This window comes from Papaver somniferum, chromosome 3 (genome assembly GCF_003573695.1).
Source record: "Papaver somniferum cultivar HN1 chromosome 3, ASM357369v1, whole genome shotgun sequence".
NCBI lineage: Eukaryota > Viridiplantae > Streptophyta > Magnoliopsida > Ranunculales > Papaveraceae > Papaver > Papaver somniferum.
The window spans coordinates 169982090-170054178 of record NC_039360.1 but is presented as its reverse complement, the minus strand read 5'-3'; the positions used below and the strand labels follow the sequence as shown (position 1 = coordinate 170054178).

At 37.6% G+C, this 72089-nt stretch overlaps 1 protein-coding gene across 3 annotated transcripts; it reads right to left on the bottom strand.

The window, feature by feature from the left end:
* Positions 1-16734: 16734 nt before the first annotated feature.
* LOC113357994 (acidic leucine-rich nuclear phosphoprotein 32-related protein 1-like) lies at positions 16735-23588 on the bottom strand. 3 transcript variants are annotated; one of them, XR_003364091.1, is made up of 7 exons: positions 22904-23588; positions 21386-21511; positions 20442-20549; positions 19766-19867; positions 18517-18618; positions 17657-18014; positions 16735-17126 (listed from the first exon to the last, which is right to left on the bottom strand). XR_003364091.1 is itself a non-coding variant. In XM_026601491.1 (6 exons), the coding sequence occupies exons 1-6, from the start codon at positions 23423-23425 to the stop codon at positions 17748-17750; spliced, it is 1227 nt and encodes a 408-aa protein (XP_026457276.1). In that variant the 5' UTR covers positions 23426-23588; the 3' UTR covers positions 17377-17747. The 3 variants fall into 3 exon arrangements, 1 of the variants encoding a protein (XP_026457276.1); XM_026601491.1 differs by lacking the exon at positions 16735-17126 and having other exon boundaries at positions 17377-18014; XR_003364092.1 differs by lacking the exons at positions 19766-19867; positions 20442-20549.
* Positions 23589-72089: the final 48501 nt, after the last annotated feature.

The window sequence follows — 72089 nt, the reverse complement described above, 5'->3', positions numbered from 1 at the left end:
GTTTTGTGTGTCTATTAGTTTTGGGACATATTTTTTGCAGTCCATATAACCCTTTGGCTAAAAAAAAACATCAATAAGCAAAACCACAACCAAACAAAATCTATAATAAGAACACTTGTAGTGGTTCTCTATCTTTATATCTTTATCCCATAAATGACCCACTTTTGAAGAGAGAGTGTAAAAACACTTTATTGATTTTTATATCTATATCCCATACAATGTAAATATTAGTTTCAACTTTTGAAGAGAGAGAGTGTAAATATTAGTTTCAACTTTTGTATTGATTTTTATGTCTACAATCGGAAGATGAAGAAAACCAAAAAACTGATTCTAGTTGGTACAAGCCACAATCGCTTCCCATGGACATTCTCTAGCACCGATTATGACCAATTATTTCACCTATTTCGAAAAAAATTAGTTGTTGGGTTTTCGTCTATATAAGAAGGACCTCTTTGCCATACCCAATATGACCCAAACTTTCATCTTTTATTCACTCTTATTGCATCCATCTCTCAAAAAACACACACACATATTTCATATACACTATACCCCTTTTATTTCATCATCAACTCCTTCTAATTCACTTCATGCCTCTACAAACATAAAATCATATGATTCAGCTAAAGATTTGGCTATAATCTAAACGTGGTACAATGAAATCCAACGTGAAGATGTCCAAGCCGAAAGGGTTGCACCCTAAACCTTTTGGGGGAGGGTGTATATCCAATGTGTGATAGATTATGAAAATACAAAGGGAAGAACTCTGCGACAAGTACAGGTAGGTACTAACTTATCCAAAAAGGGATAGTTGATTAATTATATAGGCAAACAAGAAAGGATTTTTGACGTTGCCATTTAGGCTTGTCAATACGAGAATTTGTAAGTATTTTTCGAATTTCTCTTACATAAGCTAAGTTGTTTGATCTTCCACTTGAACACTGACAAAGTAAGTTTGTGTAAAAGCACTACTTGGAGCACAAATGAGAAGAATTTGTATTGATGAAAGCTATGAAGTCATGAAGTCCAAGATTTCAGAGTTCAACCCGGATTATATGTCGTTCAATGATCTGGACGAATATTCCTCCAATGAAGTTTGATACGTATATTAGTTTTTGGGTAGATTTCGTGGGTCGATTTTTATGTAAACCCTGACGAGTCTGTAACTTGTCACTAAGATCGCCTAGAGGTTAAAAGGCTTGTTGCACGTGCTAAGTGCAACTGTGATGCTTACAAAAGTGAGATATGCTGATTTGAAATGAATACATTTTCCTAAAAGTATGAACGATATTTTTCTTTATGACAGTGTACATATCCCACATCAATGGATTCGTCAGAGTTAATCGGTTTGTACTGACACAAATAGGTTGATTATTGGTATTCTTAGTGGATGAAGATCACCAACCCAGAATCGATATATATGAATGCCTTTTTTATCTTGGGTCGGTGTTCGCAAAAAATTTTAAATTTTCTCATTCATTCCATGTTTTGAACTTTGATTGGTGCTATTAAATTTCACATCTACATTGGTAATTAACAACTAAAACGATCGATTACTACTAATCAATCATGGGTAAATTAGCCAACACGAAAAAAATAGATGGCTAAGAAGTTTTAAAATTTACTTCAAAATAATTATTCTTGTCTTCTAGTGATGGGCCTCAAATTAGTGAGTCTTAAAAAACGGTCTTAATATTTTATTTGAATTGTGCACAAGTAGTCAAGTGTTAGACACAATAATTCAACATAATACCAAACTTCCCAGAAATATTCTCTATCTTAAAGAAAAAAATGAAATTTGAATAGATAATGGAAGTGAAAATGCGGGGGTCTAACAACCACACCCAACAATTCGTTTGGAAATCTGAGAGGGATTACTCCAATACACTTTCTAGAGAATCAACTAGACAGTCAGACTCAATCTAGAGAAAAGTATATCAAAGAGTTTAATATCTCTAACTCTTAATTCAATCCGCAATCAGCAAATAGAAATCTGCGAGCCCGATTGAATATAACAGGAATAACTTGAACGGTACAAAATACCAATGTTCAAGTGTCAATCAATGTAAATCAACAACCAAAGGTTGGATATTCTAAATGATTGATCTTAACACATAACCTGTGATATTTCAATTATATAATGAAATATAATGCGGAAAAAAATAACATAGACACCAGAAGTTTTGTTAACGAGGAAACCGCAAATGCAGAAAAACCCGGGGACCTAGTCCAGATTGAACACCACATTGTACTAAGCCGCTACAGACTCTAGCCTACTACCAATTAACTTCGGAATGGACTGTATTTGAACCATAATCAATCTCACACTGATTCAAGGTACATTTGCATTCCTTACGTCTCTGATCCCAGCAGGATACTACGCACTTGATTCCCTTAGTTGATCTCACCCACAACCAAGAGTTGCTACGACCCAAAGTCGAAGACTTTATAAACAAATCTGTCTCACACAGAAAAGTTTATAGATTGAATAAATCTGTCTCCCACAGAAATACCCAAGAGTTTTTGTTCCGTATTTTGATGAATCAAGGTGAACAGTAACCAATTGATAAACCAAACTTATATTCCCAAAGAACATCCTAGTATTATCAATCACCTCACAATAATCTTAATCGTCTAGCGAAACAAGATATTGTGGAATCACAAATGATGAGACGAACATGTTTGTGATTACTTTTATCTTGCCTATCGAAGAAATTAATCTCGAGTCAATTATTTCAATTGAACTCAATACGATAGAATCGGGAAAGATCATAACACGCAACTACAAAGAAAATAGTTGGGTCTGGCTTCACAATCCCAATGAAGTTTTTCAAGTCGTTAACCTACAGGGTCTCGATAAAAACCTAAGGTTATAGGAGAATCGTCTCTAGTTTATGCAACTAGCAACACACAAGAGGTTGATCGAATTTTATATAGTAATAAATAGAGTTGTCGTTCACTCGGACTTGATGAGATTGATTTTAAGAATTAATAAACTAAAATAAAAGAAAAATATATACAAAATATTATCACAGGATGAAGAATTTTCTGGGACTCGGGGTTTTACTGTTTTTCATGTTTATGGGTTCATAAATTAATCCTAGGAATTTATAGCTCAAAACAAAAGAAACAATAACTCTAATCTTTACCAAAGTAGATTTCATAAAATATTAGTTGTAAGTTGTGAGCATGACGCATTAAAAGTAATTAAAACTAAGCATGCGACATCAAACTAAATAACAAATAATTAATAGAAATCATAAAACAATTAAATTCTATGCAAATAGTTATAAAAGAATTATTTTAATTACCACATGAACGAAAAACAGCCTCCTCCGTCGTCCCAGTGATGGGGTCTATCTCATCATATTGGAAACACGCTCAAAGTATGATTTCATTGCTCAAAAAGGTGCTTACAAGGATGAAAAATAATAAAACAGAGATTTGCAACGGTGAAAGGGCGTTACAGAACCTCCTGTTACAAATACAGCGTTGTTACAAAGAAAACGATAACGCACAACTATTGCAGAACAAGAGTCGCAGAGAGATGAATAGTTGACAATAAAACAACGACAGACTACAAGTGTTGTCTGTGCGTCTTCTTCCTCTCTTCTCTGCTGATGAATAACAAGCTCACTGCACTTGATTTCTCGCGCTATTTTTCTCCCCTAACTCTCCATGATCTTCTCTGACCCCCAAGAAATTCTTTTATACTCAACAGGACCTCAAAATATCTCGAGTTAATGCCAAAATCTTCTCTTTACTCCTCTGCATATTACCGAATTTTCTTTCCCTGTTTAACTCTTCTACGCATCTTCTGCAGTCATACTTCATCCTAACACGCTGAATGATCATAATAGAGTGAGTCCAGCTCGTGTTTACTCAGCAAAATCTCGAGAATATCTCTCGGTAAAATACTTCCCTATTTTGAGAATTATTTTCATCTTTATCTTGGTCACGCGTCTGTAAGCTGCCAACTTCTCTTTTTCGCTCCTACTCGATTTTGCTGCATCTGAACACACTCCAAACAGACACAGAACATGTGTTAACCTCTGCAACTCGTGAAAATCATCTGTCGTAAATAAGCTGCCCTATTTTTCTTCTCTCGGATTATACAGCCCAACTAAACTCATCCGAACACCCATACCAAATTTGTTTGGGTACATCACGTTCTTCCAGATCGAAAACAGTGGTTGAGTCTCACAGAAACTCCTCCATAAATCTGTTGGGATCCTAGTCCCACATTGGTTAGATGGGTCTTAATTGGTAGTTTATAAGTCAATAGGTTCCCTCTTCTAGTCAACCGGTTTTCGAGTTGAGTTCTACCCATGGGCTTATGACGAGTTTAGGGTCGGTATCTTAACAATTGGTATCAGAACCAACCACCACGACCCATGCCCGCTCTTCGGAAGGGGTGACCTATAGGCTATATTAAAGTGCTGGGACACCTATGTATGGGCGTAGTTGTCATCCGCATTGAATACTGATAGGGGAGTGAAGCCGCCATAAGAGAATGGGCTACCTTCGGGTCAGTGTCGATAGAGTGGGCCAACGAGGACGTTGGGTCTAGAAGCATGGTGGGATGTTGGGATCCTAGTCCCACATTGGTTAGTTGGGGCTTAATTGGTATTTTATAAGTCAATGGGTTCCCTCTTCTAGTCAACCGGTTTTCGAGTTGAGTTCTACCCATGGGATTATGACGAGTTTAGGGTCGGTACCCTAACAAAATCCAACAGAAAATTACGCAGTAAAATGCAATATTTTCCCGCCATTTTCAAAGTTTAAACGATGAAGAAGGGTTTCCCCTTATCCAATGATGGGGGTGCGATTAGCAGTGGGTTGTAAATAGTAAAGAAGGTGCCCCTTATCCAAACTGAGAGTCCGTTTAGCAGCTGTACTCCGGGGTGCTCTGGGTAATTTTTCGAGACGAATTTTTCAAAAATGCTTATTTCCCAAAAATGCCTACAAACACATAAAACACCAAAATTAGTACAAAATCGAGTGCCAACAATATATAGTATTGAGATCAAATTAGACACAAAAATGTGTCTATTAGAGGTGTGAGGATTAGTTTTCCCAGTTGCTAGAGTTCTCCTTTATATAGTTTTCAAATAAGGGTTTGCAATCCAAGTTACCTTGGTAACAAAGCATTCAATATTCACCGTTTCAACCAAGCTAATATCTTTCAACCATTAGATCGAACTTAGCTTGTTACACACAAATGAAATGTACCCTCATTGGGTTTATGTAACCGTACCCAAACGTGTACACCATGTTGGTTCACAAATAATTAACCGAGTTTTAATCTCATATCAACCTTATTCATCTTAACCATAACTAGTTCAAATGACTCAAATGAAACTAGTTAAAGAGTTGTTCAATTGCTATATTCTCTTAGATTTATACAAGAACACAATTGAAGCAGAATCGGTTTGATTCACTTGAATCAATCATGAAAATAATAGCCACGGTTTGCAAAGATTACATTCCTTATTATATAAATGTTTATGTTCATGTTCATAACCGATTTTAGAACTTTAACCTTCAAGTATGCAAACATGTACACGTACTTGAAATACCCGAACTAAAATTGGTTTCCGGCAGTACGCAAACGGGTACGCGTACATCCAATCCCAGAGATATTCACGGACATGAACATGTACGCCATTACGCAAACGGGTACGCATACTTAGGTTCCCGGATTTATCAAACCAACAGGTACGCAAACGGATTTCTCAAACCAACAGGTACGCAAATGGGTGCGCATATTATGATTCCCAGACATGGATTACATATGTGCAAGAGTGCACAACATGACATATCCAATGATGGTTAAGTGTTCTAAACTCTTATTTCAATCATTAAAACTTTCTTAGAAGATGACAATAGTCGTTTTCACATACTATTAGCATCAAAGCAATTTTCAAGTTATTGAAATAATCATAACGAAATATTCCAAGACAGCACCAAATGATTGTATCACACAAACCATGTAAGATGTCACTCGACAATTTTTACATGATATAAGATGAACTTGGTCGAAGCTAAAGCTTTCCAACACATATTTCGAGAAATATGTAAGCGAGATAAACTCAGCTGGAGATCTCAAATGTGTATATTGAAAACTATGTCGTAACACGACTTATGTCTCAATATATGAGATAGAGTAGAAATAGACTTTCCAAGTGATAGATGAGTTTCAGTCTCCACATACCTTTTGTCGATGAAGTTCCACAAGCTCCCCTTAGTAGTTCTTCATCTTCAAATGATGAAAGCCATGAAGTCTAAGCTCAACTACACAATCTATATCCTAGTCTCATCTATAAATGGGCTAGAAATCAAGACTTATAGGTTTGATCACTAACATTGATAAACATGCTTGAGATAGCAACGCATGCGAGTTCGATCGAGCAGTGCTCTAACAATCTCCCCCTTTGTCAATTTTAGACAAAACTATCAATACATATGGATTACAAAATAAATAAAAAGTGTAGCTTCTCATCCAAATGCTTGATCTCCTTGGCATCTTCAACATGACTCGAAAACTTCGTCACTTCCAAGTACTCCATGATTTCAAACGTGTTCAACTCAGCATCATAGTTGTTGAAGATTCGTAGAGATAACAATGAGAGAAAAAAATGCTCCAAATCATTGTTATACAGTGTCATAGTATTATTACACAACATCAAAGTTCAATTGTATCACAACTTTGACAACAATACTATGGTGACATGTATCACTCCCCCTTAGTCAATACTTCATCTCAACATGAAAACCACTCCCCCTTACATAATGATCCGTAAACCATATGTATTTGTAGTGTGAACTACACATTAATTCTCCCCCATTTTGTCAATATAAATTGGAAAAGGTACGAAAACTAGTGGGATCCTCATGAAATTTTCATAGAGATACTTCATGACCAAAAGAGAATAACATACCGACTTATTTAGATGCAATCATAAAGCCGAAGCTAAATGCATTCATCAAGAAGTTTATAAAGATACAAGATAACTCCTATAATATTCCATAGCCGCACTCCCCACAAAGATTTGGCAATTAATCACAAGTTCAATTAAGAACTCTCCCCCATAAAATGTCATTCCCGAAAGAACAACAAAGGCGACCTTGCTTTTACAAGAAAAAAAGGATTTCTTTGGATAAAACCAAATCACGTGAAAACATGAATTTGAAATCCAAAAATATCAATTGAATAAACCACAAAGATGATCAATTCAATTGTTCATGCTCGACATAAGAGAACTTACAGAGAAACACAGTATGTGCACAAAAAATGTGGATCCGAGATCGATCAATACTGCGGAATACACACGGATTCATTCTATTTTTCAACATTATTTGTACAATGACATATAATAGACATAATCCTTGTAAACAAAAGTGTATCCTTTCTTTCATCAAAATTTGGATAATGACATAAAAGGCTTTGACTTTTGTTTGTAAAAAGTTCATTCTATCTTTTATCAATACATTCATACCGACATAATAAAGATAATTTTTGAACAAGTATGGGACCGTCACAGGTTCACGGATATAGACAACATATCCATAACAATTTGCAATATATAAAATCATAAAGATTAACAATGCAAAACATCATCTTCCAAAAAAACTTAGAATTTAAATAAATAAATCTAAAAAATGAAGATGAAAACGTTGGACATAGCTATGTGTACTCACAATAATGGTTATTCCAAACCCTAGTTATTCTTCTAAAAACACAAGAAATAAATTCTCATAAGAAGATTTACTAGACATTGTAGAGGTTTCTCATGGCATCTACATAGAATTCCTTCTCATTATTGAAAAATCCATTGATAATCGGACCATTCAATTCCTCCAAATCTTCAGAAATATCAGTTAACTCACTAAGTTCTCTTTTCAGTTCAGGCACAGTGTTCTTTGTTAGAGACAACATTTTTTCATAGTGAGAAATGTCTTCTAAAGATGAAACGATTCGAGATTTTAAATCATTTCTTTTTCCGCTGAAATCCTTTACCATAACCCTAAAGTTATTATCAGAATGACAAACAGACAATAGGCAGTTGGAGGAAGAACCTGGATCATTAGTCGTATCTTTTACCTTTATTTTCCTTGAGGACTGGATTCCTTCACACAGATACACATTGACTGCTTCTAAAGCATCTCTTTTTGTGGTACCTCTTGTTGTAGGAGCCATGAGAATGTATCTTTTGAAGAGAAAGAGGTAAAGGATAATGATGTTCAAAATGAACATAAAAAAAACTTGTAGGATAATAAAACCCTAAAGGACTTTGAAAAGTCTCCACGGTTCATGATCCATTATCTATTTAAACAATAAAATATTTACTTGCTCAAAATAGAACAGAAAATCAACAAAAAACTTACAATACTTGAACAACCTTGAAGTAATCCTTATTTTTCAAGTCCAAAATAATGATACAGTTCATTACTATGATTTAGATATTAATGCAGTGAACAAAATGTTCACTCCTTGTGTCACAAGGTGACATTTCAAGGTTTGTAGAATAACCAGACTTACCTCGTCTGACTCGGAATCTTTTGGACTTCTTCTTGTACTTAGGCGTCACTGACTGCTTCTCCAGAGTCATATTCATCTTTTGCGTGTCATTTTGAAGTTTGGCAATTCTTTTGTTGTTCCTCTTGAATCTCCAACACTTACTTTGGACATGACTTGTACTTCCACAAAAAGAGCAAAGCAAAGAAGGTTTGCTTTGTAGAGATGACTCATGTTTGTCACAACCTACAGGATCGATTGATCCAGATCCGGATGGAACAAAAGAGTTCGTTATGCTCATTGTCTTACTTTTGAACCCTAAACCACTTGTGTTTCCAAAAGCCTTTTGACAAAATAACATTGCTGAAATTTTATCTGAGCTTCCTGACAACCTTTGCAGGTAACACTTGAGAGAATTAATCTCTTTTTCTTTTAGAAATAGGGATCTGGTGAATTCATCATTAAGACAGTCAATCTCAAGAGTTTTCACCTGTAGTGATGATTCAAGTTTATTCAACAACTCCTTCAGTTGAATATTTTCCTGGTGAATTTCTTCATACTTATCCAGAAATTCTAGGATCTCAGTCTCAGACTCGTATTCCGAACTGGAATTTTAGTTACATGGAATTTCTGCCGAGAAGGCTGAACCTTCCGTACACACTTTAGCATTATGTAAGGTGTTGGGATACTGAGATATTCTTGACTTTAATTATCAAAAGTAATAGAGAGAGAAGATGATTTCTCAAATCTTTTGCTTTTATTTACCATATATTTGATCTTTTGTGTCATCAGTGATCTATTAGAATCAACGTGATTAGAACAACATTCATCAGCCCATGGCAAGCTAGAAGTTTCACTTGCAATGGTCACAGCATTGAACGCAGAAGTTCTGACCGTATTCTAATCAAGATCAAGTAATTTAATCTTTCCCACGAGAGTACTTCTGGAAAGAGTATCAAGGTTTTTTGCTTCAACAATGGCATGCTTCTTATAATCGTATATAGATGGCAGCGATCTGAGAATTTTCATCACAATGTCCTTTTCAGGAATAGTCTTAGCAAATGCAAAGGATGCATTAACAATTTCAGACACTTTGTGATTAAACTCATCAAATGAATCTTCATATGCCATACGAAGGTTTTCCCAGTTAGAATTTAGGTTTTGAAGCCTAGCTTCCTTTTCACTGGTATTCCCTTCACATACGGTTTCTAAGATATCCAAAGCATCTTTAGACCGAGTGCACGTAATCACATGGTGCTGAAGATCTGGGGTAATGGCATGTATGATGGCATTCAAACCGTCGGAGTTTTTCTTTGCAACAAGTATCTCGGCAGCGTCATATGCACCAATATCCTTTGGAACGGTCGCATTTCCTATTGCCACAATGGGAGCATCATAGCCATTAACTACATAAACCCATGATTGAAAATCACGCACTTGAAGAAATGCACGCATAGCAATTTTCCACCACAAGTAATTTGAGCCATCGAAGACTGGTAGTGTGTTTATAGAGATAGCACTTATGTCCATATCAGATCGCTGCAAACACAGACTTATAAGGTCTTTAATGTGTTTTCATGCTCAGATACCGATTGAAAATGCGGGGGTCTAACAACCACACCCAACAATTCGTTTGGAAATCTGAGAGGACTTACTCCAATACAATTTCTAGAGAATCAAGTAGACAGTCAGACTCAATCTAGAGAAAAGTATATCAAAGAGTTTAATATCTCTAACTCGTAATTCAATCCGCAATCAGCAAATAGAAATCTGCGAGCCCGATTGAATATAAGAGGAGTAACTTGAACGGTACCAAAGACCAATGTTCAAGTGTCAATCAATGTAAATCAACAACCAAAGTTTGGATATTCTAATTGATTGATCTTAACGCACAACCTGTGATATTTCAATTATATAACAAAATATAATGTGGAAAAGAAATAACACAGACACCAGAAGTTTTGTTAACGAGGAAACCGCAAATGCATAAAAAAAACCGGGACCTAGTCCAGATTGAATACCACACTGTAGTAAGCCGCTACAGACTCTAGCCTAATACCAATTAACTTCGAAATGGACTGTAGTTGAACTCTAATCAATCTCACACTGATTCAAGGCACATTTGCGTTCCTTACGTCTCGGATCCCAGCAGGATACTACGCACTTGATTCCCTTAGTTGATCTCACCCACAACCAAGAGTTGCTACGACCCAAAGTCGAAGACTTGATAAACAAATCTGTCTCGCACAGAAAAGTCTATAGATTGAATAAATCTGTCTCCCACAGAAATACCCAAGAGTTTTTGTTCCTTCTTTTGATAAATCAAGGTGAACAGGAACCAATTGATAAACCGGACTTATATTCCCGATGAACAGCCTAGTATTATTAATCACCTCACAATAATCTTAATCGTCTAGCGAAACAAGATATTGTGGAATCACAAATGATGATACGAAGATGTTTGTGATTACTTTTATCTTGCTAATCGGAGAAATTAATCTCGAGTCAATTATTTTAATTGAACTCATTACGATAGAATTGGGCAAGATCAGAATACGCAACTACAAAGAAAATAGTTGGGTCTGGCATCACAATCCCAATGAAGTCTTTCAAGTCGTTAACCTACATGGTATCGATAGAAACCTAAGGTTAAAGGAGAATCGACTCTAGTTTATGCAACTAGTAACACACAGGAGGTGTGGGGATTGGTTTTCCCAGTTTCTAGAGTTCTCCTTTATATAGTTTTCAAATCAGGGTTTGCAATCCAAGTTACCTTGGTAACAAAGCATTCAATATTCACCGTTAGATGAAAAACCTGATTCAACCAAGCTAATATCTTTCAACCGTTAAATCAAACTTAGATTGTTACACACAAATGAAATGTATCCTTGAAAAAGCGAGGGTACCCAAATATACCTCAAGCTAAAACTTTTCCTACCTATAAGTCCTTTCTCCAAAAGTGATTGTCTATGGATACGAGATCGAGACAATACAACAACGAAGTATGTTTACTTGATACAAAGGTTCGGACTTAACCAAACACAATAAGATTGCTTATCAAGTAAATAGGAATTAACGTTTGTGTAATTTACTTTAATTATAATAAAACAATTATAATAAGGAAATATAAAGTAAATGACACAACAAGATTTTGTTAACGAGGAAACCGCAAATGCAGAAAAACCCCGGGACCTTGTCCAGAATTGAATGCTCTCAGGATTAAGCCGCTACACAAAATTAAACCTAACATCGTATAGTTGAGACCAAGCAACTAAACCTATAGTTCACCTAGTTCCGTCTGTATTCCCGCGCCTCCAACTTATGAATAAGTCACGTACTTGGAACAATTCCTTTGGTTCGTATTCCAAACAGTAAAGGAACACCAAATCTTTTTGGTATCAACTCTATTCAACCAAGTGATGTGAGTTCCACAAAGGCTCTTCTGTTTATCTCAGTAAACTCCTTCTTCAGGTTCTTAGATCTATCTTATTCTCAACTACCGAAGTAATTGTTAAGATTTTGCAATCAATACTCTTAATCACAAAGAATTATATTGATACCGATCTACACAACTAATCAATCCAATCTACCACAAGGATAAATTGATTATAGTTGGATCCTCTTATACCGAAACAAGTATTGTGCACACCCAAGATTATGAACCCCAAATCAGAAATATTCAATATCTTCTTTGTCTTCGAATCTTCTTAGATCTTCAATAAACACCTGCAAACAACAACTTGAATCTCTTGTGATCAATCACGCACAGAACGGAGTCTGTTAAAATTGGATTATCACAAGATCGTCTTTAGCACTAACTACAGTCTAAAGATCCCTGTTGAAACTTCGATCTAGTTTGAGTGAATCTTATATCAGAAGAGAATATTCTCAAGCATAAACAAACTAGGTGCAATCAAATTTCAACCACCGTTAGTCAGTCAAATCAATCGAAAATACAAGATAAACCGCAATTATCTAGTTTCTCACCAACGATACTCGTAGAGCTTCTCAATCCCAAAGAAGACTTTAAAATGAGCGGTCGTAAGAGATTTCGCCTAATTAGGTTACTCTCCTCTCCGAATAGGCGGCTACACCAGTAACAACACAACCGAGCAAGTTTGTTGTCACGAAGGATTAGTTTGCTAGAAATGCAATCTTCAAGTACTTATAGACAAGGAAGTTTGGACACCAAGGAATTTACAAAACCGAAAATATTCTCAAAGGTATTCAATATATTCCAAATTCGGTTTCCATAATTCCTGGAAATGCTCTATCCAAAATAATGACCGAAAATCTCTTTGGAAAATCTCAACTAGTAAATGCACATCACTAATTCTCATTTTCCTAAAATAAAATTAACAACCTTAAATAAAAGATCCTAACTTATTTATATTTCGATCCTGGGATTTTCTTCCTGTAGCTATTAAGGAATAACTCTGAACAATAAAAGATAAACATTATTGTACGTGTTCAAAGTATGTCGAAATCCTTACTTTGTAAGTCCTCTTTCATACTTACAACCTTGAAACTGATTTGCCACACTTCCAAACAAGTTTATAATTGGTTCATCTGACTTTCAAGAACTATGCGATTGATTAAGAAACACTCAATCACAAACCATGGGTTTAACGGTTCTACCAAAACAAGTTTCGGTTCTACCTCCATGTGAGTACTGTGCATAATCACACTAGCTTTCCAAAATTCGGTTGACTAGGTACTAGGATTGGTTCCCCATATATATATGGTATCTAACTTATATGTGTTGCACATGTCCATAGGATCGGTTCCCCTTTGCCTAAAAACGTGTTGCACATGTTCATAAGATCGGTTCCCCTTTCTGCTATAAACCTTGTTGCACCTCACACAAGGATCGATTCCCCTTTGTGATGTGTTGCACCTCTTCATAGGATCGGTTCCCCTTTACCCAGATTCGGTTCAACAAAACACAAACTCGATTATACCATCTCAGGTGATTACTTAAGATCGGTTTCACTAATAAAAGTCATATCAATACATAAGTCAGGCCTTTGTGAATAGTTTTACCAAGAACACAAACAAGTCGTGAGCGGTTATACTAAATCACACATATTGGATGTTCACAAGATATGCAATGAATAACAATCCCAATAACGCCTGGCGATTTCCTTTTCGATTCATAAACAAGTTTATGAACTTACTTCCTTAAAACACATGTAAAACATTGTTTCCTAGGATGAAATCCTCACCTCATACCCATACATAATCATAATAGTATTTAAACGATTATGTCCATGTCTTATCTACAAAGTTTAATGGTTAAGCAATAAACTTCATATTGTATTCCTTAATACTATGTCTATCTATAATGTTCATGCTTCCCAGTTTTGTTTTCAATATGCACGACTTGAAAGATACGTTAGGGAATGAAACAGTTCAAGTCAAATATCACTAACCTCAAGTGGAAGGATGATGTTGTTGTTGTAGCTTCTTACTTCTTCACTTCTTCAAGTCTTCGCAATACTTATAATGTCTCATATCCTAATACTTTCAAGCGAACCTATACGAAGTTGACTCTAGTACATAATCAAGCGACTCTTAAAATGAATTTTGATTCAGTAAAATATGACAACCAAATTTGACATACCAACGCTTGATGGGTTCAACCGATCTATGCTCTAACAATCTCCCCCTTTATGAATTTTAGTGACAAAACTCTTACAATCATATGGATAACAAAATTACAAGAATTCATTACACATACGCTTGATTCCCGAATTCAACAGCACAATAACCTGCATACATTCAATCCTTAAATGTTGTTGTTGATATTATAATAACAAAGCTAATACTCCCCCTAAAGGTGAGATAGGTAGATTTCATCAATCCGCACGTCTTTGTTATACCAATTAATATGATATGATACTCCCCCTTAGTCTATGCTTTCACTCTTTCATTAGATAAACGTTTAAGCACAATTGTTTTTTTCCTTAGTGATACCAATCAATATAAAATCAATGCCAGTATCACTTGTTTACTCCATATATTTCTCCCCCTTTTTGTCACAAAATGACAAAGAAACAAAAAAATAAAGGACAACACGAAAAGAATCTTACAAATCTCAAAATAGACTTGCAAACCTATAGAGTTAAGCACGAGGGTTCCACACACCATTTTTGTTAACCAATATCAAAACCGAAACTACAAAGTAATTTGTTTTGATATGTTATCAAAGAAACAATTGCCCGAAGCAATTTTCCCAATTTAGTTTAGCAAAACAAAAATCAACTAAGCACCTTAGTCCCTTTGCTAAACCGATTGTACAAAAACAATCGCTTCATTCGATAAGACCAAAATAAAGATAACTTTATTTTTCTCATCAGGTTCTAATTATCCATATAACTTAGACCTTTCAATTTTAAACAAGACAAGCACTAGGTTAGTTAACTAGCATTTCTTGTTAAGGCATTTGATTAGACTTGAATGACCGAAACCTCCACTTTGATAAGTCTAACTAAGATAAACATAGTTTCTCTTATCCGGAATCGAATTGGACTAAACAACTCATCCCGTAAACCTTTTCTTCAGCCATAAATAATCCATACAAACCAAAATAAATCAACTTGCATAATTATTCACCTCAACTGGAAGCAATTGAATCAACATAAGCATTAAAACACCGCAATTGCACCGAAATTTTGTAAGCCTAAACAATTGATACCACACAATAAAGCAAGATAACAATAGTTTTTCTTAACCGGAACCAATTGAATCACACACACATCCATACACACATCATGGAATAAAACATCAATTGTACCAAAATTTTATTAAGCAAAAGCAAAATATATATGAAATAAAATCATGCTTTTCTTAAACAGGAAAACAATTAACTAACAACATTGTTACCTCAAATTTCGCATCCAGTTCTCCAATATGTTTGCATCTTCTTCCGGCGCATCGTTATTATCGTCGGTGATTATAGGGGTCGTAAATGTGCTCAGTACGTTGGTGTCAATTAAAACTGTTGAAAAATTTGGTAGAAGAGCATTGCTTCTTCAAGCTTGTTGTCAAATATTCATCAGTCAAACTATAATAGGGATCATTCTGCTAGTAAATTTGAAGGCAACGGGATCGTTAGGCAATGTAGAAGCTATGGTTGTAGTCGTGCTGGTATGTCTGTTTGTTATGAGCTTTGCGTGGTCATGGGGACCATTGGGTTGGTTGATTCCAAGTGAAACGTTTCCCCTCGAAACAAGAACGACGGGTTTTGCATTTGCAGTTAGTTCAAACATGTTGTTCACCTTCATCATAGCTCAAGCATTCTTGTCAATGATGTGTCATATGCGTGCAACCATCTTTTTCTTCTTCGCTGCTTGGATTCTTGTCATGGGCCTTTTCGTAGTATTTTTTCTGCCAGAGACTAAGAATGTTCCAATAGATGATATGATTGAAAGAGTCTGGAAGCAACGTTGGTTTTGGAAGAAATATATGGATTGCGATCAAGACGTAAATGGTCAGAGGATTCCAAGCCAACCTCAGCTTTAAACAGTAATTTGAAAGGCTATACAAAACACATAAACTGACTGCTTGAAGTTTGTTTTGAATCTTGATCTGTTTCGATCTTTTTCAATTGCCTTTGGTTCCCTATATGCTATGCACTTGTTCTGTATTTTATAAGAATCCTTTACATATATCCCTGTAAAAATGCGGTGGCTAGTTAATATCCACAGTAGATGAAATGGCGATGGTTACTCCTCAATACTGTCGGGTGTTGAGAATGGAGAAAACGCACCCCATCATTGCAGCACATAAACCCGAACAAGGTATGGTTAACATTGGTTAATTTGTATGACTGGCACATAAACCCCAAGTCTACTTTGCCCATGGATGAAGATTCTTGAAAATAGGAACTGCTGAATTTTCAGGGCTCCAACCTTAGAAACATTGATGATAAACTTCGCCATGGCTATAACACGTATAATTTGTCTTTTCTTCCATTTTTGGTTGTTGTGACATTTGGGTAACCTCGCTCATTAATGAAGATCTTTTCTTTTCATTTTTTTAGTACAATTAATGAAGACACGGCACCAGTAAAAGCTTTCCTGATGAAAAGTTTTTTTGTTAGTCTTACACACAACTTTTCAAAATTTAGAGATATCTACTTCTGCATTTTTCTTTTTCCTCTTTTTTTTTTCCCTGATGAACTGGATTTTCAGTAGACCAAAAAGAAACATTACAAATGGGAACATCACCGTATCCATTTGAGCAAGAACAGAATGTTTCTACAGAAAGATCCAGCAGATCAGATCAAGATTTTTTTAACTTTCGACTATACGGGCTTCTCTAGCCAACAGATCATACAGAGAGTATTGGAAATTCTAATTTCAAGGGATAAATTTACAGATAGTAGCAGGAGAAAGAGCTAAAAGAGTTTTAATCACTACGGACACTGCAAGAAGGTCAAACGAATAACTTGAGATAGCTGCCACTAACATTTTGCAATCACAATAGATACAGGAAAAAGGTGATTGATTCCATTTTCATCCTTTAGATGACAGCTAACAAAGCACGGCTTTCCGCATTTAGGGACCATGACCCCATTCTGAGCCTGCTTTGATGTTTCTTCTTGCACCTGTGGCATCCATAAGAAGTATGGTATTAAAGCAAACTGCCAGTTTCATAGTCTAAGGCTCTGTCACAAAATTATCAGGAATACATCCCTGGAATTTCAACAGGTTTAGAATAAAGACCATGCAGAACAGTGCGAAGTGGATCAACTGTTTAATGCACACATTATGAGCATTCACAGTGATATCAGGGAAAGAATACCGCCAACTTATATCGGGGGTTAGATTCTAGAGTGACTATCACGTGGTTTACAGTAAGGACCAATGTAAAGGGTGTATTTCTGCATCTTAAATTTACAAACAAAATGAAGACACATGTTTCCATATGAAAGAATCGGCACAATGAAAAATAAGGTTTCCATATGGAGCCCCTAACTCCAGGCAGATAACGAATATTCTAAATGTGGTACCAAATTTTATCTAGCAGATATGCTTTTAGAATTAGAAAGAACTTAAGACCTTACTTCACTGCTACATATATAACAGTAACATACAAACAAAATACTAGGGACTATGAAGCCTGAAACATTCCTACCTGTACTTTCTACAAGAGGTGTGCTCGAGGTCGGAGGAGAGACATTCAGCTGACTGTGTATTGTCTCTCAACAAACCTCGAGGGCCAAATCCTACCGCTTGGGCGCTCTCTCATAGTTTTCACCACCATCGTCATCAGAGTCATCATCGTCATTCTCATCAGAGTCGTCGTCACTTGACCTTTTTCTCTTTGTTGAAACCTCTCCATTTCCAGCACTTACCACACCTTCATCATCATCCTCTTCTGGAATCTCATCCTCTTCTTCACCAATCTCCTCAACTAATTCAAAATCACTAGCATCTTGCGCATCTTCATTGCGACCTATTGGACGGACAAGGTACTCTGCTGCTATATCCTCCTACACAACAATTATGCTTGTAATTATTCATCAGACAGCTGTGACAGCAACCAGAGAACTGAATATGCACTCATAAGTCCCAACCATCATAAACAAAGGATACACCTTGTCAATAAACTAACAGATAAAAACTGAATCTCGTTACAAACCACAATATGAGGATACAAACAGAAATGGCATAGAAAACTAGTCAAAAAATATCCAAGGTCGCACGAAAAAAATCAGCAAATCTTGGATCAAGAGTTACATATTAGGTGTATCTTTTCAGGATCCAAGATTGAGCATAAAGCTTCTAATCTGTCCTAGAAAACATACAAATTCCTCAAAAACATAACAGTAGAAATGGTGAACAAATTATTCTTCGATAAGATTATGAAACCAGAACCCAATAAACTGGCGCAAGAAAAATTCAAGATAACAACAATAATTATATTGAACTTGGTAATCTAAATGCTAAACCCCAAAATTCAAAAAAAAAAATATCACGATAGAGAAACTATACCTCATCATCCTCGACTTCCTCTTCGTTCTCAAGATCTTCCTCCTCATAAACATTATCATCATCTTCTGCGTGAGCAACTGGACTTTCGGTCCCCATTTCCTCCTTCAGAACAATTCCATGTTTGTGAATATTCGACAGTAAGATATAAAGCAAGGTTACAAGTCTTAGAGATAGGTGAAATAGAACGGTCAGGAGGGATGAATAATTGTAGACAAAGGATACACCTAGCCAATGGAAGGTAAACGACAAAATAGACAAGAAGCCAAAATAAAATAACAGCATACAGAGAACTACAGCGAACCGTAACTGAAGTGCATAAATCATATCCATACAATGGAAACAAAATTCACGCACAGATAGTCATCTGAAACACAAACCACATGCTCCTCAATGAACCACTATTCACCATTCAGGGTCAATGAAAAATAATAAAGTGGGGTTGACAAACTCTGCTAGCATGTGGAGTAAACCATGTTTATGCATACACATGGTTCCAACTGTGAATCTAAAAAAAAACAACAGTAGAGTACTTTTGAGGACAAAGGGAAGCAATATGATGCCAAGATATGAAAAAATGTGTGTAAGGGATAATACAAAAAGACAAGCAAAACTATGGATGAAGGGTGTTTCAATTACTACATACCAGATCTGAAGTGCATCTTTTCATGATATATTCAAAAAATTTAAAGATACAAAATGATTCAAAACCTATCCATCATCCAATTGTTCATAAGTTAGGACAACTGAACCGTCCCTCCAACACAAGCTTAAGTGGAAGAATATCCATTCAACACGTCTAGTCTCCCCTAGGCACCGTACTTATATTCCCTGAACCAAAACATAGGTTCCCTGAACAGGTGACTTAACAGTTTATTGGTTATTCATACATTAACCCGAGACTATACAGTTTATAGGTTATTTATATATTAACCCGAAACAAACTAAAATCAGATGGAGGTCAACTACTTTAAACAAGGTTTTGATGCAGCAAGTTACCTTATTCTGATAAGATTGTGAAAAATTGGCAGAGTAGAATTTTGTAGAAAAAATCCCTTGTTATTATTGTGCACAAACTTAAGCTTCTTTTTAAACTACAGTTGAATCAAAAAAAAAAAAAAAAACGAAGTCCCAAGCCAAAAATTTAGGGTGAAAATTACAACAAAAAGTAAAGATAACAGAATTACAAAACAACACAGTAACTCTACAATTAAACCATAATATTGAAAGTATAGAAAGGGAGAAACTATACCTCATCATCTTCGACTTCCTCCTCGTTCTCAAGATCCTCCTCCTCATAAACATCATCATCATCTTCTGCACGACCTACTGGACTCTCTGTTCCCAAATCCACCTATACAACAATTTTATGCTAGTAAATATTAAGAAGTCTGATGTACAACAATGTCACAGGTCATAACGATATATAGTATAGTATTACAGAAGACATGTAAGCAGCACCAATTTATACATCAAAAATGAAGGATACAGTACACCTTGTCAACGGAAATTAAGAGACAAAACTGTATCTCAGTACAAGTGCAAACATGACGATATGACCAGAAATGGCATAAAAAAAAGTATTCCTGAACCGTTTATTGGTCATCTACAAGTAAGACCAAATAAGACCATAGAGGAACTAAAAATAGAAAGCAGCGAACAAAGTTAAACAAGGTTTACAGGAAGCAACTTGCATTACTCAAATGAGATTGATAAGGTGCCACTGCAAATTTTTGCAAAAACTAGCTAAATGGAACCATATTATATATCACATATCTAAGCTTGCTAGACTGCGGATTTGCCGGTAAAAATTTAGGGCAAAAAAAAAACATTAAAAGAAATTGAAGATAACAGAAGTACACACAAAGATAGTAACTTCTACATGATAAACTACAAAACTACATTAAAAAAAAAAAAAAGCAACTAACCTCATCATCTTCCACTTCCTCCTCATTCTCGATATCCTCCTCCTCATAAACATCGTCATCATCTTCTGCCTCTGCACGACCTACAGGACTTTCTTTACCCAAATCCTCCTACATAACAATCACATGTTTGTAAATTTTAATCAATCAGGTGTAATACAAGGTCACATGTCACAACAAACTAAAAGGGACTTGTTAGATTGTGGAAGAGAACACATGTCAATTGTTGAATATGCAACGGCACGCATCATTAAAACAGAGAGTACCTCTTGACGGTAGAAACTAAGGGAAAATACTAAATCTCACTACAAACCAAAGAAAATGAGGATATAATAAGAAATAACATTGGTATTTTACATTAGTAAGCTAGAGCAAAGTGTATCTTGCGCAAGTCAAGACTAAGCATGGAACTTTAAGAGATGTAGCATGCTTCACAACAGCATACATCAACCAGTGTATTAATTAGTTAACACAATCAAAACCATTCCCTCAAGACTAAGTGGAACACTATCAATCCAACATGTCTATGTCTCCTCCAGACAACAATCACAACATACATAATCCTGCATAGCCGTAAGTCACCTAGACAGGTGATCATAACAGGTTATTGGCCAGTTAGAAATCAAACCAAATAAGGTCCAAGAGGAACTAAAACTAAATGGGAGAAGTTAAACAAGGAACTTGACTTGTTCGAACAAAAGTTACCAATTGGAACACCGACATTTTGGTATAAATTAACTAAAATTTATACACAAGTTTAATCTTCTTCTTGAACAACTGATTTAAAATAAGAAAGAGAAACTAACATATATTGGATTAAAGTTTCTGAAACCTTAATAGGTGAAAGAAATTAAGGATAACAAACAGAAATGCACACAACAACTTGGTACCATCTACATGATAAACCCCAAAACTGAAGTTGAAAGTACTGAAAAGGAGAAATATACCTCATCATCTTCGACTTCCTCCTGGTTCTCATCATCATCCTCCTCGTACACATCATCATCGTCGTCATCATCTTCTTCTTCTGCGCGAGCTACTGGACGAACAAGGTATTCTGTTCCCAAATCCTCCTGCACGACAATTATATATTTATGAATATTCAACAGTCAGGAGTAGGACTAGGAGATCACAGGTAATAGCAATAACCAGAGCTGAAAGGGATCTGGGATCGTTGAGTTTGCATGGGGCTGAAGTGTCAATGGTTGAATATGCACCCATACACATGAAAACATACACAAAGGATTTATCGTCTCAATAACAACTAAGGGACAAAACTGAATCTCAGTACAAGCCAAAAAACGAAGATACAACCAGAAATGGCATAAATCACTATGACTAACCATAAAGAATGTGTACATATCACTATAAAGATAAACAGAATGGCATGTACAGGAGCAGATGCTAATCTAAAGCACAAAGAAGCATGCTCCCATGCTCAAACTACTTGGAAGTTGTTCGCTGGCACTTAATCCACACTATCTCATTACCACACATAATCAACTGCTTCCAACCTTCATAACTCAGCTCCTACAAACCAAAACCCACTATGGAGACAAAGGTTAAATAGGAATTCTTTGAAGTAACCAACTCACTCATCAGTAAGCCCTACGGATCGCAACAACTCTCAAACAGGAACTCATTCAGGTATGCTAGTTCACTTGCATCAACCACTTGCCAACACCACCTACACCTCCATCCAGAATAAACCATCTAACACACAACAAATCAAATGGATGAACAGCTCAAACTAAGAATATTGTCCATATAGAAGGGTATCCGTATCCGGGCTGGGCAACAATTATTTACAGGAAGTTCTATAGGTGAGAAAAAGAACAGCTCTAAATAATGAAATATGGGCACAACCTATTGCACTGAAGATGTTAATCAGACAGAATAGACACCTAACTGAATCAGCCACTTGTCAAGTTTATCCAGGGGAGAGCAGAACCACACTAATACATGGCATCCATGCTACATGAATTACGACACATGCTGGCAATCATGTGGAGCTTCAATTAATCCCTATTCTACAAAGAATGAAATCAAGCAGCTGGAATTCTAACGCAAACTACAATGAGCAGAGCCAACAAGCTACAGTCCTTGCACACTACTAAAAACTGTAGGACTGACTCCCACCTTTTTGTTATCTTCTATACCCAGTGTGACCTATAAGCCCCTATAACATTTCCCCTGTGTAATTATTTTCTATTGCTCAATCAGCTAATGTGTATTTTACTAAGCTTTTTCCTAAAATACCAATATTTGTTTCTCAAAATAGAAAAACAGGATTTTCCCCCTTTATATGGGTCACTAAAACTTAAACAAACGAACACTTTTAACTTAAAAGAGCATATATTCCTAACGTTAACATTTTCAAACTACTACCGAACAGATGTTAGCAGCATCTAAAAGATAAACCCCATAAAAAATTGAAGTTAACAGCATAAAAATTAGAAACTCACCTCATCATCATCTTCATCATCCTCGTCGTCCTGCTCTTCTTCATCATCAACACCACCTTCTTCATCCTCATCTTCCTCGTCATCAGCATCCACATCAATAACAGAAATAACTTGAGGAGCAGGAATAACAACAGGAGCAGCACCAGCACCAGTCAAAACCTCTTCTCCTTCATCTACTTCATCATCTTCCTCTTCATCCTCCTCCTCATCTCCACCACTAACAGAAACCACATCCTCTTCTTCACTATTATTATCTCCACCATCACTCACAGAAACCACATCATCCTCCTCTTCAGTATTATTATTATTATGATGATGATTATTTTGATGATGATTATTATTATCTCCACCTTCTACACCACAACCGCCACCAGAATCTATCTTAGTATCAATATTTTGATGATGATGATTGATCTCATCATAACCATTCCTAAACCTAATTTCAGCTTTACCATTCATAACCCTACCAATATCTTCTTTCTCTTTATCTATTTCTCCTTCATCATTACCTCTAATTCCCATCACTTTTCTCTAATTCAAACCCTGACTATCAAATTCGAAACCCTAATTTTTTTAGAAAATAAAAAAATTGGAAATCAAAAAATTTGGGGGAAGATGGAGAGAGAAAGTGAGAATTTGATGGAGAGAGAGTTTTTTTTCAAAGAGTCAAAGTTCTCTAACACTTTGCTTCTCAAACTTAATCTCATCCGTAAATACTATGTTGGTTCGGATCGATGACGTGGTTAAAGATCTAATGGTTTAGTTTGATTTTCCCTGTTTTTGTGTTTTTGTTTAGGGTTTTCTTTCCAATCGAAAGAGGGCGAATCTGACGCGTTTTGTCTTTTCTTACTCGAGTGTCCCAAATTTAATGCAACATTGAGAATTTATTTATTTAGGGGTAGGTACATGGAAATTACGGAGGATTTTCTCGCATTTGCTTTATCTGTTGCGATTTGGTGTGTAGAAAAGCAAGATAAACACAATCCCATCTCAAACCAAATACAAAATCTACCCAGCAATGTTCATAAACAAATAGATCGTATCACCAGAAATTTTCTCTGAGATATGATTTAGCAAGTAAAAAATTTCACCCTATAGATCGGGATGAAATAACAAAACCGATATCTGGAGGAGGATTAGAAATAAGAAAGAGCAGCGATCATAATAAGGCACTTCTCATGAAGAGAATCTGGAATTTACATGAACAACCTAACTCTATCTGCGGAAATCTCTTCAGTGCAAAATATCTCGATCAACAACCAATTCTTCAAGGCATTAATTTCCTCCTCCAATCCTCAATGGAGACAATTGGCTTCAATTGTCCCTACCATGCATAATTTGATTTTCCATCGTATCGGAGATGAATTATCAACTCTGATAGAATCCAATGGGATTCCACACTCAACAAATCTAGACCAATCACAATGCTAACTAATTCGAATGGTAGCAGATATCATCGACCCAATTTCCCACTCCTGGAATCATGAAAACTTAAGCACCCTCCCCAAACATATAATCCAAAAAATCATGAACATCTGTCTCCCCCAAAATAGCCCCCACGACAAAATTATCTGGCCACACTCAAAATCTGGAAACCACACTACTTCATCAGGATATAAATGTCTAACCCATGGTCAACAAACTCACACCCCTTTACCACCTACCAAATTCCTATGGATTTTACCATGTCCACCAAAAATTCGGCTTTTCAGTGGAAAGCCATCAATTAAGGATTACCAACTTTCTCACTCTTATATCACATCCATCTGACCAACTCAGACATATGCCCCATATGCAACACTGACCCAGAATTGGCAAGTCACCTTCTAATCCACTGTCCAACAGCAACTACCTCCTGGAATACCTTATTCACTCAACTATCAATTTCACCTAACTCCAACTCCCCCCCCCTACCCCCCCCCCCCCCCCCCCCCCCCACCCCCACCCCCCACACACACACACTTTCACCTTAACACCTCAGACAACCATTTCCCAAATCCTTCAACAACTTGCGTCAACATCTGTAATCTCCTATTTTTGTTTTTTATTCTAAACCTTATGGCTAGCTAGAAATAACCTAATATATCAACAAAAGCATACAACTTCAGAAGAAATATTAGCATGGGCTCAAAAACTGCAACAAGAGTTCTACGGGGCACTACACTCTTCACCAGCAATCACACCAGGAGACGCATCGATATTTAACCACCCGACGAGGGACAAAATGATATTAACAATATTGGTAGGATGGTCCATTCCGAACATAAACTGGATTAAGATTAACACAGATGGAGCAACCAGAGGTCACCAGGATTTGCGGGGGAAGGGTTCATATGCAGAGATTCTGATGCACAAACTGTAATGGCTCTAGCTCATCCACTAGTAATTACGACTGCATTAGCTGCAGAAACTTGGGTTCTACTATTGGCATCAAGAACAGCAACAGAAAGGCAATGACCAAGAGTTATCTTTAAAACCGACTCAGAAAACCTTTTGTGTTTCATCACTTCATCTACAACCCCACCTTGGCACATATCAAGGATGATTAAAGAAATAAAAACCAGATTCGACAGATCCTGCATGCTGCAATTCAGCACAACTACAGGGAAGGAAATCAACGGCAGACGGGTTAGCCAATCATGCGGCAGATGGAAGTCAAACGGGGAGTTTATCATCCAAAATATGGGACCAGGCAATCCCATTTTTTATTAGTCAAATTCTATTTCATGATTCCGTGGGCACCAAATACCCACGATAAATTGTAAACTAATTTCTTTTTATTTAATTACATGCTTCAAAAAAAAACCACGGGAACCAAATAGGGAATAAAGTCATGGGCCGAATTCCGATGTTAGAGGTCAGAGGTCCGACTCTCATGTTGTCTGTATCAGAAGAAAAAAATTGTTTCCACGAATATATATATATATATATATATGTGTGTATGGTGGTATTCAGGGGCAAGGATACCCATATTTTAGACACCGAGTACCTAATAACCATTTCATTGCGGATATAATAAGAAAAAAATGTTCCAACAAATATGTATGGTGGTATTTAGGGGCAAGGGTATCCATATTCTAGGCACCGGGTGACTAACAACAAGCTCATTGCTTCATATTATCGGGATCCAATGGTGGTATAGATCATGGACAAGGGTACCCATATTTTAGGCACTGATCAATTAATAACCAGCTCATTGCTACATATTATCGGGATTCAAAAAAACTGTCATTATGATATAAAAAGGAAATGAGAATATCAATGATATATGATTCCAATATGTATGGTCTATGATCGAGTTCCATTAAGATGGACTCTTTCTTCAAACCCATGATGTTTTTGTACTTCTCAATCCATGCGTCATAGGGCTTCAACCATTCAGCAGCATGCTCGGTGAAAATTCTTTCCCAAAAAGCAAAATTTGGAGTGACTAGCAAAGGTGAGTTTTAAACTTAAGACCAACAAAATGATTACCGTCGACGAAACCCATGCATACAAGTCTTTTCTCAGTTTTCCGGGTAGGTTTCATCCGTGTTGGTATAAAAGTTAAGTTATTTTCCCCCGAAAGCAAGACAACAACTGTTGTGAAAGTCTCGGTAATCACAAAACCAGCCTCAGGCATCATCATCCAGTGATTCATATCCCCTGGATAAGGGTTTTCGATACTATTCCGCAGCTCTGTGACTTCATTTTTTCCCCACATCTGAAGATACATATGCTCAAATGCATTTATGTTACTAAGCATTGAATCTCTCAATTCTTTGATAGGATCATAATGTTTGGTTTTCATATTTAGTAGTTTAAACACAACATGATATCCACAGCTTCCATCTTTTGGAACCTCTTGTGTTGCAGTAATATATTGTTGCATCTTGAATGGCAGTTGGAGCAAATAATTCTTATTGATTTGGTTGCCAGTCTTTGCATCAGCTGCTACATTTGTCTTCCCTTGAACTATATATTTTGTTTTAATCGACGTATTTGCTGCCATATGCTAAAACTCTGATGGGTTCCTTTTATCGGACAGTTCAATCATCCTTTGTTTGTTAGACATCCTTCCTCTTTGCACTTCTGACACTTTCGGCTCCAAGAGATTAGTAGTTCCGGGAAATACTATTGGCTTGAGATCAGCTCGAATCATAACTTGTTCATTATCTGAAGCACGTTTTCATGTATCCCGAAGGGCTTGAATTTCAGGCAAGTCTTCAAATGCTTGTGTACTGTTGTTGATGGTGGTTTTTAACTTAGGGTTAAAATTGTAAAACCTTGCATCTGATGTGACGTCACTCTGTAAGGAAACAGATCCATGAGTGCTAACCTCTCCACTGGCATATTTATTGAGTCATTCAATATATTTACATGAAATTTATCCAGACTGGCGCATGTAGCAACCATCCCAGATGTCCTGTAAATTTCGGCGCCTTCCCTATATTCACTTAATATAAGTTTCTTTGAATGCATTTTATGCTATGTTCCACGGCTGAACCGTTAATGTTTATATGGCATGACAATTTGTATTCACTCGCAGCAGAGTAGCACAAATTTCCAAATATCAAGGACAAGGTCTTTGCATAAGGTATTCAATCAGAAAGCGTGGTGCTCTCTGGCAATGAACTTAAAGAAATCTGTGTCAACACATATAATTCAATCAATTACTTTTGCGCCTTGCGCAGTATACCAGACCTTGCTTGTATAAAGTAAGCCTAGGAAAACTAGGAAATTAATCCGCCATGGATTAGTAGGTGCAAAACCTTGCCCAGAATCAGAAAACAGGGAGCCGCGGCAGCAAAGGGGGCGTGGCCAATGGCAAGTGGCGCCAGCTTGTCGCTTTAAACTCGACACACACACATAAATTGTGGTTGGTCCCATACTTGTCGGCCCAATTTCGCATGATTGGTCGCTCTAAAGCCGCCACACTCACACCATAAGTGTAGCCACGCCCATGTTTGGCCGGCCCCTCTCTTTCCTACCGACCAATCAGGTCACTTTAAAATGCGCCACAAGCACTAAAGATGTGGCCACGCCTTATGTTTGGCCGACCCCTTTTCTTGACCAATAGTGTCGCTCTAAACTCGCCACCATACAATAAAGGCCAATCGCGCCCTGCCGCGCCACCATACTAACTGGCAAGCCAAACGCGCCCTGCCACAACAACATATTAATCGGCATGCCAACATGACACTCTGCCGCAGTAACATGCCACGAGCCACTTTAGCCTTGGCCACGCCACCAAGCCCTAATTTTAGCCACGGCGCCAAATACTAGCCTTAGCCACGCCGTCAAGCCCTAACTTTGGCCAAAGCGCCAAACCTTGGCCTTGGCCATGCCGCCAAGCCCTAACTTTGGACACGGCACCAAACCCTAGCCTTGGCCACGCCGCCAAGCCCTAACTTTGGACACGGCGCCAAACCCTAGCCTTGGCCACGCCGCCAAGCCCTAATTTTGGCCACGGGGCCAAATTCTAGCCTTGGCCACGCGCCAAGCCCAAATTCTGGCCACGACGCCAAATCCTAGCCTTAGCCACGCCATCAAGCCCTAACTTTGGTCACGACGCTAAATCCTATCCTTGGCCACGCTACCAATCCCTAACTTTGGCCACCCCGCCAAATCCTAGCCTTGGCCACGCCGCCAAGCCCTAATTTTGGCCACGCATCCAAATCCTAGCCTTGGCCACGCCGCCAAGCCCTAATTTTGACCACGGAGCCAAATCCTAGATTTGGCCCTGCCACAACGTCACATGCTCGGCTATGCCATTATGCCATTAACAGGTGCCAACAAAATGTGTCCATAATCAACGGCCACCCTCTCTCCTGATTTACAATCTCAGTCATCCAAGTTCGCCACCGAACTGATAGACTTATGGCAATTTTCAGGCGACCAGCTGCCTAAATCTAGTGACCATGGCTACGCCAGGCGCCACTTGCACCACCGTGCCACTGGCATGCACGAGCCATGCCATCCATGCCACATTGCCACTGGCGTACACCAAAACGCTACCGCGCCATTATCAGGCGCCAACACAAGGTAGCCATAATCAACAGCTACCCTCCTTCATGAGATGCGATCTCAGCCATCGAAGTTCGCCACCGAACTGACAAACCTGTGGCAAGTTTTAGGCGACTAGCCAAAACGAGCCTAATAACATTACATGTTATTTTCCTGCGGTAAGTCCCTTGACTTTGACTTGCCGCACGTAGCAAAGTGCTACATGTTTTCCACGAAAACACTCGAGACATCAAACATGTCACAAACTGGGGGATGCTCTTCAGGGTATTGGTCTGGCGGTTTACACCGTGCGTCGTGCAATGTGCTCGTTACAAGAAAGTGTCATGAAGCAGGACAATTAGTGGTGGTGAAAAGTAACGGTGTAAAGGAATTCACTTCCTTCATCATGGAAGCATAATGACCGACGGTTACACGTTACTCTATTCTTCCACCACTCAATCGTTTCCACTTCCTACGAGACCAGGGTACGTTTCAATATGACTTGTATAAATAGGCTTCACCTATTTTCACCAAAGAACAAGTTTTGGTCGGCAACAACACAGTATCTAGAAATCACCTGGTAGCTTTCCATTCTGCTAGCCAGTTCTACTTTCAGATGCGAGTCATAAACAACCACACCTTCAGAATCAACTATTTTGGTCTCAACACTCTCTTCGCTTCCCTCCCTAAGACCAACCCTTCTCCTTCACTTTATGACCGAAGCAAGCATGGAACGGCCATTTCTTGGTTTAGGCCAGGATTATACAGATTGATCTCTCGAATCAAAAGTACTCCAGTGCAGTGCATTGTTTAGGGTTTAGATTCTTTTCTCATCCACACACCCAAAATTACCAAAATCAGGAGAAGCAGTTTTCACCCACAAACAATTGGAGACCACAATGGGAGATTAATCTCTCGGTTGCAATACCAATTTCCAATTTCTTTTTTTCAATCCCGATCTCAAGATGGTAGAACTCAGGTCCGGATCAGCAACAAACTCTGAAAACACTAGTGCTGAGATTACTCTTGGTATTAACGTTTCTTTCAGTGGCATTAATATGCCACCTGCCAACACCAGCGGCGCGGAAAACGTTCCTTTAGGCGTTACACCTCCAGTCACCAGAGCCAGAGTCGCTGCCGCCACCCCCAATGTTGCTTCAAGTGTGACACCTCAAACAGTCACCAGATCCGTTGCTACTCCACCATCATGACGAGAGATTGGGGGAGCCGATCCCTTATTACCATTGCTGATTTGATGGAAATACAAGAATTTTTGTTAAGGCTCAGACAGACATGGCCACAACTCAAAAGGAGCGAAACAATGAACATCCGAACGATTAGTCAAGGGATTCAGGATTCGGGTGTTAGATTGTCATAAACAAAATGTGACCGAGCATCAATTGGTGGAGTTATGCATTAATGCTTTCTGGGGACTTTGTTCACAAAACCATGTAATCTATAACGGAGCATGTGTGTGAGACTTTTTATTTCTCCAAGGTGCAGCGCCGAGATATATTTTCAAGCTCTCAGCCGTGTTACGTTGGCACTTCAAACTTTTCTCCAGGAGCCGCTTATACTTTTCGATCCATAAGCCGCTCCGCTTCAACGTTTCGTTTCAGGAGCCACTTTAACGTCTCACCTCCAGAAGCCGCTCCTCTTCAACGTTTCGCTCCAAAAGTTGTTCCTCTTCAACGTTTCGCTCCAGAAGTTGTTCCTCTTCAACGTTTCGCTCCAGAAGCTGTTCATCTTCAACGTTTCGTTCCAGAAGTTATTCCGCTTCAATGTTTCGCTCCAGGAGTCGCTTCAACGTTCTCTCCAGAAGACGCTCCGCTTCAACGTTTCGCTCCAGGAGCCGCTTCAACGTTCTCTCTAGAAGCCGCTCCGCTTCAACGTTTCGCTCCAAGAGCCGCTTCAACGTCTCACCTCCAGAAGCCGCTTCAACGTTTCTCTCCAAGAGACGCTCCGCTTCAACGTTTTCTCCAGAAGTCGACACTCCTCCTTGTCAAGGATCGTGATCACAACCAGCCAAGGTTCGTAGTTGTGGCCACTTTTTGATCCATCCCGCCAAACCTCGTGGCCGTGGGCAGTTTACTCGCTTACGCATCCAGACAATCCCTTTGCTTCCATGGACGCCCATGCAATTTCAACCAACCTATTTTGGTTCCCACAACGATGTAGTCTCTTCCGATCACATATGCTGCCAAGAACTGTTGTTTCTCGTTTGTCAGAGCTTTACCTTAGCAACAACCACTGCAAAGGTAATCCATACTTCTCCTTTTTAGTTTCACGAAGAAGAAGTAATAGAGTCACCAGTACGGATGCAAGATGATGTCTTTATCATGGTCAACTCACCGACCATACAAGATAGAAACATGTAAACCACACTTGGGGACTGAGGCTCTACACGGGATCTCTTCACTGTCAAAGCTCAGAAGACACGACCAACCAAAAATCATAACCATGACAAGGTTATACACCCTTCAAAAGTGTAGTGTAAGAATATCATCACCTCTCTATATAGAAGGCGCCTGCAACACTTTACGACGCCGTGGAGTATCCCAAGCCTACTCAGAGAAAACAACTTCAGTAACCAAAGAGAAGTGCAACTGGGGACTGCTCATCATGGTCCATCCCCGACAACAATCAAGCATTCATGAGATAACTCTAGAGACGCGGCTGAAACATTTTTCACGAAGAGACAGAGGGAATCACGATTAACGACATAACTCCCTCACTTCTACCTCTTCGTTATCCAGAATGTTTTGTCCATGTGATATTCCAAGCATCCTAGCATCACATCCAACAGAGTATGATAAGATTGTATCGAATCCCATATGCGTGGATTCAAGGCGATGCAATTAAAGTAGGCTACATTTGGGGACTGAAGCCTCCTTCATGTTTAGAAGCTTAAACGCAGTCACCACCTTACCAGTGAATGCAGCAGAAGCACATCTTCCACGAGAAAATAGGTTCAAGATAATTACACATGGGGACTACCAGAATGGGATGCCTTCACTTCCCTCAATCAGGTTATTTCCGATTTCAACATTATCATTGTCGAAGTTTTACGAGCCACAAGAATTTCTCAACATGAAGCCATTGATGTATTTTCAAAAGTTGTTGTGAATAGTGGTAAGAACTGGGGTTCTTTTCGAACTTGTGAAGGAGATATTTTTTTTTTATATTTAAATAAATTTTATAAGTGAAGCTAAATACCAAAGTGATTGGAATATTTTTGGAGAAACTGGGGCTAAGGATTCCACTTTTTCTACCAATTTAAAATGATATTTCTAATATTATTATGCAAATTTTTCCTTTTAAATAGTTTTAATTATTGCAAAAATGGATTTTATAAAAGAATAAATGTAAGTTAAAATCATGGAATATCAAAAACTCTAAGTCAAGCATATACCATCAATTAAAATGACAACTATTTAATAAAAATCCTTGGAAAAACTCTTTGTTCAAGGAAAATAATTAAATATAATAAATTTCATAAATAATTAAAATATTACCCTTTTTTCATTGGCCGAATAGTTTCCTCCGTTGCCCCAGAGGATGGGTTCGTAGTTGTGGCCACTTTTTGATCCATCCCGCCAAACCTCGTGGCCGTGGGCAGTTTACTCGCTTACGCATCCAGCCAATCCCTTTGCTTCCATGGACGCCCATGCAATTTCAACCAACCTATTTTGGTTCCCACAACGATGTAGTCTCTTCCGATCACATATGCTGCCAAGAACTGTTGTTTCTCGTTTGTCAGAGCTTTACCTTAGCAACAACCACTGCAAAGGTAATCCATACTTCTCCATGTTTTAGTTTCATGTGGAAGAAGTAATAGAGTCACCAGTACGGATGCAAGATGATGTCTTTATCATGGTCAACTCACCGACCATACAAGATAGAAACATGTAAACCACACTTGGGGACTGAGGCTCTACACGGGATCTCTTCACTGTCAAAGCTCAGAAGACACGACCAACCAAAAATCATAACCATGACAAGGTCATACACCCTTCAAAAGTGTAGCGTAAGAATATCATCACCTCTCTATATAGAAGGCGCCTGCAACACTTTACGACGCCGTGGAGTATCTCAAGCCTACTCAGAGAAAACAACTTCAGTAACCAAAGAGAAGTGCAACTGGCGACTGCTCATCATGGTCCATCCCCGACAACAATCAAGCATTCATGAGATAACTCTAGAGACGCGGCTGAAACATTTTTCTCGAAGAGACAGAGGGAACCACGATTAACGACATAACTCCCTCACTTCTACCTCTTCGTTATCCAGAATGTTTTGTCCATGTGATATTCCAAGCATCCTAGCATCACATCCAAGAGAGTATGATAATATTGTATCAAATCCCATATGCGTGGATTCAAGGCGATGCAATTAAAGTAGGCTACATTTGGGGACTGAAGCCTCCTTCATGTTTAGAAGCTTAAACGCAGTCACCACCTTACCAGTGAATGCAGCAGAAGCACATCTTCCACGAGAAAATAGGTTCAAGATAATTACACATGGGGACTACCAGAATGGGATGCCTTCACTGCCCTCAATCAGGTTATTTCTGATTTCAACATCATCATTGTCGAAGTTTTACGAGCCGCAAGAATTTCTCAACATGAAGCCATTGATGTATTTTCAAAAGTTGTTGTGAATAATGGTAAGAACTGGGGTTCTTTTCGAACTTGTGAAGGAGATAATTTTTTTTTATATTTAAATAAATTTTATAAGTGAAGCAAAATACCAAAGTGATTGGAATATTTTTGGAGAAACTGGGGCTAAGGATTCCACTTTTTCTACCAATTTAAAATGATATTTCTAATATTATTATGCAAATTTTTCCTTTTAAATAGTTTTAATTATTGCAAAAATGGATTTTATAAAAGAATAAATGTAAGTTAAAAGCATGGAATATCAAAAACTCTAAGTCAAGCATATACCATCAATTAAAATGACAACTATTTAATAAAAATCCTTGGAAAAACTCTTTGTTCAAGGAAAATAATTAAATATAATAAATTGCATAAATAATTAAAATAGAAATTGTCACTCATACTGTGTTTCTTAACCTATATCACATCTCTCTACCAAATATCATCCATTGAATCGACCCATAACCCCTTCATTTTCTCAATTGAAATTCTTCCAGAACTGTTTAAGTATTTCCCGCCAAAATTCAGAATTTGAATTCTTGAAGATGACTGCCCCCTAACCGTCTGTGGAGTGTAACTAGCAGGTGTCCAACTCAGGTGCCCCTTATAAATTGAGGTTCCCCTTATCCAAAACAGAGAGTTCGAATAACAAATGTCCTCCGGGATGCTCCGCATAATTTTTCGAGCCGATTTTTCCGAAATTATTTACTTCCAGAAAAATACCTACAAACACATAAAACACCATAATAAGGACGAAAACGAGTACTATCAATAGAGACATTGAGAACAATTCAGACACAAAAATGTGTCTACCAAATACCCTCAAACTTATTATTTGCTAGTCCTCGAGCAAATTTTTTCTAGAAAGGGAAATCATTTGAACCCCTAGGTGGCCCTAGTGGCGGAGTGTTGTCTCCGGAGGGTTTACCAGAGGTGCACCCACAAAACCTTTACTCCAGACCCTAGCTAATTATGCAGAACCTTGAAAGGCACTAAAGAGTCTCCTTGGTTGGCATACTTATTGACTACAGGAGGAAGTACCCTGACGCGAAATTCCAATTGTTGTACACGAGTTTGTACTCAAGCATACTAAAATTCATATAAAGTGACAGAGCTCTACTAAGATAGTTTCACAATGGACATCATACTCGGAGTCAAACTAATCACATGAAAAGATCAAGAAGATGGAAAAAGAAAAATGTAGATGGTTGAAAAGTGAACGGTGTTTCCCATATCTGTCTGAAGGCCTCTGCCAAGATGAACCTAACTTAAATGACTGAGATACAGGTCTGACTAATATCAACACGACTGACAAATACAAGGGAACCAGTGGTCGATAATCCTAACTCTAGGTCAACATAACTGGCATATACAAGGGTACCAGTGGTCGACTTTATTGAACACACATTTATTTAAGAACTAACAACTTGATTAGATCTTGTGGATCCAAGTGCATGCTTTTTATCAGCAGATTACATGGTAATTCCCGTGGATCCTGCATTCCACGCTTGTTTAGGCGACGGAGACAGGGAGAACACACACATATTGTTATCCAAGTGTTAGTTTTTATTCCGATTGGTCTATTGGTCTGGTCTAAAATAATAATAATAATAATTTATTTTATTTTTATTTTGTAAAAGGTACTCAGTCAATCTATTTCACCCTAGCAATGGTAACAACTTGAATCGTGTGCCCCACCGAATCACTTGAAAACGAAAAGTAAAAATAGAAAGTGAAAAGGACTCGACAAGATATGGCGAAACTATCATGTTATTTGTAACACCTGAGCTCTGTGCTTTTATGAATAGACTCCATAGATGTTTCCATCTAGTCAGATTGGTTCCTTAACTCCTAAAACCAAAATGCTTATATCCACTTAGATTGGTTAGTGCCCTCCTTAATAAGCATAAATTTTCTAGGCTCTGTAGTTTAAGCTAACAAAAAGTTTCTTCCCCACCCCCAAACTTAAATTTAACATTGTCCTCAATGTTCTAAAGATGAAATTAAAAGCATGAACAAGGAGAAATTGATACCACTGGAGGGAAAGAAATAAGGAAGGATATTACTGAATCACATGAGTGCGGGAGCCTCCCAGTAAATGCTAAATTTATAGTCATTATCTAGACATCAAGTACCTCTAAAAGAATTGTCACCTTCCAAATTCGTGTACCAACAGTCGAAACAATTGTGGGTCCATAAGACCAAACAGAGCTAACACAAGCATGATACAACTGCACTGGATTAGAAAAATGAACAGAAGGAGTACGTCCTCATCTAAGGTTTCTGTCAAGACAACTGGGTTCACATGATTGAGCTTCAAATGTGTGTCTTGATAACTAGAATCATCCGCAAAATGGGTCTCTAATACCTGGGTTACCTCCTGGACAGTATCAGGAGGATCGGGTTGCGGAGTCTGAACAAACGCTAGTAATATTTCAGACGTACAAGACTCGAGTCCCAAGTTAGGGACTTCGATTAGAGATATTCGACAATCGTCAGAATCGTCTTTACCCCCAAACTTAGGGTGAGCAATCTCCTCGAATGGACCAAAGTCTATGGGATCCACTCTAGGGTCCATAAAGTCGGCACAATAACTAGATTCTTTTGGGGATTGTTCATCTAAATGAACAATATCCTCGTATAATGGATTATTAAAGAAAATCTCTAGCATAGGCTCATCAGCTAAGGTGTTTGTCAAGTCTACCTCCTCCGAAGCACTGGGGGGTTCATCAAACAATGGATTATCAAGCATATTGCAAGCTAACGGATCAGGTACTAGAGTGCTAATCATGTTCACCATTTCTAAATCATCTATCTTAGAAGACTTAATGGCATTGAAGACATTTAGCTCAGTAGTCATATTACCAAAATATATGTTCATAAGTCTGGTTCTACAATTGATGATAGAATTAGATGTGGCTAAGAATGGACGACCTAAAATCAACGGGATGTGAGCACTTGGGTCCTGAACTGGTTGGGTGTCTAGAACAACAAAATCCACTGGATAGATAAATTTATCAACCTCAATCAGAACATCCTCTATGACACCACGAGGGATTTTGACAGACCTATCAGCTAATTGTAGTGTCATGTTGGTCGGTTTCAGCTTACCAAGACCTAGCTGGTTGTATACATGATATGGGAGTAAGTTAACACTAGCTCCTAAGTCAAGTAATGCTTTATCGACCATGTGATTATCAATTGCACAAGATATGGTAGGGCATCTAGGGTCCTTGTACTTGGGGAGTGTTTGGTTCAGAAGAATTGAACTTACTTGACCAGCTAAAAAGGCTTTCTTATGGACATTAAGCTTACGCTTCGGTGTAAAAAGATCCTTAAGGAACTTGGAATAAGCCGGTAGTTGCCTAATTGCCTCTAGTAACGGAAGGTTTATGGTAACTTTCTTAAAAACCTCAATTATGTCATTGAAGTTGGATTCATTTTTCGTTGGTACTAGCAACCGTGGGAATGGGGCTCTGGGAATGAAATGAGGCTCAACGGAAGGTTTATGGTAACTTCCACAACACATCATCATCGCAATCGGAAAGTCCAGGCACCAAATAACCTAAAATCAAGGATGGACCAACAACTCAACCACAATCTCCAAGATTATCCCTGACATGATCATTGCCGAGCATATATTTCATCCATCTATCCCAAGATTGCAATGGAGTTTGGTAAATTTTGAAATCCACTGGAGAGGTTAGATACTCATTCTTCTGGAATCAGAGCCTTATTACACATTCTGGAGAAGATCGATGGTACTGTTGGGTGGATACATGCGAGAGCACCTACCTTTGAGTTCTCCTGGCTTGCCCTTCCGTTGATTATAACTATTGGAGATTACTTTGTTGCCATTAATGCTCGCTCTACCACCGCTGACAAATGACGAAGATGAGCCAGATGTTGCAGATGAAAGCACGGAGCCGGACGAACAACAAAAACAGAAGAGGGTCGATACCCCTTTCATACGAACGCAGTTTCTAGATTTTGAACAGAATAAGGATTCCTATTGCTCCATGAACGGGAATAGATGACTAGGTGCATCACACTCATGCTCCATAGCTGAACAAGTAGTGTGCCAATATCTCCGCTCCATGACCGAACCAGCAGCGCGCCAGCACGAGGAACACCAGTCGCTCAACCTAGCTCCATGGCTCCAGCACTCCGTAGTCAAGCCAACTCTCCATGACTCCAGCACTCTATGGTTAAGTTAGCGCCAGCGCTCCAGCATTCCGTGATCCATCCAGCAAGCCTTCCAAGTGCCATTTCCACCATTCCGTGGACTAAAGCCATTAGCGCCACCATCACCATTTGAAGCCAAAGTTCCAGCGCTATCATCACCGTTTGGTAGCCAAAGTTCCAGTGCCATCATCACCGCTTGGTAGCCAAAGTTCCAGTGCTATCATCACCGTTTGGTAGATAAATTTCCAGCGCCATAGTTTCCACCATTTCATGGACTGAAGCCAGTTTCCACCATTCCATGGATTGAATCCAGTTTCCACCATTCCTTGACCTAGATAGCGCCATCTTAGCCGTTCAAAGCAGCGCCATCTCGACCAGCCAAGGAAGCGCTATCTTGGCCGTTCAAAGCAGCGCCATCCATCATTCCACGTATCATGAGCCAGCTGTGCCATCTCTGCATCTCCGTGATCTAGTCGGCCAAGTGACATCCACCGCTTCAGGACCTAGCCAACAGCACCGCTCCACGGACCTAGCCAACAACGCTGCTCCGCGAATCTATCCAGCAACATCATTCTATGGATGTAGCCAAGCAAGCAACGCCATCCATCATTCATCCATCATTCAAAGATAACAGCGCCATCTACCTTTCCTAGCCAACCAACGCCCGTTCCGCGGACCAAGTTGCAATGTCACCTCTGCCGATCAATATCCAAAGCTGCAGCGTCGATGCCAATACCCCATGGCCAAGCCGAATTTATGCACAACGCCAATAAAAGGATCACGGATTCCTCATGCCTTCCGTCAAAGGTTAGTCTAATTTACCTGGCGATCTCTTCACGTCTTGCCCTTTCGATTTTACTCTTGTTTGTCACCATCTCATTCTTACCCCGGAACAACGCCACTGTTACGTGCTAAGCAAGGGACTTAATGTTGATGGTGGTTTTTAGCTTAGGGTTAAAATTGTAAAAGCTTGCATCTGATATGACGTCACTCTATAAGGAAACAGAGCCATGAGTGTTAACCTCTCCACTGGCATATTTATTGAGCCATTCAATATATTTACATGAAATTTATCCAGACTGGCGCATGTAGCAACCATCCCAGATGTTCTGTAAATTTCGGCGCCTTGCCTATATTCGCTTAATATAAGTTTCTTTGAATGCTTTCTCTACTCTGTTCCTCGGTTGAACCCTTAATGTTGATATGGCATGACAATTTGTGTTCACTCGCATCAGAGTAGCAAGAATTCACAAATATCAAAGATAAGGTCTTTGCATAGGGTATTCAAGAAGAAAGCATGCTGCTCTCTGGCAATGAACTTAAAGAACTCTGTGTCAACACATAGAATTCAATCAATTACTTTTGTGCCTTGCGCAGTATACCAGACCTTTCTTGTCGAAAGTAAGCCTAGGAAAACTAGGAAATTAATCCGCCATGGATTAGTAGGTGCAAAACCTTGCCCAGAATAAAAAAACAGGGAGCCGCAGCAGCAAAGGGAGGCGTGGCCATGCCTTAGGACAGCTGGCGCCACTTGCTATTGGCCACGCCCCATCCTAAACCGGCCCTATTCCCCTCGACCAATCAGGTCTCTTTGAACTCGCCACACACACATAAGTTGTGTCTGGGCCCATACTTGTCGTCCACATTTCCCATCGACCAATCAGGTCGCTCTAAAGCCGTCACATTCACACCAGAAGTGTAGCCACTCCCATGCTTGGCCGGCCCCTCTCCTTCCTACCGACCAATCAGGTCACTTTAAAATACGCCACAAGCACTAGAGATGTGGTCGTGCCTTATGTTTGGTCGGCCCCTTTTCTTGACCAATCAAGTCGCTATAAACTCGGCACCATACATTAAAGGCCCAACACGCCCTACCGCGCCACCATACTAACTGGCAAGCCAAACGTGCCCTGCCACAAAAACATATTAATCGGCATGCCAGCATGCCACTCTGCCGCAGTAACATGCCACGAGCCACTTTAGCCTTGGCTACGCCGCCAAGCCCTAATTTTGGCCACGACACCAAATCCTAGCCTTGGCTACGCCGCCAAGCCCTAACTTTGGCCACAGCCCCAAACCCTAGCCTTGGCCACGCCGCCAAGCCATAAATTTGGCCACGGCGCAAAACCCTAGCCTTGGCGCCAAGCCCTAATTGTGGCCACGGCGCGAAATCCTAGCCTTGGCCACGCCGCCAAGCCCTAATTCTTGCCACGACGCCAAATCCTAGCCTTGGCCACGCCTCCAAGCCCTAACTTTGGCCACATCGCCAAATCCTAGCCTTGGCCACGCCGCCAAGCCTAAATTTTGACCACGGATCCAAATTCTAGCTTTGGCCATGCCACAACGCCACGGGTGTGGCCCTGCCACAACGTCACAGGCGCGGCTATGCCATTATTCCATTAACATGTGCCAACAGAATGTGGCCATAATCAATGGCCACCCTCTCTCCTGAATTACAATCTCATCCATCCAAGTTCGCCACCGAACTGACAGACTTATGGAAAGTTTCAGGCGACCAGCTTCCTAAATCTAGTGGCCATGGCTACGCCAGGTGCCACTTGCACCACCGTGCCACTGGCACACACGAGCCATGCCATCCATGCCATATTGCCACTGGCGTACACCAAAACGCTACCGCGCCATTATCAGGCGCCAACACAAGGTAGCCATAATCAACGGCTACCTTCCTTCATGAGATGCGATCTCAGCCATCGAAGTTCGCCACCGAACTGACAAACCTGTGGCAAGTTTTAGGCGACTAGCCAAAACGAGCCTAATATCATTACATGTTATTTTCCTGCGGTAAGTCTCTTGAGTTTCACTTGCCACACGTAGCAAAGTATTACATGTTTTCCACGAAAACACTCGAGACATCAAACATGTCACAAACTGGGGGATGCTCATCAGGGTATTGGTCTGGCGGTTTACAGCGTGCGGCGTGCAATGCGCCCGTTACAAGAAAGTGTTATGAAGCAGGACAATTAGTGGTGGTGAAAAGTAACGGTGTAAATGAATTCACTTCCTTCATCATGGAAGCATAATGACCGACGGTTACACGTTACTTTATTCTTCCACCACTCAATAGTTTCCACTTCCTACGAGACCAGGGTAAGTTTCAATATGACTTGTATAAATAGGCTTCACCTATTTTCACGAAAGAACAAGTTTTGGTCGGCAACAACACGGTATCTAGAAATCACCTGATAGCTTTCCATTCTGCTAGCCAGTTATACTTTCAAATACGAGTCATAAACAACCACACCTTCAGAATCAACTATTCTGGTCTCAGCACTCTCTTCGCTTCTCTCCCTAAGACCAACCCTTCTCCTTCACTTTGTGACCGAAGCAAGCCTGGAACGGCCATTTCTTGGTTTAGGCCAGGATTGTACAGATTGATCTCTCGAATCAAAAGTACTCCCGTGAAGTGCATTGTGTAGGGTTTAGATTCTTTTCTCATCCACACATCCGAAATTACCAAAATCAGCAGAAACAGTTTTCACCCACAAACAACTGCGACTATGTACTGTGGGTGTACAAGTTAGTTGCCTCCAAAATAAATCGATGGAATTGAGAGGAATGACATCACCGGAGGTCTTCATCTCTAACAACTCACATGCACAAGGAATTCCCAGTGTTTTCCGCTTCACATGGTCACAAGGAAAACCATTTTAACCATCTCAGCTGACATAAACTCATTAATTAGATAACTAATTGCTTTGTGAGACACAAAGTTTCGAATTTCTTTTAGCATTGGATACTCCACATGCTCATGCATTGTTTGTGTTACGCTCTTTTCAAAATTTTCCACGACTCCCACAAATTCATTCTCGTGTTTTATATAACCCTTTATCCAACAACTAAAAAATGTACCACCAGAAGAATCTAGATACAACTTCAACCTATGATGTGCACTCTCAACTCTACTCGTTGCGACATTGTCAAAGTGTTTTACTTCATTCGTCCAAGCATAAACAAATTTCTCTTTGTACGGTTTTAACCAAGTTGTTGTGACATAATAAACCAGGCCCTTATACTCAGGCTCCCATTGAAGGATGAATTTCTTACACGCTTCTTTATAATCCTTCCTGGTTTGCGCCCACGTAATGCTATGCCAATCATCGACAAATGTATCCAACATAATTTGTCTTTTTTCCTGTTTTTCTTCGATAGTCCCCTTCTTTGTCTTGCTTTTAACAATACTTGATTTCTCGTCCTTGTGGTTGTTTGTCATTTCTTCCTTGACAGGCGATAAGGTTAAGCTTTGCCCTAGCGTTGTAAATTGTTCTCATTGTCGAACGATTATTCGGAAATTTTTCTTTTAGTAATGTGAGAATACCACGAGGGTTAACACCTGCTTTAGTTAAATCTTCAACAAGATTCATTTCTTCTTCATTCAATCTACCTGGGTATGAGTGTCCCGTTAGTGCATTTGGCAAAGAATGATTATGAAAACCGCATTTCACCCAAACAACCCATTTTCCATCCTTGTTGGAACTACTGTTGATCTTAAATGGATAATCACATTTAATGGTACCACTCTTTCTTTTCCTCTTTGTTGTTGTCTTGGGCACACAAGTTTTGCTTCTATGATCAGAAAATTTGCGGCTTCTTTCGTATTACATAACCATGTTTTTCATTTTGGAAGACGATTTCACTATCACACCGTTGAGAGTTAACCCTATTTTGTAATGTGAAAAATACTAGAAACACCCTATTATATGGGTTCAATATTTTGAAGCCCCACCAAATGGATCATATATTGTCAACTCCATACTTTCAGAAAATGATATTGCTAGGCCCAAAGAATCAAATTTTCTTCAGATCTGGCCCATAATTAATTAATACGAATTTTAATAATACCAAGAATACCCTTTAGTATTTATTCAAGAGTAATATCATAATACATTTTCATTTTTCTATTTTCTTTCTCTCTCATCTTGATCTCTCTCTCTCTGCTGTAGAAAAATAGTTTATAGGGTTTCTGAGATTCATCTTTATCTCTATCAGGGTAAATTATTGTCATTGATGGCGACGATGGAGATCACAAATCCACCACCAGGAGAAGGAGGAGTATCAGTTTCAGTAGAAAAAATAAATCCACGAAACAAATTCGAATTAATAGATCCGCAGATTCAACATGAATTCATCAAAAATCTAAGTATGAGTATCATCTTCTATTAATGCATTTCGCTTTCATTTCTTGGTTTGTTAAGACTCTCTCATACGCTGTATTTGTCTCCTTGGACAGTGAAGAAAAAAAATCAAAGCTCTTGTAGAGCCGCAGAGGAATAGTCAAATGAAAATGAATTGCATATATCTGTCAGGGATTTTTTTCCAGATTCGTAATATGATTTTAATCTTTATTTTTGATTTCAGATTTGTAAACAGCTTTGATTAGAAACATTTTTACTATTTCAAATGATATTATTTGATGAACTCGTAACCGGAGTTTACATCTGTTTACATTGGTTTTTAGATGAAAATCTTGAAAACATATTACAAAAATTTGCTAGGTTTCTTTATTGAGAATCAATCAATCTCTTTATCTTAATTCTCGACTGAAATTTTGTTTCCAGATTTGATATCAACGAATCGTTATCTTATTAATGCTATAGATTACGTAGCTTATGCTGATGAGATTAAAGAAGGGCTAAAACGTTGTGTTATCCAATTCTACAGCAATTTAGTGAATGATAATTTTTGTTACAGTATGTGTAACCTGAGGTTACACATATATATCATGTTGTATTTTTAGCATGGAATTTGTATTTTTCAGTTTGTTTTTTGTTTTTTATGAATTTACTGTGAGTTTTTTGTTTGATACTGAGAAAAGGATGAAGAAAAAATCTTGTTTCAGAAGAACAACTTTAAATTGATGATGTAGACATGCTGTTTTTTTGTTACAGTATGTGTAACTTGAGGTTACACATATATATCCTGTTGTATTTTTAGCATGGAATTTGTATTTTTCTGTTTGTTTTTTGTTTTATGAATTTACTGTGAGTTTTTTGTTTGATACTGTGAAAAGGATGAAGAAAAAATCTTGTTTCAGAAGAACAACTTTAAATTGATGATGTAGACATGCTGTTTTTTTTTGTTACAGTATGTGTGACTTGAGGTTACACATATATATCTTGTTGTATTTTTAGCATGGAATTTGTATTTTTCTATTTGTTTCTTATTTTTTTTGAATTTTTTGTGAGTTTTTTGTTTGATACCGAGAAGAGGATGAAGAAACAATCTTGTTTTGGAAGAACAACTTTAAATTGATGATGTAGACATGTTGTTTTTTGTTACAGTATGTGTAACTTGAGGTTACACGTATATATCATGTTGTATTTTTAGCATGGAATTTGTATTTTTCTCTTTGTTTCTTGTTTTTTGTGAATTTTTTGTGAGTTTTTTGTTTAATACTGAGAAGAGGATGAAGAAACAATGTTGTTTCAGAAGAACACCTTCAAATTGATGATGTAGTCATGTTGTTTTTTGTTACAGTATGTGTAACTTGAGGTTACACATATATATCCAGTTGTATTTTTAGCATGGAATTTTTATTTTTCTGTTTGTCTCTTGTTTTTTGTGAATTTTTTGTGAGTTTTTTTTTTATACTGAGAAGAGGATGAAGAAACAATGTTGTTTCAGAAGAACAACTTCAAATTGATAATGTAGTCATGTTGTTTTTTGTTACAGTATGTGTAACTTGAGGTTACACGTATATATCCAGTTTTATTTTTAGCATGTGTAACTTGAAGTTACACATATATATCCTGTTGCATGTGTATTTGTAAATAGTTGTAGCATTTGTATCTTTAAGACACATTTGTATCTATTGCTTTCTGCATATGATATATTTCTCCTGTTGAGTATGTTGATGACTCATTTTTGTTTAGCTTGTCGGAAGCTATTGGTATTAAGGTGTGGTGGTGTGATGGTGGAGGTGCAGGTTTTGGAGGAGGATGAGGAAGCAGTGGTGGTGGTGGTGGTACTGGATGATATTTGGAGGATAATTTGTATTTGGAGTTAGTGGTGGTGTTTTGGTATGAAGCTGAGAGGTTTGGTATGGATGTTAGAGCTGTATTAGACACTGTAAGTTGGATCTACTTTACATTATGCTTGTCTTAGTGGTGGTGTTTTGGTATGGATGTGTTAGACATTGTAATTTGGATCTACTTTACATTCTGCTTGTCTTAGTGATGGTGTTTTGGTATGGATGTGTCATTTTTAGTTACACATGCTAATTACATGTGTAACTTCTAGTTACACAATCTAAATAGATGTGTAATTTCTAGTTACATATGCTAATTAGATGTGTAACCTTTACTTACACATACTTTGCTTTAGGTAACTTACGCTTGCAAGTTCATGATAAATGGCATATTTCATATGCAGGTGTAACTCCTAGTTACATAAGCCAGATGCATGTGTATCTCCTAGTTACACATGTTATATGCATGTGTAACTCTCAGTTACACAATTCAGATGCATCTAGTCAGATGCTTGTGAAACTGAATATACACTGTTGTATGTACTGTTCATTTTAATCTTATAAATACTGATTGTTTGTTGTTATATTTTAGGTTTCAGATAACTTCTTAAAAGCTAATTGCTTAAATGTGGTAATGGTCTCGCTGGAGCTGGAGTTGACGCTGAATACACAAGTCAGATGCATGTGTAACTCTCAATTACACTAGATAGACACATATGTAACTCTCAATTACACTAGACAGATGTGTGTGTAAATTCTAGTTACACATGCTAAGAAATTGTTGTAAATGAATATTAAAGTAATACATGTATTTCTTTTGTGTTTTCTTTTTGATGTTTATTTTCTACATATATATATACAAGTGTAACTTTGCATTACACATATCATAAGATGTGTAACTTCTGGTTACACATGCCATATGCATGTGTAACTTCTGTTTACACCTTCACACTGTATTTTAATAATTTCGGGCCTAGATTTAATAATTTTGGGCCTAGATTTAAATTTTATTTAATTATGGGCTTGACAACATGCATAAGGGTATCAAGGTCTTTTAAAAACTCGGGGCCTAGATTTAAACTTTTTTTAATTAAGGGCCTCATATTATGGGTTATCCATGGGTTGGGTCTGAGCCTAATTTCCCCTTTTGTAATAGCAGCTTCCATTTTTGAATCAAATACCTATGCAAATAAAAAATAAAAAATTCATTTACACCATGCATTAAACTTAAAGTGAACTTATAAAATACTTTTTCGGGAGATAACATACCTCTTCAGTTTGGAAATACTCAGTTAAGTCTGGGAATTCATGAGTCAATGGTACCGGTTGTACATCCTTGCCGTAATTAAGATTTTTGTATAAAGAGTGCGAAGATATTAGTGTAAGAGTCAAATTTAGAATTTTTCCATGAAACATTGACTGTAGTGTTGGGTGTAATAATTAAAAACAAGGAAAAATCAAATAAGCAAAAGTTATTGAAACTTAGCTCCTTTATAATGGAAGTGATCGATTTGATGAAACGAATGAGCTCCCTATATCTCCGCAACAACAACAAGGCAAAACTTTGGAAAAACAGAGTGAGTCACGTGTTCAACACGTTGCCCTTAAGACATTAGCGCCCGGCTACACTCAAGAGTGATGTTATAGCCCTCACAAGACGGATATCTCCAGGATAAAACACCCTACTACACCTACTACTAGCATATGTAGTAGATGCTCAACTTGAGCTTGGCAACTCCGAAAAAAACCGTTAAGGAAAATCGCGAACTCTTAAGAAACGCTATAAAATATTTTCCCTTAGGGGTCCCTCTAAAATATAGAGCAACCCCTTTTCCATTGATTTTACAAAAATAGTGAATTTCTTTATATAATGGAATAAAACAATTTAAGAAGTGGAAACTCCACAATGTGGGACTAATAAGTTTATATAGTTTCTTAAAACTACTAAAAATTGGAAACTCCACAATGTGGGACTAAAAAGTTTCATTCACAAAAGAAAACAATAAATTATAATTTTTATTAAAACTTTAAAAAATTATTTTTTTTTATTAATCGTTTTCCAACAATCCCCACATGAATGAAAACTCAATAAAACATGAAAACACAGATAGATCTTGGTAAATCAACATCCCAACCTCACGATCCAAACAGACTGATCGTGCAATTGTTGAGATCATACTAGTCATTTCGACGTCCTCTCCCTCACACAAAAGTGTGTTGACCCCAGGGTCATACTATGGATTGCATAAATCATAATAATATTGAGAGCTTTCATCGTTAGTTCTCACATGGTGAGACTATATGTATCTTTCACCAAAGTGAAAAAGCATGAACTAGTGAACCCTTAGTGACCTTTAGGTCCTAAGTTCCAATACCAAAACCATCAAAACGAAAATCACATAAAAAGCGCAGGAAATACCATTTTAGGCAGAGGTGTCCATGAGGTCTTGAACCTTTGCTTAGTGAGATATTTCCGGAATTACTTGCTAGAGACGGTGAACTATGTCTTGAACTGCTAGCATTTGATGTAATTCGCGATAACAACCACGGGTGATATCTCCAAGATTACTGCCAAGCTCGTGCCGTTTTGTCCAATTTGGCCCTGGACATATCCTGTTTCTCAGAATGCTCTAGAGAATCAAAGCTCATATTCTCAGATAGGTGAGTTTCCATAAAGAGTGTTACTGCTACACCCCACTTCAATCTTAAATTGAAACTATAGAACTCATTAAGACTTCTTAAAAGTCATCCTTCACATGCAGTCACACTATCACGTCTACACCATAGGGAAGGGACAGAGAATAAAATTCTCTGATAGTGTTTACCTTTACCCACCATAAATTAGTTGTCTCATTCGAAACCTTGATCTTGGGATCTCCAGTCATCAAGGTTGAGTATCCTTCATGGCAAGTTTAATTTATGAGCTTAAGCCCCACCCCCTTCGATGTGTTTCTAACAATCTCTTTGGATGAACCTTTCGTCAAAGGTTGCGATATTTTCCTTGGACTTTATCCAATCAATGGAAATAACGCCAATTGAGATTAGTTATTTTTCGCTTTAGCTATTATAGCTTGGCTAACACAGTATATAGATATAGCTGACACAGGCCTATGCCAGAGAGGAATGTCTTTTAAAAAGCATCTTAGGCACTCAGCCCCCTCTCGTGCTTTATCTATCGCAATACTCTCAGATTCCATAATGAATTGAACAATATATGTATGTTTGGAAATCTTCCAAAAAAAACCTTCCTGCTAGAGTGAAAACATATCCACTCGTAGACTTAAGACTCCTCTGAGTCAACTATCCAGTTTGCATCACAAAGTCTCTCAAGGACAGCAAGATACCTTTCATAAACAAAACAAAAGGTAATAGAGTATTTTAGGTACCGTAATACTCTACTAAGTGCATCCCAATGCTCTTCCTCTGTACAACAAGTATATCTACTTAACTTACTCACACTATAGGCAATGTCTGGACACTTACAGTTCATTAAATTCATCAGACATCCTATAACTCTTGAGTATTGAAGTTAAGATACTCCATTATCCTTAATTTTCTTGAGTCTACAAGAATAATCGTACGGAGTACAAGCAGGCTTACAATCACACTGATTGTATCTCTTAAGCACAAAATTCAACATAATGAGAATGATTGAGACTACATATGTTATATTATTTTCTAATCCTCATCCCTAAGATTACATCAACAGGGCCTAAGTCTTTCAAGTCAACATTCTCATTCAGCGCATGTTTTTAGTGGAATTAATCACATCTATGTTTGTATCAAGTATAAGCATATCATCAACATACAAGCATACAATCACACAGGCATCCTTAACAAGTTACTTGTAAATATACTTGTCAGATTCATTAACTTATATCCACTACACATTATCACATGATCAAATTTTCCATGTCACTGTCTACGTGCTTATTTTATAAACCATACAAAATTTTGTTCAACTTACAAACTTTGTCATCATAACCTTTTACTACAAAGTCCTCAGGTTGGTCTATGTAAATTTCTTTATCTAATTCACGATTTGAGAAAAGCTGTTTTAACATCCATCTGATGTATCTCTAATTTGTTTATGACAGCAATAACAATTAGCATCTCAACGTAAGTAAATCTCGTCACATGTGAATAAGAATCAAGGAAATATACACCTTCTTTTGTTTTATAGCCTTTAGCTACCAACTTAGCCTAATATTTTTCTACAGTTCCATATACCTAATGTTTCCTCTTAAAGACTCATTTACATCTCATGGTCTTACTCTCTGGAGGTAAACTATAAACCTCCCAAGTCAGGTTCCGACGGACTGAGTCCATTTCACTAAATGAAGCTTCTTACCAGAATGGGGTTTCAGTAGATATCAAGGCTTCTTTACAAGTCCAGGGCTTAGACTAAGCTAGGCATGTTATGAAGTCGGCTTCATAAGAAGTCTCAAGTCTAATTGTTTTACTTCTCTTAGGCTCAACCTTAACTTCATCTTCCTTTAAGATAAGTTCTGACTATTTGAAAATAAATCTAGGGGATCAACAACACATCTCTAATGAGGTACAGGTTTAAGAATAAACATGTTCAAAGAACTCAGCATCCCTAGATTATGTAATAGTATTCACAACAAAGTCAGAAAAATCACACCAAAGTATGAAAAATCAGAACACACAACCAAAAATCTATATGTAGAAGTATACTCAGCATACCTTATATGAAGACACAATCACATTTTTGGTTTCTATCTAGTTCTTTAGGAAGAGGAATGACAATCTTAGTCAAACACCCCCACACTTTGACATATTCATAAGAAGGTCATCTACCTTTCCATAAATCATATGGAGTTTCATCTGATCCTTAAGGGTACTATATTCAGGATATACTAGTTAAGAGGACTTCCTCCTCCCACAAGACCGCAGGTAATCCTGAACTAATCAACATGAATTATCTCCTTAAGGATACAATTATATGTTCAAGGCTTCTAATTGGTTTCAACTTCAAGTTTATACATCTTAAGGCTTCTAAGGCATCATCCTTATCCCTAAGCAATATACAAGATAGTACCTCGTACAATCATCTACGGAAGTTATAAACCATCTTTTACCATAGTGGTTTTGGGTTGAACTCATGTCAACTAGGCCTAACTGAATTAATTCTAAGGGATTAGAATTACTATGAACATTTGTGCTAAAAGATTTTATAGCATATTCATTTCACTTTTGTGTTCAAGATCCAAACTAAATTTGGGTACGAAGCCTATGCTAGGAGTTTATACATTGACTTATAATTTTACGGTTCCAAGTCTACCATGCAAAACATTCAAAGACACACAAAAGAAAGCACAATCAACTATGTTCACTTCATCAGATTTTCCTTAAACTTATATAGACCCTAAGTCCTATAACTGTTGCCTAAAAAATCAATACCCTTAGTTATAACAAGTTTTCCACATTTAATTAAGATCTTCAATCTTTTACCATCTTCAAGAGAACAAGATACAAGATTCTTTCATATGCTCGGAACATGAAAACTTCATTCAGTGTGAGAATATTACAGATATGAGCTTATGCTCGACCTTTCCCTTTTATGCAACCTCTGTCGCAGATGAGTTACTCATATAGAGTTTCTCGACATCCCTTATCCTCTGATAAGAGGTGAACAGGTCTCTGTTTCAACAAACATACTTAGTGGCTCCAGAGTCCACCCACCAGTCTCTCACATTGGTTATTAAAATAACTTCCGACATCATGTCAATGAACTCGTTCTAATTTGTTTCAACTAAATTAGCATTAACTTTCTACTTATTAAGGTTTTATGTTGTCTACACTTTACTCGTATGGCCAGGAATTTTACAAACATAACAATCACCCTTAATTAAAGTAATGCCGGATTCAGTTTTACGAAACATACCTTTCTTATGAAGACTACGCTTAGAGTTGTGTTTGATGTTCTCGCCTTTGTCAGCTTTGGAAGACTTGTGTTCATCCACATGCGCCTGGTAGCCATGTTCCTTTTCAATTTCATGTCACAATCTTCGTTTATACTCTGACCACGGACACGGTAATTTCCCAATCACCTAATACACCACATCTCACAAACCTTAGTTCAAAAGATAAAATATGAGTTTTGAAGATAATATCTAGATTTACAAACTTCGTTTGAACCACCATATCAAAAAACTCATGATTACCCCATAAAAAATACTTTAGTTAACAACAAAAGTTTGCCCGTCAGAATTTTTCAGGAACATTTGTCTGTTTTGTAAAATATCAAAAAAATACTTTTACAACTCCAAAAAATCTGAAATTTTACGTGGGTAACTATAAGTCCAGAATATTTTTTTTTTATATAACCCTTTCGTAATCTCCGTCCTTCCCTGCAAACAGTTTATATATTTTTTTTATATAACCCTTCCGTAGGGTTTAAAAAAAATGTCCAAAAGTCCAGAATAAAGTCCAAATAAAAAGTCCAAAAAAATACAAAAATTATGAAAAATAAAGCCTATTTACAAATTCTAAAAAATAAAATAAAAGCTATGTACAAAATAATAATAATAATAATAATAATAATAATAATAAATATTAAATCCTAAAAAAAATTATGTCTTTTTTTTTCTTCTCCTTTAGCTTTTAGCTTTAAGCTTTTTGTTCCCAAGTCCTTAGTATTCCACTTCGAACCTGTAAATCAAAGACACAAAAAGAAACGTAAAAAGGAATAAATAATAAAAACCTAAAAATTCTACCTAAGCACAAATCCGCGTCGGCGGCGCCAAAATGATTAGAGATTTAATGGGGGTTGTAGTAGTAGTGGTAAGGATGGTTCGAACTCTAAGACTTGTGAAGGTGAAGGATTTTTAGATTTATAAAAATTATATACAAAAATATTGACAAATTGGTAGAGAGGTACTGGGACTAATGATTCGGCCAATCTTCATAAAATAGGGCTCAATGAATTATTCTCGACAATAATCGCTCAAAACATAAGTTATATGGACTCTTATTTTGCCAAAGTAGATTCTCAAAAAAATTGATTGTAAATGTTAAGCATGGAACATCAAATCACCTAAGCTAAGCATGACCCATCTAATCAAATAACACCCAATTTAATCAAATCATATTTCAATTAATTTTTAATGCAAAATTCTTAAAAAGAATTAATTAAATTACCCATGTATGAAGCTCGGCCTCCTCCGTCGTCCCAGTGTTGGGGTTTAACTCATCATAGTAAAAATGCTCTCAAAATAATTTATTATGGCTCAAAAATGGTTCACAATGACGAAATGGAGAGAAAATGGTGAAAATCAGGTGTTTGCAACGTTTATAATCGTTACATAACCCGTTACAAAGAACGATATCTCTTAAGTGCTGTAGTCGTTGGAAAACTACGACCCACGTTCCGCTGTCGCTGTTATAGTTGAAGAACGACTGCTCTGGCAGGTCCGTTCTTCGTGTTCTTCATGTTCTTCATCATCATCAGCAGCAGCAGCAGAGTTCTGAAAACTCTTGATTTATGCTTCTCTGGCCCTCCTATCGACTCCCCAAACTATCGACACCCTTTTCTATCACCTCAACAGCCTATTTATACTCGACAACAACCAAAATATTCTTGGTTTAATCCCACATATCTTTTCTTTATTATCACGGGAATAACCAAGATTTGTTTCCCTGTGAACTCTGATTATGCGTTAATAGAAGATATTTGGTATTTCTATCTTCTAGGATTCGATATATATCCTTCTAGGTACAATATCTTCCCTCTTTACTCGAGTATCTTCCACATATATTCTTTCCAGGATGCTTCGGTCTCTGTTTAGCTTTGATCTTCTCTAACGGATTGTTCAGCCCAAGTTTTTCGATCCAATTCATTGTACCAAGCCTGTTAGGCTATATTAGGTCCATCCCAATCATTTCCAGCGATTGAATCTCGCTCAAAGCCCACACAAGATCGAACCCTAAACTGCCAGTGAAGTGTGCATGGCATAAGATTTTCCCGCCATTTTTTGTTTTTTTTGAATCGTTAAGAAAGGGTGTCCCCCTAACCACTGTTGGGTGTCCCTTTAGCAACTGGGGTGGAAACATCCTTTTTTTGGGGGGAAATAGTAATTTTTTTGGGTTCCTCCGGGACATTTCTGGGACGTTTCCGGTGCATTTCTGGGGCACTTCCGGCATACTTTCGGGGTACTTCCGGTTCACTATTTACAGAGGTCCAAATGCCACATATTCAGTCACTTTCGCCGCAAAACCTTATTTTTCCAAAAACACCTACAAATAAATAAAATACCATCATAAGTACAAAAATGGGTACTAACAATATATACAATTGGGCTATATTAGACACATAAATGCGTCTATCAAATACCCCCAAACTTATTATATGCTAGTCCCGAGCAAATCAAATAGAAAATAAAATCCTAACTCACTGTCGCAGGCGTCGTCGATTGCATTTAGCGTATGCAGCAAGCCTTTAAACCCCTAGGTGGCCCTAGTGGCCGAGTTATAGTCTCGGGAGGGCTTACAAAAGATATACCCACAAAACCTTAATACTCCATACCCTAGCTATCTACTACGAACCTTGGAAGGAACTAAAGAATCTCCTTGGTTGGCATACTTATTGACTACAAGAGGAAGTACCCTGATGCGAAATTCCAATTGATGTACACGAGTTTGCACTCAAGCATACTAAAATTCATATATAAGTGACAGAGCTCTACTCAGATAGTTGCACTATGGACATCATATTCGGAGTCAAACTAATCACATGGAAAGATTAAGAGATGGAAATAGAAAAACATAGATGGTGTTGATGTTGACCAAATGATCAATGTTTCACATATCTGTCTGAAGGCCACTGCTAAAATAAACCTATCCTAATGGACTGAGATACCGGTCTAACTAATATCAACACTGCTGGCATATACAAGGGAACCAGCGGTCAATAACTTAAATCTAGATCAACAAACTTGCAAATACAAGGGAACCAGTAGTTGACTACACAGAACAATAACCATTTTTTTTAACTTAACGACATGAATAGATCTTTTTGATCCAAGCGCATGCTTCTTGTCAGCAGATTGCACGATAGTTCCCACGGGTCCTGCATTCCACGCTTGCTTAGGCGACGGAAACAGGGAGAACACACGCATATTGCTATCCAAGTGTTAATACTTATTCCGATTGGTCTAACTGGTCCGGTATTAACTTTTTTTTTTTTTTTTTGTAGTAACTTAATCACTCTAATTCACCCTAGCAGTGGTAACAACTTGAATCGTGTGCCCCACCTAATCACTTAGAGAAACATAGTTTAAAATGAAAAAAATAAAAATAGAAGTCAAAAGGACTCAACGAAATATGGTGAAACTATCATGTTATTTCTAACACCTGAGCTCTGTGCTTTTATGAATAGACTCTTATAGATGTTTCCATCTAATCAGATTGGTTCCTAAACTCCTACAACCAACATGCTTCCATCCACTTAGATTAGTTAGTGCCTACCTCAATACGTATAAATTTCTAGGCTATGGAGTTTATTTATTTCAACTAAAAAAGTTTCTCCCATACCCCCAAACTTAAATCTAACATTGTCCTCAATGTTCTAAAGATGAAACTAAAAGCATGAACAAGGAGAAACTGTTACCATTTGAATCGAAAGAGTTAAGGAAAGATATTACCGTGTTGCATGAGCATGGGATACCTCCCAAGAAGTGCTAAGTTTAAAGTCTTCAGCCAGACTTAGAAAAGGATTGGTCAACTCGAACCATAAAGTAACAGTCGAAATAACTGTGGGTCTTCAAAACCAAAAAGAGCTGACCATAGGAAACTGCAGTGAACCAAGAAAATGGACAAGAAAAGCATGCCCTTACCTAGTTTCCTGAAAACTATCGCTAATTGCGGTTCAGGTTCAGGTTCTATTAAAGGGTCTAAATAGAATATTTTCATTGGCTGCGTTTCTTCATAGGTTGGATCCAAATTATTAGGTCCTAGAGTCTGGAAAAACTCAAATAAGAACTTGGAATCACAAAGTAATAACCTAAATAATTGCGGATCCTCTAAGTCAATCAGATATGACTTACATAATTGACCACAGTGAGAATAGTGGTCATTCTTAAGCAAATGTGTCGATTCTAATTTCCTAAGGCAGGTTTAGTCTCACAACTTAATATTCGACACATTTGGAATATAAACGTTCCCACAGTTGGAAGAAAACTATTTGGTGGGAAAACAAAGTCAATCTGGGGATCATACCCTGGGAAAACCACATCAACCAGAGGATGGGTTTCTAACGACTGAACTTCTTCCTGGACATCATTAGGTTCGGGAAAACGAGTATGAAGGTAATCTTGTAAAATTGTCGAGGCAGAGATATCAAGTCCTAAGTGAAGGGACTTTCTGAGAGTTAAAGGTAAGGCACTATGAAGGTGATAATCACCCCCAAACTTTGAGTTTTTAGTGTCTCTAGATAGACTAGTTACAATCTCCCTAATTTCTGGATCATTAGATTCTTGAAAATGGTCAATTGATTCTTCTAATTTATTATCAGGTAGTGCATCTTTACTCATCTCTACGGGTATATCTTCTTCATCTAATACTATTGTTTCTAAGTCGCTAGACTCTAAAACATCATTTTCGGAATAAACCCGTTCCTCTAAACCACTATCGTCTTCGCAATCAAAAGGAAAAACTACATCGTCTAAAACGGTGGTATCCCTAATCAAATCCTCGTCCTTTTTAATAGGCGAATAATCATAAAAGTTATTTGTATTTGAACTAGAAATAATATAATCATTATAAAGATCAATTGGACTAATAGATTCCTGATCACTATGCCTACATATTTCAGATTCTTCATTACTACTATCCTCATCATCGTAAAAGTACAAAGATGATTGAACCTTATCTAAATAAGTAGTGTCTTTTATTCTAGCCTCGTCCTCTAAATTAGGCAAATATTCACTATTGATATCAAGGGTAGAATTAGAAACCCTATTTTGGAAATTTAGATTATTTCGAGCAGCATTAGCCAATTGTTCATTTTCTGCCTCTAGACGTGCCTGAATTTCACTGAGCATAACACTTATACGTTCACCACTCTCGTTTATCATCTCAGAATATCGTGTACACTCTTCTTTTGAAATATTCATTGTAACTAAACGTTTATACATCCTTTCAATCCGTTGTTGGGTCTCTTCTAGAGATGGAACAGGTTCAGAAATATCATAATCAGGACTAGTTTCCAAAAACGAGTAACCAGTACTACAATGTTCCTGATTTTTTTGCTCGTAAGACCAATTCGCGTGTGGATAGTAATTGGTCTCACCATGGTATAAACCATAACCTTGAAAAGGTTGGCGTTCCCAACTACTATTCCCACCATGGTCATAAAACTGATGATGTCTGTATTCAAATTCAGGTCGATACTCATTGTATTGGCTTCTATCATACCAGTTCGACATTCTTAATTGCAAGGGAATTCTACACAACCACAAACAAGGCCGACTCGACTCCACCAAAACAAACCTAAAGATTTCTAGCAAACAAAAATCATGATGGCTCCACTTAGATTGTTTCTAGACCAGCTTCTATCTTTCGAAAGGGAATTCGTTGCAATTTGAGCAAACCCCTATGGAATCAATCCGAGTCAAAGTAAGTTGAATTGAGGCGAGGGAAGCTCAGTGGAGCTTTGATACCCAAGGCTTCACCGCTATCACAAGGCGGCGCAGTCACACATTCAACTCACAGAAACCATCATGAACTTTGGAGTGTGCTTAAAGAGCAACCAATATTTTTCGAACGAGTTTCCTATTAAGCTCGTTACCCTATCGGTCTCGTTCTATTCCAAATTTTAAGCTTGGGTTCGCGTTAGGTTTCGTTTTCCTAAGGCGGGCAAGAAGGGAGCGGTGATGAAATCCGAACCCTTATCTTGTATTGGCCAGGCCTTGCCCTTTACTAGGAATTTAAAAACAGTCCAAATTCGTACTCAATCAATGAATCACCTTAAGGAATACAGTAACTCGCTTACAGGAGATTCGCGAGTGTTTCGATGGACTTACCTCCCGTACCATACGGGGGATGAACCGTTGAAGTCGACTCGGGCCACGACTCTTATGTCATGTACGAACCCGAGAGGCCGAGACGATATTGTAATCGTCGTCCTTCCCTGCAAACAGTTTATATATATTTTTTTTATATAACCCTTCCGTAGGGTTTAAAGAAAATGTCCAAAAGTCCAGAATAAAGTCCAAATAAAAAGTCCAAAAAATTACAAAAATTATGAAAAATAAAGCCTATTTACAAATTCTAAAAAAATAAAATAAAAGCTATATACAAAAGAATAATAACAATAATAATAATATTAAATCCTAAAAAAAATTATGTCTTTTTTTTTCTCCTTTAGCTTTTAGCTTTTAGCTTTAAGCTTTTTGTTCCCAAGTCCTTAGTATTCCACTTCGAACCTGTAAATCAAAGACACAAAAAGAAACGTAAAAAGGAACAAATAATAGTAAAAAAAATAATAAAAACCTAAAAATTCTACCTAAGCACAAATCCGCGTCGGCGGCGCCAAAATGATTAGAGATTTAATGGGGGTTGTAGTAGTAGTGGTAAGGATGGTTCGAACTCTAAGACTTGTGAAGGTGAAGGATTTTTAGATTTATAAAAATTATATACAAAAATATTGACAAATTGGTAGAGAGGTACTAGGACTAATGATTCGGCCAATCTTCATAAAATAGGGCTCAATGAATTATTCTCGACAATAATCGCTCAAAACATAAGTTATATGGACTCTTATTTTGCCAAAGTAGATTCTCAAAAAAATTGATTGTAAATGTTAAGCATGGAACATCAAATCACCTAAGCTAAGCATGACCCATCTAATCAAATAACACCCAATTTAATCAAATCATATTTCATTTAATGCAAAATTCTTAAAAAGAATTAATTAAATTACCCATGTATGAAGCTCGGCCTCCTCCGTCGTCCCAGTGTTGGGGTTTAACTCATCATAGTAAAAATGCTCTCAAAATAATTTATTATGGCTCAAAAATGGTTCACAATGACGAAATGGAGAGAAAATGGTGAAAATAAGGTGTTTGCAACGTTTATAATCGTTACATAACCCGTTACAAAGAACGATATCTCTTAAATGATGTAGTCGTTGGAAAACTACGACCCACGTTCCGCTATCGCTGTAATTGTTGAAGAACGACTGCTCTGGCAGGTCCGTTCTTCGTGTTCTTCATGTTCTTCATCATCATCATCAGCAGCAACAGAGTTCTGAAAACTCTTGATTTCTGCTTCTCTGGCCCTCCTATCGACTCCCCAAACTCTCGACACCCTTTTCTATCACCTCAACAGCCTATTTATACTCGACAGCAACCAAAATATTCTTGGTTTAATCCCACATATCTTTTCTTTATTATCACGGGAATAACCAAGATTTGTTTCCCTGTGAACTCTGATTATGCGTTAATAGAAGATATTTGGTATTTCTATCTTCTAGGATTCGATATATATCCTTCTAGGTACAATATCTTCCCTCTTTACTCGAGTATCTTCCACATATATTCTTTCCAGGATGCTTCGGTCTCTGTTTAGCTTTGATCTTCTCTAACGGATTTTTCAGCCCAAGTTTTTCGATCCAATTCATTGTACCAAGCCTGTTAGGCTATACTAGGTCCATCCCAATCATTTCCAGCGATTGAATCTCGCTCAAAGCCCACACAAGATCGAACCCTAAACTGCCAGTGAAGTGTGCATGGCATAAGATTTTCCCGCCATTTTTTGTTTTTTTTGAATCGTTAAGAAAGGGTGTCCCCCTAACCACTGTTGGGTGTCCCTTTAGCAACTGGGGTGGAAACATCCTTTTTTGGGGGGGAAATAATAATTTTTTTGGGTTCCTCCGGGACATTTCTGGGACGTTTCCGGTGCATTTCTGGGGCACTTCCGGCATACTTTCGGGGTACTTCCGGTTCACTATTTACAGAGGTCCAAATGCCACATATTCAGTCACTTTCGCCGCAAAACCTTATTTTTCCAAAAACACCTACAAATAAATAAATACCATCATAAGTACAAAAATGGGTACTAACAATATATATACAATTGGGCTATATTAGACACATAAATGCGTCTATCAATCGAATTGATGAAACGAATGAGATCCATATATCTCCGCAACAGCAACAAGGCAAAACTTTGGAAAAACAGAGTGAGTCACGTGTTCAACACGTTGCCCTTAAGATATTAGCACCTGGATACACTCAAGAGTGATGCTATAGCCCTCACAGGACGGATATATCCAGGATAAAACACCCTACTACACCTACTACTAGCATATGTAGTAGATGCTCAACTTGAGCTTGGCCACTCCGAAAAAAACCGTTAAGGAAAATCGCGAACTCTTAAGAAACGCTATAAAATATTTTCCCTTAGGGGTCCCTCTAAAATATAGAGCAACCCCTTTTCCATTGATTTTACAAAAGTAGTGAATTTCTTTATATAATGGAATAAAACAATTTAAGAAGTGGAAACTCCACAATGTGGGACTAATAAGTTTATATAGTTTCTTAAAACTACTAAAAATTGGAAACTCCACAATGTGGGACTAAAAAGTTTCATTCACAAAAGAAAACAATAAATTATAATTTTTATTAAAACTTTAAAAAATTATTTTTTTATTAATCGTTTTCCAACATGTAGTACTAGTTATACTGATATATCACTGGAAAAGAAAACAAAATATATACCCGAGCATCGAGTGATCAATGCATAATTTATAGTTTGAAATTTTGAACAAGAGAAATAGACAGTGGCTCAAAACGATAAACTACTTCTCTGTGATCAACATCTCGTCATTTCAATTACATGTAACTAAGTTATACTAGTTAAAAGGAAGAAGTAAAACTTCAACACCAGTACGTAAGATACATTGAAGATGAAAGCCTATAAGAAAATAAGTAAAAAATAAGAAGATTCTTACTGATGAACGACGTCAATAGACATAGGTATTTACTAGAAAGAATACCCAACAAAGTTTTGTGATTTATTAGGTTTTCATAAAATGTTAGGGTTTTCTTTTTAGACGAAGAGATGAACAGGAATATGATAGATTTTAAGAAGCAAGGGTTCAGAATGGTTAAGGTTATCGAGGGTAGGGTGGGTATAACGAAAAAAATTACTTATTTTTAGTATATCTAACTTTGACCGCACATTGACTGAAATTTGGCCAAAATCCTTCCCTCCTCGTATCCGTTTTTTCCCTCCTAATAACAAGACTCTTACTCTCTTCAGCTGCTTCCCATTCTTCGGAGATAGACTCTTTTGAAGGGTAATCGGGACTCCACATGTCAGCATTTATATGTTTTGTCAGAAGACTAGGTTCGTCTATATTTGAGATTGACGAATCTTTCTCTTTAATAGACATTGTCGAAATAGAACTTTTGTTTCTGGTGACGCGTTAATCAGAGATATTACTGCCGTCCATAGAGTCAGATCGCTACATACATAGACTTATGAGGTCTTAAACGTGTTTGCCTGCTCTGATACCAATTAAAAAAGTGGGGGTCTAACAACCCCACCCAATATTTCGCTTAGCAATCTGTATGGACAAACTCCAATATACTTTTAAGAGAATCAACTATACAGTCAGACTCAATCTTAATAAAAAGTATATCAAAGAATTATATCTCAATTTCTTGATTCAATCCTCACTCAAACAAATAGAAATCTGCGAGCCTGATTGAATACAAGAGAAATAACTTGAACGGTGCCAAAGACCAATGTTCAAGGATTAATCAATTTCAATCAACAACCAAAGGTTGGATTTTCCAATTTATCGATTCAAATCACAACCTGTAATATTTCAATTATATAACAAAAAATAATACGAAAAAGAAATAACACAGACACCAGAAGTTTTGTTAACGAGGAAACCGCAAATGCAGAAAAACCCTGGGACCTAGTCCAGATTGAACACAAAATGTATCAAGCGGCTACAGACACTATCCTACTACAAACTAACCTCGGTCTGGACTGTAGTTGAACCCAAATCAATCTCACACTGATCCAAGGTACAGTTGCGCTCCTTACGTCTCTGATCCCAACAGGATACTACGCACTTGATTCCCTTAGTTTATCTCACCCAAAACTAAGAGTTGCTACGACCCAAAGTCGAAGACTTAAATAAACAAATCTGTCTCACACAGAAAAGTCTGTAGGAACAGATCCCACAGAAATACCTACGATTTTTGTTCCGTCTTTTGATAAATTAAGGTGAACAGGAACCAATTGATATACCAGACTTATATCCCGAAGAACAGCCTAGAAATATCAATCACCTCACAATAATCTTAATCGACTAGCGAAACAAGATGTTGTGGAATCACAAACGATGAGACTAAGGTGTTTGTGACTACTTTTCTATCTTGCCTATCCGAGAAATTAATCTCAAGTCAATCTTACGATTATACTCACACACGATAGAAACAACAAGATCAGATCACACAACTATAGAGAAAATAGTTGGGACTGGCTTCACAATCACAATGAATACTTCAAGTCGTTAACCTACAAGGTCTCCATAAAAACCTAAGGTTAAAGGAGAATCGACTCTAGATTATACAACTAGTATCACACATAAGGTGTGGAGATTAGGTTTCCCAGTTGCTAGAGCCTTTATATAGTCTCCAAATCAGGGTTTGCAATCTAAGTTACCTTGGTAACAAAGCATTCAATATTCAACGTTAGATGAAAACCTTATTAGATTCAAGCTAATATCTTTCAAACGTTAAATCGAACTTAGCTTGTTATACACACATGAAATGTAACTTCGTTTAGGTTTGAGTAACCGTACCTAAACGTGGAGACTTAGTTGGTTCAACAATAGTTAACCAATGGTTAGACATATGAGCACTTTCATATCAACCTTATTTATCTTCACCAAAACTAGTTCAAATGACTCAAATGAACTAATTAGAGAGTTGTTCAATTGCTTAGATATCATAGAAGTATACAAGACACAATCGAAGCAAAAACAATTTTGATTCACTCGAATCGATTCATGAACATTATAGCCACGGTTTGCAAATATTGCGTTCCTTAATTTATAAATGTCTTAGTTCACGAATAAACCATTATTAGAAATTACCCACTTAAGTACGCATAACGGTACGCATACTTAAGTACCGAACTGAGCTTGTTTTCAGTTCACAAACTCAAGCAGAAATTCACGGGATGTGAACTTCCGACAATAGGTGTACAGGTACGCGGTCTTAGCTCCGGTCATCCTAAACCAGTAAAGTACACATACTTTGGTTCAAGGATTTTTGACTTACACAAGTATGAGTTCACATATAATGTTTATATCCGAACATGGTTATATATTCTAAACTCTCATTTCAATCATTGAAACATTCTTAGAAGATGTTATTCACAAACTATTTTTCATCAAAGCGATTTTCAAGTCATTGAAATGATCAACATGACTTTCATCACGAGTAAAGATGAACTTGGCCAAAGTGAAAGCTTACCAACACATATTTCGAGAAATAGATAAGCGAGATAAACTCATCTCGAAATAGCAGATGTGTATAATCGAAGTTTATATAGCAATACGACTTTTATCTCAAGATAGGAGATATAGTAGATAGACTTTTGTGTGATAGATAAGTTCAAGTCTCCACATACCTTTTTGTCGATGAAGTTCCACCAGTTCCTTGAGTATTTCTTCGTCTTTGCATGATGAACGTCGTGGAGTCTAGAGCTCAACTACACTTACTATTCTAGTTCGAGACTTAGCTATAAGTAGACTAGAAATCAAGACTTATAGTATTGGAAACTAAACTTGACAAACAAGATTGAGATAGCAACGCTTGCGAGTTCGACCGAGCAGTGCTCTAACAGGTGGAGTATCAAAAATTGCAGCCAGGTAAGCTATTTTAATCGTTGCGTCCAAAATACAAACTTAATTCCTTATTGCAGAATAGGGATGTGCAACCAAAGGAAAATGAGTCCTTGTGATGAAAGCAAACAACTTCAGAACTTTTTTTCTGGATAAAATATATTTCTTGAATTTGGATGAGTTGAATTTGGTCTTCTAGTCCTTCTTATATTTTTGACGTTCTTTCCTTTTCGTCGTAATTCTTCCAATTCGTTTGGCTATAAAGACTTGGATCTTTGGAGAACTTCACTTGATAGCTCTTTTGCAGCCATTTCCATTGACTTTGAACGATTCACCTAAAGAAACAAATAAAATGAAAAACAAGAGTAATACAAGGATAATATGCAAGAAATCTAACTAAAACAAGCATGGAATCAACACTAAAATCATGTGAACTATGCACTTATCGATGAGTAGTGACTATTTATGGGACAGAGTGTTGTGAAATGAATATATAAGAAACAACAAGAGCCTAAAACTAAGATTTTCATTCATCGGTACGGATGTCAAATGTTATACAAAAGTTTTATGGATGGTTCACCGCGATAATTCTTGATTACCCAACGAATAACTGGTGAGTATCTTAATACCTATGTCCTCATTAAGCAACTACATCATAGTTTAATTACAATCATATCAAATAACTTGTTGTTTATCTATTTTTCAGAAAACCATGGCTCAAACCCAGTCTATTGAAGAAACGGAAGAGAGCTTAAGCATTTTGAATGCTATGAAATCTATAAGGCTAATGTGGTGGATTTGATGTAGTTTGATGTTATTGTTGTCGTTATGAAATCAAGGCACTATATTTGTAAGTCTAAATCTAATAAGCAACGGTTATATAAAATAGAAGTTTAATTTAAGCTCTAGATATATATTTTCATTAATTATTATTGCTACCGCTTCTTTTACAAGATATAAACTTAGACAATAATAAGAACTAACTAACAACTTCAATAAAAATTTCATACAATCTTTGGCCTCCTGGATATCTTCATTTGATGTATCTTCAATTCGACGCGCTCGTAAACTGTTTCTCTTTATTTTTGAATTTTCGGTTATTAACTTTCAAAAATTGGAGTTTTTCTTAACATTTTTAAGGAACATTTTTTTGGAGCCACTTATAAAACTTGCACTTCCCTTTTACTATTTTCAATATTTTTAAAACTTCCACATATCTTAGAAACAACAGCTTCAAGTTTTGCATCACAAAAAAGGGCCATAGCCTTTCCAAACATTTCACTTAACAAATATAAAGCACTAAACTAAAAATTTAAAAGAAATTAGTATAGAAAATTCAAGAGAAGTGAATTTTGGTGTGAGTCGAGTTTTGAAAATGACGGTGATTTATAGTGGTTGTAGTAGCAAATAGTTAGTAAGGATATGTGGAAGGATCTGTAGTGATGACACACCAAAGACAATACAAGATGAAACACCGAATCACCTTTTATACACTAGGCACGGTAAAAGAGAAATCTACCAAACGAACGTAAGGCAAGCACGTGTAAAGCATGGGGTCGGATCTGACGGGTGACATACATCGGGAGTCAAAGAAATAACTGCACTAACAAGGCACGGGCGATGAGCAGAAGAGTCAAGTCATGGTGGGCCCAGGAACAGAGGATAAGATACTCGGATCGGGTATAAAAAAGACATTGGATCAAGGAAGATCGGGTATAAACAAACCAAGCGAGACATATCGGGAGATCCATCCCTCGAAGAACTCTCGGGCTAATCATCAAACATCAGGAGAATACTCGGGTGAACCACCGATAAGATCATCAAGATAGATGGGATGTGACTAACACTGTATCCTTGTTGTATGAACACTTTAGCCTATAAATATAGACCCTTGTAGTGAGAGAAAGGCAAGTGATGTGTAAGTGAGTGAGAGGAGAAATAGAGTATCGTTGAGAGCTTTCTTCCTTGTAAGTTTGAGAAAAGTAATAAGATCATCCTTTCACTCCCGTGGACGTAGGTAATCATGCCGAACCACGCATATCTTGTGTTCTTATGAATCTTTTACTTGCTTACAATACTATTGTTAGAGCACTGCTTGGTCGAACTCGCAAGCGTTGCTATCTCAAGCTTGTTTGTCAAGTTTAGTTGTCAAAACTATAAGTCTGGATTTCTAGTCTACTTATAGCTAAGTCTCGGATTAGGATAGAAAGTGTAGTTGATCATTAGACTTCACGGCGTTCATCGATTGAAGACGAAAAACTTCTAAGGGAAGCTTGTGGAACTTTATCAACAAAAGGTATGTGGATACTTGAACTCATCTATCACTCAAAAGTCTATCTACTTTATATCCTATTTGAGACAAAATTCGTATAGCTATATAGACTTCGATTATACACATTTGATATTTCGAGATGAGTTTAACTCGCTTACATATTTCTCGAAATATGTGTTGATAAGCTTTTGCTTTAACCAAGTTCATCTTATATTCTTAACGAAAGTCAAAAGATGATCATGTGAAAATTTCCTTGTAACATCTTACATGATTTGTGTGAGACAGTCATTTGATATAGACTCGGAATGTTTCGTTTTGATCATTCGATCACTTGAAAATTGCTTTGAAGCTAATAGTTTGTGTGAGACAGCTATTCCCGTCTTCCGAGAATGTTTCAATTATTGAAATGTGAGTTTAGAACGATAAACCATGATTGGATATAAACACAGTATGCGTACTTGCATATGTGTAGTCCAAGACCGGGGTATGCATACTGGTTGGTCAGGTAAAGTCCGGGAGCTATAGTATGCATACCCGTATGCGTACTAGCGAAGTCAGTTGAAGTCCGGGAACTTTAGTATGCGTACCCATACGCACACTATATTCAACTGGGAATGGATGTGAAAGATAGTATGCGTACGCGTTTGCATACTGTGAATATAGTCCAAGTCCGGCTACTTAGGTATGCGTAGCCGTTTGCATACTTGAGTAGGTTATGTTCTAAAATCGGTTTGTTCTTGAACTAATACATTTATATTTTAAGGAATGCAATCTTTTGCAAACCGTGGCTAAAATGTTCATGAATTGACTCGAGTGAATCAAAATCGATTTTGCTTCAACGGTGTCTTTTATACTTCTATGAGAATATAAACAATTGAACAACCCTATAACTAGTTTTATTTGAGTCATTTGAACTAGTTATGGTTAAGATGAATATGGTTGATATGAAAGTGTTCATATGGCTAACTTCGGTTAACTATTGTTGAGACAACAAAGGTGTACACGTTTAGGTAGGGTGATCGCTGTCGTCTGCGTCAAAAATAATTTCACTTTCTCATTCTACTAATATAAATGAAGTACGTGGTAAGAAAGAGTCCGTTCCCACAGAGAGGCTTTTGTTGTTATAAAATTCAGTTTCTTAGTAACCAAGGGGCGATATTTTTGTTTTAGCAAAACAATAAAAATAATTGAAAGCAATAAAATATGAAAATAATCAATAAGATGAAGATATTGGTCAGGGGATAGTATCATTCACAAACATGTATTTTCATCAATGACTAGAATTGATATTTTAACCTCTCATTTATTAAAAGTCCTAGGATACCTTGATCGCAAGTATATCCCGCTAATTCCCTGATTTCATCACAACCACATTAAAAGATGCATATGTGAATTCTTCCTAGAAAGCAACCTAAAGTGTAAAAGCACAATTAAGTTTAACTCCCTAAAAGCACTAAGTTCTATGGAATAAGACTAATCAAGGCAATCAAACGTGTAAAAACACTAATTTGATTTAACCAAGGTTATGATTCACTTGTGACTAGTAGGATATATCACTACAAGCACTACCCACAATTATGCTACTTAGAATCAGGGATAAACAACTTTTCCGTATTGAAAACCCTAAAATAGCTTTAGAAATGAATGCAAATCGGATTGATTCCGGACTCAATCAAACAAACAATCAAATCATATAACAATATAAACCATGAATCATAAACAATAAAGTTGAGACAAAACTAATTCATTGAAACAATATAATGTTGTGAAATCAACTTTATCCCATAACGAATAATAGTATTTAGCTACTCATAGATTTTGAGTTCATTATAATCATAATCAAAAATGAAATGAAGAAGACAAAAACTAAACGAAAGCAAACCCTAGTCGCCGCTCTCCAAAACTCCAAGTAGAAAATACGTGATCCTTAAGGAAGTAGAAGTCTTTCCCTTTTGTAGCTTTTCTCCAACTTCTAAAATTAAGTCCAATCTCTAAAGTCCAATAACAAGATATCCACCAAGCCCATATGTGTGAAAAACCCATGTAAAAATCTTGCCAAAAATATGTCGTCGGAAAACTGGTGTCACCGTCGGAAGTTGGCCGGAAATATAGTCGGAACATAACTCTGGTGACCGGCAAAGTCCACCCGGTCACCGGTCAACGGGTCAGCTCAAGTAGTCAAGTGAATCAACTCGGGTCAAGATGAGTCGGCCGAGTTAAGACCGAGTCAGGGCCACAGTTGCCAGGCCAAAGCCAGTTTTCACAGGCCAGAGTTGTGCTGCACCATGATGGCGCTTCACTAGCTCAACATCCTACCCTGCAATGTTTCAACTGCATTACTTCTTTGCTCCAGCTGCGATGCTGCAATGCCTGCACCACCAACTCAGATTAAACACAAATTCTTCAGTTACCACCAATTCACATCTCAGGCTCTTCTCAGCACCATTCTGCATCACTCAGTTCATATTTCATTTTTCAATCTTGTTCTTCTCGGCTTCATCAACTCAGCACAACAACACCTTCAGTACTCAACTCTCTTGCAACTACTTCATAGTTACGTCACATGTCCATTCAAAGCAACAACAACTGCTCTGATATTCTTAAGCATCAATTCTCAGCACCACTGACTCTCTTTCCTGTAATCTCAAACGTTGGCATCAAGCCATAGCTGGTACTCTGCATCACAAGATCCTCCACCAACTCAGCTCAAGATCACAAGCTCAAAAGCAGCTACTTTTGAACCTTCTGCAACCATCTGCGATCCACATACACACAGCCCTAACATACACCTACACCATTTCAGTTCAACCTGTAATGCACATTTAAGTTCTTACTGCAACACAACCACCTTACCCATTCTTCCACCTGGGTCATTTCAGATCTATCTTCACTACCAGCTTGAACTGCAACCCCTTTGAACACAAACATTAGAACCCATTTCCTTAATTTCAATACCCCAACATCAGACTTGCAGCTCCACTTTAGTTCACCTGCAATCTCCAGTCAGCTGCAGTTGCACACTTCACAACTCCAATTTCCTGCAACTTCAAGAACCCATGCCAACCATTGCCATCACCTAATCCTGGCAACTAATAACAACAGCTTTACATTCTCTCAAATCCACCAACAACTGCAACTGCAATCCCATTTCACAGTAAGACAACCATACACACAGGCTCCCTGTCACCAGTTCATCCGAGTCTTCATTTTAATCTCAAAGCAGCACACACCTCTCGATCCATTGCCTTGCCTGCAATTCAGCTCAATCTTGCCTGCAAGTTTCTTCCATCACCAACATCAACTCAAGCCAAAACCACAAGCTCAGAACCCATTAGCTTAACCTGAGTTCATCCATCCACAAGACCCATTCAATCTGCAGTTCTGTCACAGACATTTCCCTCCAGCTGCAAACAATCAAACCCATCTTGCTATCTCCTCATTTCAGTTCAACCATTAACCACAACAACAATACATTTCTTATTTCTCAGAACCCTAACTCCAGTTTAGACACAACCAATTCCTCCCTGAGATAAAAATGAAACTCAGAATCCCCTTGTTGTCTAGACATTAACCAATTTCAGAGGTATCAACTCTTCTCCTGTGTTGTTCTTGATTCAAAACCCATCTAAGACCAACACACAACATGATTCCCATCAGCTTCTCTGATTTCTGAGTTTCTCACTTTCAGCAACAATTCTCCATAAACAACACAGACTCAAATCCATGGTAAACCAACAAATCCAAGAACGCTATGACCACAAGAAGCTCAACCCACTGAATCATACACCGTCTCTCTGAATTCTTTCTTCAACAGCTCAAGAACATCTTTAAATTCGAACCCATATTTAAGTTCTTTCAAAACTCAATCAGCAAAACCCTAACTTCAATTTCTGAAATCTCAAATCCTTCATTCCCTGCTCTTGGAAGTAAATTCATCAAAACCCCATATCCTTTACAAACCCTAAACTACCATTAATCTTCACCAATTCTTCCATTCGTCACCAACAATAGCAGATCCGATTTTTTACATCAGCAGCAGAATCTCTCCTTGATTTCTTGTTCAAATCTCTTGTAACTGCCACCAGAACTTCCATTTCATTCTTGAATTGATCCAACAACTAAGATGTTGCTCCTGTTTTCTCATTAAATTCGTCGAGCTCTCTCAATTTCTCTGAGTAAATGGTGCAGCCTCTTCTTGTTTCAGGAGAGTAAGAGCAAGCAATGATGAGAGAAACTATTGCTCTCTGATTTTTAGGGTTGGTGTTGGAACCAAAACTGCTATCGGTACCCCACTTTAGTGGTTAAGGGGTAACCAGCTCACACATGGCCTATCGGTTACAAAGAGCCTACATCCTAGTTCTCTGTTCGACTGTCAGTTATGGGAAACTGACAATTCATTCTCACCTCTTCCTTCCGCAACCTAGCCAGATTCAAGTATCACTTTCCCGTGAATTGATCTTCTTGTCCTTTTCACGTTCCAAATGGACGATTTTTCCTTCTTTCGCTCCAAAGGACTCCACAGTACGTAAACACTCAAAAGTGAACATAAGATACATATTTTACAAGAGAAATGGCAAAGAAAGCATAAACGATAGATATAAAATTAGGTGTTTTACAACACCTATCAAATACCCCCACACTTAGACTTTTCCAGTCCTCGAGCAAATCAAACAAAACTTATTCTAAAGGATACAAACAACTCTGTCTCGTGAGGGTTTACTAGAGATATACCCACAAAACCTACTTTTCCAACTTACTAGTTCTCCGTAATGATAGCATCCAACACGCTAAGAAGACATAGAAATTCTGCACACTAGTCATAAGAAGTTGGACACATAAATGAACACAATCTCATCCTTAAAAGTTGAGAGAGAAATAACCATCCCTTATCGAAAGAAATTCGGGTTCGGGGTGATCAAAAGTCTCGACTCTGCCTCACAAGAAAGGGTTTTATGAAGTTGCTCTCAATAATAAATAGCTCTTTATGGGTCACACATGTGTCGAGGTAGGAATGAAGAAAGAATCCTGCGACACGTTGAATGGTAGGAAGGCAAAAACCCTCCGAATAGTTTTGAAAACCCACATCTTTTATTCATTTTGAAAACCTTTTTTTTATGACGATCTCTAAGAAAGGAAATCAACCACTTAACGAAGGTGGGAATATGCTTACTTACCTCGTTATCCATTCGGCGTGCAGTTAGCACCACTCTCACAACATCCATAGAGACGTCTTCGGTCTTCAATACTTGTTTTCGTCTTCGGTCTTCAACTCTTGATGATGAAATCTTGAACTTCGTAAAATCTTGACAATGTAACTCTTTCCTCTAATTCCTTGTTGCTTGAAACCTCATTATGAAAATTTCTTCGTCCATTGGCTTTATTGAAAGAATACAAAACTAAAAATGAACTAAACAAACCAAAATATGATGCAATGAATTCTTTTTTTAAGACAAAATAAATAAAGTAAATACAAAAACAAACAAAATATTAAAACTAATGATGGACCTAATGAACTTTTCTCTTGTCTTTTTTTTTTCATTTTTTTTTGAGACAAGAGAAAATAAAATACAAATTAACAAATAAAAATAAAGATAAAATAAAAATGCAAGTACAAAGGCCATGGTGTAAGTACTTTACCGCTCGATTCTTCACAACTTGTATGTCTCGATATCATAAACTTCTTGAATTCTCATCTTGATAATATTCGCTCTTGTACAATAGTCTTCAACTTGTAAAAATTCTGCTCCTTGTCTTGTTGCTATACTTGAATCTGAGATCTGCTCATTTCTGTACTGTTGCTTGTAAACCTTGAACGTCTTCAACTTTCCTTCGAATTTGGGATGCTCCTCTTGTTGATGATGATGGTGTTTCTATGGACCTGTCGGTGTAGAGAGAGATAAAGCGGATGGTGCTAACTGCGAACAAGATTACAAGTGGTATGTAAGTTAGCAATTCGATGTCACCATTCATGATTGATAAAATAACACTCAAGAGATCAAAATAATGCTTCTATTGGTGGTAGGTTGGGTATCCCACCATTCTACCCGGAGTTTACGTACGGTGACACACACTCTAAAAGCACATATTTAGACAGGTACAAAGAAGTGAAGCTCGGTGCCTCTCATGATGTAACATGGGTAGTCTCCACTATAGGGGACCACTACTCTAATACCGAATTCAGTTTGCACCTCATTTTCCACTGAGATGGTTAAATCCAACTTTAACTCTCATACGAGTAAGAAACCCGATCATGTTCTCTGTCATCTCTAAGTTCAGTCACTCTTATGAGAATCTCGATGTAATCTTAGCGACATGTATACTACATGACTCTAAACTAACTACAAGTTGGAGCTTTTTATTCACTATATTACACAAAAGTTGAAAATTTCATGAAAAATTTTCAATGCAAATGCTTAACCACTCCCCCACACTTAAATACAAGACAAGAAATAAATACAAGACAAGAAATACTCATCCTTTGGGTTGCCTCCCATTTAGCGCTTGGTTTAAAGTCGTCAGCCCGACTATCTCCTTGCTTTCTATGCCTCCTCCAGAGGGAGTGCCTCCACAAAGTTAGCACCTTCCACCACTTCAGAAGTGAAATTCTCATAATATGGTTTCAACCGGAGCCCATTAACTTTAAGTTCCTTGCATGTAGCTATGCTACGAATTTCTACTGCACCATGAGAAAACACATTAGTAACAATAAAAGGTCCAATCAAACGTGACCTTAATTTACCCGGAAATAAATGCAAGCGAGAATTAAACAAAAGCACTTTCTGCCCAATGCAAATTTTTTTTCTAGAAATCATATTATCATGAAAGGCCTTCGTTTTCTCCTTGTAAATGCACGATCTTTCAGACGCATCATTGCGAAGCCCCTTTAGCTCTTGGAGTTGTAACTTCCTTTGCTTTCCAGCCCCATCCATCTCCATATTGCATTGCTTAATAGCCCAAAACGCCTTATGCTCAATTTCAACGGGTAAATGACAAGGTTTACCATACACAAGCCTAAAGGGAGACATCCCGATAGGTGTCTTGTATGCGGTTCTATAAGCCCACAAAGCATCATTAAGTCGCATGCTCCAATCTTTCCTTGTTGGATTCACCGTCTTCTCTAGAATGGATTTCACCTCCCGGTTAGAAACCTCGGCTTGTCCATTTGTTTGGGGATGATAAGGTGTTGCAATCTTGTGCGACACATTGTA

Excerpts from the sequence above, each read along its gene's own strand:
- LOC113357994 (XM_026601491.1), bottom strand. The coding sequence starts at position 23,425 with ATGGGAATTAGAGGTAATGATGAAGGAGAAATAGATAAAGAGAAAGAA. Across the intron at positions 20,550-21,385 it reads AGGAAGTCGAAGATGATGAG|GAGGATTTGGGTAAAGAAAG; the intron begins GTATATTTCTCC and ends ATTGTTATGTAG. Across the intron at positions 19,868-20,441 it reads AGGAAGTGGAAGATGATGAG|GTGGATTTGGGAACAGAGAG; the intron begins GTTAGTTGCTTT and ends ATTGTTGTATAG.